Source organism: Phyllobates terribilis, unplaced genomic scaffold, assembly GCF_046119375.1.
Source record: "Phyllobates terribilis strain yellow unplaced genomic scaffold, ASM4611937v1 Scaffold_19__1_contigs__length_20705806, whole genome shotgun sequence".
In the NCBI taxonomy this organism is placed as follows: Eukaryota; Metazoa; Chordata; class Amphibia; order Anura; family Dendrobatidae; genus Phyllobates; species Phyllobates terribilis.
Window position 1 is genome coordinate 12,135,617 of NW_027362779.1, and position 72,089 is coordinate 12,207,705.

Here is a 72,089-nt window from a genome sequence, read left to right on the forward strand (position 1 = left end):
TGAGTGCTGAACACTTGACGGTCCCACGGTTGGCAAGTTGGAACTGTGAGATTCACTACGTGCACCACTGGTATTTTGTGGAAAAGCACATGTAAGATTCTGCAACAGTCTCTGCTGATACTCCTGCATGCGTGCATCCCTTTCTATGGCAGGAATAATTTCTGCAAATTTACTTTTGTACCGGGGATCTAACAGTGTGGCAACCCAGTAGTCAGGATTATTTCTAATTCTCACAATTCGAGGGTCATGTTGCAGGTAGTGCAGCAAGAAGGCACTCATGTGTGTTGCGCATCCAGGAGCACCAAGTCCCTGTTGTGTTGGTGGCGAGGTAACAATCATGCTTCCTTCCTCTGTCCTCTCCCCCCAACCTCGCACAACAGAAATGTGATCAAGGTCTCCCTCATCTGATGAGTCTTCCATCAGTTCGTCCTCCACTTCTTCCTGGGCTCCTGCACCTTCCTCACTAGTTTGGCTGCTACCATGCGCCCTGGTAAAACCATCTCCCCCACCCTCACATGCCTGCCGCCTTGGTGCTGCCGACCGTCTGGACCTTGCAGATGTTAGCCCTTCCGCATACAACTCCTCCTCCTCTACTTCCACCACCTCCTCTTGTGCCACCACCTGACTCCGAATTCTGTTTAACATGTGCTCCAGCATGTAAATCACCGGAATAGTCATGCTGATAATGGCATCGTCAGCACTAAACATCTTCGTCGCCATTTCAAAACTGTGCAGAAGGGTGCATAGGTCCCTGATCTGAGACCACTCCTCCAGCGTGATTTGCCCCACCTCTGAATCTCGTTGGCCCAGGCTATACGTCAGAACGTATTGCACCAGGGCTTGTCGGTGCTGCCACAGTCGCTGCAACATGTGCAGAGTTGAATTCCACCGGGTAGGCACATCGCATTTTAGCCGGTGAAGTGGCAGGCCCAACGACTTCTGTAGAGATGTAAGTCGCTGAGCTGCGGGATGCGAACGGCGGAAGTGAGCACACAGCGACCGTGCCCTCTGCAGAAGGCCATCTAGTCTGGGATAGTGGGCTAAAAATTGCTGGACAACCAGGTTCAACACGTGAGCCATACAAGGCACGTGTGTGACATTGCCCCGGCGAAGGGCCGCACCCAGGTTTGCAGCATTGTCGCACACGGCCTTCCCTGGTTTCAGGTCCAGTGGAGACAACCATTCATGAAATTGGTTCTCCAGAGCTGACCACAACTCCTCAGCTGTGTGACTCACATTTCCCAGACATTTCAATGTAAAAACCGCCTGATGACGTTGAGCCCTACTGCCAGCATAGTAAGGAGGTGTGCAAGATTCCTTCTGCGCAGTTAGAAAGCTTGTGGCATGACCAGACAGGCTTTGGGTGCAGGTGGAAGACCGAGAGGAGGTTGAGGAGGCAGAAGCAGTGGAGGAACTTTGACATAAAGAGGATTCACGCACAACTCGTGGGGACGGCAAGACTTGGACAGCAGCCCCTTGTCCTGCTGTCACCATAGTTACCCAGTGCCCAGTCAGCGACATGTAACGCCCCTGTCCATGCCTACTCGTCCAAGTGTCTGTGGTGAAATGCACCCTGTCACACACAGAGTTTCTCAAAGAAGCGGTGATGTTGTGTGCGACATGCTGGTGGAGCGCAGGCACACCTTTCTTTGAGAAGTAGTGCCGACTGGGCATCTGGTACTGGGGCACTGCGACGGACATCCTCTGTGTCCACCAGGCGGAAAGGCAGCATTTCTGTAGCCAAGAGCTTGCAGATGGTGAAATTCAACCTCTTAGCTTTCTCATGGCTAAGAGGAAATGGTCTTTTACTTGTCCACATCTGAGGGACCGAGGGCTGGCTATTGTGCTTAGACGGGGTTGATAAGGGTGTCCCCGGCAAACTGCCGGTCTGTGAGGAAGATGCAGGCGGACATGTTAGGTTGCCTTGATCCAAAGGTGGTGCTATCGATGTCGGACAGCGCTCAACACCAGCTGGTGTTCCCACCTCCAAAGAAAATGATGACCTGCCAATCACGCTGGCTGTTGCGGGTAAAGAGGTGGCAGGTCTGCGCCCCAAAACAGGTGTGACTGCTGTCCCCCCAGTCACAGAGGATGAAGAGGCCGCGGATGCACAAGATATGGCAGACGGTGGTTGGCCCGGCCGGCTAGGCCGCATTGTAGCACACTGAGCTTCCCACTGCAACTTATGCTTCATGTCCATGTGTCGGTTCATGCATGAAGTACTCAAACTATGTATTTTTTGGCCTCTACTTAGCTTTTGCTGACAAATGTTACAGATAACACGAGTTGGGTCATCTTTATCGATCTGAAAAAATGCCCAGGCTATGCAAGGCTTAGCACCCATGCGACCTGAAGAGCCACCACGACTTGTGGTGAGAGGCAGAGTTGTGTTTGAGGATGCAGTTGTTGACGTGCTTCCAGTACTACGTCTCTGTCCAGGAAGGCGCAACCTGACCTCGTAGTCACTAGCATCTTCCTCCACCTCCTCTGCTGACCTCATCTCTTGGCTGACTGTGGGTTGACAGTAAGTGGGATCTCCAACCTCATCATCATCACCCTGTGCGTTATCACACCCGTCGTCCTCAGAGACAACCTGGTCCTGCCCTGACAAAAAACTAAAGTTGTCGCTCCAATCAGGTATTTGAGTCTTATCATCGTCTTCCTCATTGTCTCCACCAACAGGAGTTACAGTTTGGGAATGAGGGTCTACATTATGGTCAGAACCTTCTGCGTCTGGTCCTGGATCCGACTCATAAAGATTCTGGGCATCAGTGCAGATCATTTCCTCGTCTGGATTCACAGAAGCGCTGGAGTCGACCTCTGATTCCCAGGCTATAGTATGAGTAAACAGCTCTGCAGACTCAACCATCTGTTCTACCTCATACTCAGACAGGCAGCTGGAGATTTGGGAGCTGTGAGGAAGCAAGTGCGATTGGGGTGACACCTTTGAGGACTGGAGTATTTGTGATGTTGAAGTTGATGTGGAGGAGAGCCCACTTAAATGAGCACTTGATATCCGTTGAAGCACCTGCTGTTTTTGTGCCTCATCTGGAATTTGTAGCGATTGGCGTGGCCGTAAGAAAGGAATCTTATCACATTGTCCGCTAAAAGAAGTAGACATTTTAGTTTGGCTGGAAGATGGTCTTTCTTCTGCAGATGTTACTGTTGCTTTAACACCTACCCCACGGACACAACCTTTTTTCCCCTTCCCAACACGCCTATTCCCCTTTCCACCAGCAGCAGGCCTTTTTCCACTCATTTTGGTGGTTAACTAATTCACAACTCTGGAGTTGTTTGCACAAAAAAACAATGGATGGTAACCGAGCAGAGCTGAGTGGCCAAACTGTGGTATTAGGCCAAAACTATTGGCTGGGTTAGATGCAGAAAAAAATTATATTCAATTTGCAACCTGATGGAGGTCAGTATAGATGGACTAATACAACAAGTCCCACACACAGCTAGAAGCCCAATATTTTTTCAGAGGTAGATGCAGAAAAAAATTAAATTCAGTTTGCAACCTGATGGAGGTCTGTATAGATGGATTAATAGAACAAGACCCACACACAGCTAGAAGCCCAATATTTTTTCAGAGGTAGATGCAGAAAAAAATATATTCAGTTTGCAACCTGATGGAGGTCTGTATAGATGGATTAATAGAACAAGACCCACACACAGCTAGAAGCCCAATATTTTTTCAGAGGTAGATGCAGAAAAAAATTATATTCAGTTTGCAACCTGATGGAGGTCAGTATAGATGGACTAATACAACAAGTCCCACACACAGCTAGAAGCCCAATATTTTTTCAGAGGTAGATACTGAAAAAAATATATTCAGTTTGCAACCTGATGGAGGTCAGTATAGATGGACTAATACAACAAGTCCCACACACAGCTAGAAGCCCAATATTTTTTCAGAGGTAGATGCAGAAAAAAATATATTCAGTTTGCAACCTGATGGAGGTCAGTATAGATGGACTAATACAACAAGTCCCACACACAGCTAGAAGCCCAAATATTTTTTCAGAGGTATTGTAGATGCAGATAAAAATTATATTTAATTTGCAACCTGATGGAGGTCAGTATAGATGGACTAATAGAGAAAGTCCGACACACTGCTAGAAGGCCAAATATTTTTTCAGAGCTAGATGCAGAAAAAAATTATATTCAGTTTGCAACCTGATGGAGGTCAGTATAGATGGACTAACAGAGAAAGTCCCACACACTGCTAGAAGGCCAAATATTTTTTCAGAGCTAGATGCATACAAAAAATTATTTTGAATTTGCAACCTGATGGAGGTCAGTATAGGTGGACTAATAGAACAAGTCCCACACACTGCTAGAAGCCCAAATATTTTTTCAGAGCTAGATGCAGAAAAAAATTATATTCAGTTTGCAACCTGATGGAGGTCTGTATAGATGGAATAATAGAACAAGACCCACACACAGCTAGAAGCCCAATATTTTTTCAGAGGTAGATGCAGAAAAAAATATATTCAGTTTGCAACCTGATGGAGGTCAGTATAGATGGACTAATACAACAAGTCCCACACACAGCTAGAAGCCCAATATTTTTTCAGAGGTAGATGCAGAAAAAAATATATTCAGTTTGCAACCTGATGGAGGTCAGTATAGATGGACTAATACAACAAGTCCCACACACAGCTAGAAGCCCAAATATTTTTCCAGAGGTATTGTAGATGCAGATAAAAATTATTTTTAATTTGCAACCTGATGGAGGTCAGTATAGATGGACTAATAGAGAAAGTCCGACACACTGCTAGAAGGCCAAATATTTTTTCAGAGCTAGATGCAGAAAAAAATTATATTCAGTTTGCAACCTGATGGAGGTCAGTATAGATGGACTAACAGAGAAAGTCCCACACACTGCTAGAAGGCCAAATATTTTTTCAGAGCTAGATGCATACAAAAAATTATTTTGAATTTGCAACCTGATGGAGGTCAGTATAGATGGACTAATAGAACAAGTCCCACACACTGCTAGAAGGCCAAATATTTTTTTCAGAGCTAGATGCAGAAAAAAATTATATTCAGTTTGCAACCTGATGGAGGTCTGTATAGATGGATTAATAGAACAAGACCCACACACAGCTAGAAGCCCAATATTTTTTCAGAGGTAGATGCAGAAAAAAATATATTCAGTTTGCAACCTGATGGAGGTCAGTATAGATGGACTAATACAACAAGTCCCACACACAGCTAGAAGCCCAATATTTTTTCAGAGGTAGATGCAGAAAAAAATATATTCAGTTTGCAACCTGATGGAGGTCAGTATAGATGGACTAATACAACAAGTCCCACACACAGCTAGAAGCCCAATATTTTTTCAGAGGTAGATGCAGAAAAAAATATATTCAGTTTGCAACCTGATGGAGGTCAGTATAGATGGACTAATAGAATGATGCTATGCCCAAAAGATTTTACTTCACTAGGTGCAGTAAAAAAATTGGTATTCTATACACAGGTGGTATATCTTGCAACACAGATAGGCTACTCCACTGACTAACACACTCTGCAATAGGCCAAAAAGGATTAGCTTTGCTAGATTCAGCCAAATGCTGTGAAAAAAACTTGCACAGCACTGGCACAGACCTGCCTGGCAAAAACTGATAGGAACTGATGTAACCTAGTCCTGAAAAGGACTCCAATTACAATTAGTCTTTACTCCCACAACCTATCTATTTAAGAGCACAGACCTGCCTGATAAAAGTCGTAGGAAATGCTGTAACCTAGTCCTTAAAAGGACTGCAATCACAACTATTTCCTACTCCCAAGCTATCTGTATATTTGTGCGAAAATTGGCTTGAAATTAACAAGGTATAGCGCACACAGCAACAGCGGTGCCGTCTAACACGCAGCTGCAGCAGTGAGAAAATGGTGGCGACGGGGAAAATGGCTTGATCTTATAGGGCAAGGACATGTGACATACACTGCCAATGACACATGCCCTTGCTTGTGTGAAAAAAAGCACTTCGCTCCGTGTGTGCGCTGCTGATAGGCTGACAGATTGCACCTCCCCACTGCAAATGCGGGAAAGAGAAAAAAAAATGGAGATCTTCATTGTTCCTGCAGAGATCCATCCCCTGCCCCTCCCCCCACCCCGCTGTACACTCAAACTGCGTATTAACATTAATTTTCATCATTACTGAGAAAAAATCCAGTTATGATTTTGGTGCACGAACAGTTATCGAACATAACCTCGAACAGCCGAATTTTTCTCAAATTGTTCGTGTTCGCCGAACGGCTCGAACACCGCCCAAAACAGCTCGAATTTGAGATTGGCGAACAGTTCAAGTAGAACAACGCTCATCTCTAATAATAATACCAAAGAATTTGTGATTGCAATCATTTTCAGGAAGAAACTGAGTATTATCTGACAGAATTGCAGGGGTGCCAATACTTTTGGCCACCACTGTATATCAGGTGTAAGGGCCACATAGTAATGGTATCAGGGGCCCCAGCAGCCACCTGTACTCAGCTACTATATATGGCCACGGCCGAAAGTGTTGGCAATCTTGAAATTGTTCCAGAAAGTGAAGTATTTCTCCCAGAAAATTATTGCAATTACACATGTTTTGTTATACACATGTTTAATATTCTTTGTGTGTATTGGAACAAAAGAAAAAAACAAACAAAAGGAAAAAAGGCAAATTGGACATCATTTCATACAAAACCCCAAAAATGGGCAGGACAAAATTGATAGCACCTTTCCAAAATTGTGGGTGAACAACTTTGTTTCAAGCATGTGATGCTCATTCAAACTAACCTGTGGCAAGTAACAGGTGTGAGCAATATGAAAATCACACCTGAAACCAGATAAAAAGTGGAGAAGTTGACTCAATCTTTGCATTGTGTCTGTGTGTGCCACACTAAGCATGGAGAACAGAAAGAGAAGAGAACTGTCTGAGTACTTGAGAACCAAAATTGTTGAAAAATATCAACAATCTCAAAGTTACAATTCCATCTCCAGAGATCTTGATGTCCCTTTGTCCACGGTGCGAAACATAATTAAGAAGCTTACAAGTCATGGCACTGTAGCTAATCTCCCTGGACGTGGATGGAAGAGAAAAATTGATGAAAGGTTGCAACGCAGGATAGTCCGGATGATGGATAAGCAGTGCCAATCAAGTTCCAAAGAAATTCAAAGTTGTCCTGCAAGCTCAGGGTGCATCAGTGTTAGCGCAAATAAGCGCTAAGGCAGGAGACCCAAGAGAACCCCACTGCTGACACAGAGATATAAAAAGCTACACTGAAGTGTGCCAAAATGTATGCAAGCCAAAATCCTTCTGGGAACGCATCTTTTCGACAGATGAGACCAAGACAGAGCTTTTTGGTAAAGCACATCATTCTACTGTTTACCGAAAATGGAATAATGCCTACAAAGAAAAGAACACACTACCTACAGTCAAATATGGTGTAAGTTCAAAGACGTTTTGTGGTTGTTTTGCTGCCTCATGCACTGGGTGCCTTGACTGTGTGCAAGGCATCATGAAATCTGAAGATTACCAACGGATTTTGGGTCGCAATGTAGTGCCCAGTGTCAGAAAGCTGGGTTTGCGTCCTAGGTCATGGTTCTTCCAGGAGAATGACCCAAAACATACTTCAAGAAGCCCGCAGAAATGGATGGAAACATAGCGCTGGAGAGGTATGAAGTAGCAGCAACTATGAGAGACATGGAGCAGTTTACAAAAGAAGAGTGGTCAAAATTCCAGCTGAGAGGTGTAAGAAGCTTGTTGATGGTTATAGGAAGCGATTGATTGCAGTTATTTTATTCCAAAGGGTGAGCAACCAAATATTAAAGTTGATGGTGCCAACAATTTTCTTCAGACCATTTTTGGGGCTGTGTGTGAAATTATGTCCAATTTGCCTTTTTTTCTGCTTTTTTGTGTTGTTGCAATACACACAAAGAAAATAAAGTGTGTATAGCAAAACAGATGTAACTGCAATAATTAGGAGAAATACTTCATTTTCTGAAACAATTTCAAGGGAGTGAACACTTTCGGCCATAACTGTATGTGTAATATATACATATATACATACACACACACACACAGTTGAAACCAGAAGTTTACATACACTATATAAAAAGACACATCTGCATGTTTTTCTCAATATCTGACATGAAATCAGAATAAACCTTTCCCGTTTTAGGTCAATTAGGATTACCATAATTTTTAAAATTTGCCAAATGCCAGAATAATGAGAGAGAGAGAATGTTTAAGTAATTTTTATTACTTACTGCAAAGTCAAAAGTTTACACACACTAAGATTACTATGCCTTTAAACAATTCTGGACTGCCCATATGATGATGTAATGTGTTTGGAAGCTTCTAATAGTTTTTTTGGCAACATCTGAGTTAATTAGAGACACACGTGTAGATGTATTTTAATGCACACCTGAAACACACTGCTTATTTCTGTAGTATCATGGGAAAGTCTAAAGAAATCAGCGAAGATATCAGGAAGAGAATTGTGGACTTGCACAAGTCTGGCTCATCCTTAGATATAATTTCAAGATACCTGACGGTGCCTCGTTCATCTGTACAAACAATTATACGCAAGTACAAACAAGATGGGAATGTACTGCCATCTTATCGCTCAGGAAGGAGACGTTTTCTGTGTCCCAGAGATGAACGTGCTTTGGTCCGACATGTGCATATGAACCCAAGGACAAAAGCAAGAGACCTTGTGAAGATGATGGCGGAAGCTGGTAAGATTGTGTCAATAACCACAGTGAAACGAGTACTGTATCAACATGGGCTGAAAGGCCACTCTGCCAGGAAGAAGCCATTACTCCAAAAGAAACATAAAAAAGCCAAATTAATGTTTGCAAATGCACACAGGAACAAAGACCTTAGTTTTTGGAGACATGTCTGTGGTCTGATGAAACTAAAATTGAACTTTTTTGGCATAATGACCATCGCTACGTTTGGAGGAAAAAGGGAGAAGCTTGGAAGCCTAAGAACACCATCCCAACTGTGAAACATGGGGGTGGCAGCATCATGATCTGGGGTTGATTTGCTGCAGGAGGGACTGGTTCACTTCACAAAATAGATGACACCATGAGAAAAGAAGATTATGTGGCAATACTGAAGCAACATCTCAAGACATCAGCCAGGAAGTTAAAGCTTGGGCGGAAATGGGTATTCCAAATGGACAATGACCCGAAGCATATTGACAAAATGGGAACAAAGTGGCTTAAGAATAACAAAGTCAATGTTTTGGCGTGGCCATCACAAAGCTCTGATTGCAATCCTATTGAAAATTTATGGGCACTCTTGCTGCGAGCAAGGCGACCTACAAACCTGGATCTGTTACACCAGTTTTGCCAGGAGGAATGGGTCCAAATTCCGACCAACTATTGTGAGAAGCTTGTGGAAGGATATCCCAAAAGTTTGACCCAAGTCATTCAGTTTAAGGGTGATGGTACCAAATACTAATGAAATGTATGTAAACTTTTGACTTTATATATATCAAAAATTGATTCTGCTATAACCAGAACCCTGGTAGGATAAACAAAAACATGAACACTTCAAATAATATTAACAATATAATTTTATTAGAACATAAAATAACAATAATTAAAATACCAGGAGCCTCAAATGTGAGGGACAAACAAATGCTGTACCCTATTCCTGAAGGAATTGAGGGTAAACTGATTAAATTTGCTGATGACACAAAGCTAGGAGGGATAGCTAATACTAGAGAAGAGAGAGAGAGGATTCAAAAAGACCTAAATAAACTGGAGCAGTGGGCAGCAACCAACAGAATGGTTTTTAACAGGGAAAAATGCAAAGTACTACATCTGGGCAATAAAAATGAAAAAAGCATATACAGAATGGGAGGAATAGAGCTAAGCAACAGTACATGTGAAAAAGACTTAGGTATACTAATAGATCATAGACTGAACATGAGTCAACAGTGTGATGCAGCAGCAAAAAAGGCAAATACAATTCTGGGATGTATTAACAGAAGCATACAGTCTAGATCACGTGAAGTCATTATCGGTCTTTACTCCTCTTTGGTCAGACCTCATCTGGAATACTGTGTACAGTTTTGGGCACCACATTTTAAAAAAGACATAGACAAACTGGAGCAAGTTCAGAGAAGAGCGACCAGAATGGTGACTGGTCTGCAAACCATGTCCTATGAGGAACGGTTGCAGGATTTGGGAATGTTTAGCTTGCAAAAAAGAAGACTGAGAGGAGACTTAATAGCTGTCTACAAATATGTCAAGGGCTGTCACATTGTAAAGGATCATCTTTATTCTCATTTGCACAAGGAAAGACTAGAAGCAATGGGATGAAACTAAATGGGAGGAGACACAGATTAGATATTAGAAAAACCTTTTTGACAGTTAGGGTGATTAATGAGTGGAACAGGCTGCCACGAGAGGTGGTGAGTTCCCCTTCAATGGACGTCTTCAAACAGAGGCTGGACAGACATCTGTCTGAGATGATCTAGTGAATCCTGCTTTGAGCAGGGGGTTGGACCAGATGACCCAGGAGGTCCCTTCCAACTCTACCATTCTATGATTCTATGATTCTATGATATCTGCGCAGAAAGAGTAATAACCATATATTACCCCATTACTGAAATAATGTGACTATACAAATGCATTGCAAAACATTTCAATCTGAATAACCGCTCATGTGGCAAAAATAGAAAGAAAGAAAGAAATGCATATGCTATTATAACGGTCACTAGACTATCACTGATGAGTTTGAGATACGCCTATAAAATGTAAAGCGGCAGTGCATATGATGATATAGAGTCGACTGTCCAGAAAAAAAGTGCAAAGTGCTTAGATAAATATAACGTATTGTTTCCAGCCTCAAAGAAACTAATGCATATAGCGGTTAATAATGTTAGTATATCTATCAGGGGAGACTGGGTACATAAAAGAGGCTGGGTACGGTCCCATAGAATAACTATAGTGTAATAGTGGCACTGTCCACAGCTCAACACATCATGAGAAAGAAATACCTGGTTAGAATGGCAGCTTCTAGGCAGGGTAAGCACGCGTCGCTCCACCCCGACGCGCGTTTCATCAACACTTCCTCAGGGGTCGTGCCAGGGAGGGGGACGCCAGATGTTATATAGGGAGCCTAATCCAATCATGAACCGTGCTGGAGAGAAAAAGTGTGTCACCTGACTTTCCGGTATGTGTTCTGGCTGGTATACGGCGAGAGACATTCTGTGCCCGCCCCACATGTGACTCTGCGGCTTCTGGCATTTGACCCGCAAGCCGGCAGTGCAGTCACGGACATGACGGCAGTGCGTGCCAGAAGGGTCTAAGAGCCAGAAACAGCCAAGGTCAGGGGGAGGCGCCCATAAATGCTAGCGCTCAGCAGCCATACACTCTAACCTGATCATACATAATACTAAGATGTGAATAGGCAGAAATTATGGGATTCTATTGTGTAGTGAACAAATATACACACTGATTAGTGATTAGAATAATGTTAAGACTTTGCAGTAAGTAATAAAAATGCCTTAAAACATTCTCTCTCTCTCATTATTCTGGCATTTGGCAAATATTAAAAATGATGGTAATCCTAATTGACCTAAAACGGGAAAGGTTTATTCTGATTTCATGTCAGATATTGATAAAAACATGCAGATGTGTCTCTTTATATAGTGGATGGAAACTTCTGGTTTCATCTGTATATGTATTGATTTCATGGCTCTAATGATTTTTGGGGGAATTGCTCAAGTTTTTAATGTGAGCATCAAAAATTGTAAAAAAATTTTTACACTTTTATATTTTTTACATATTTCTATGTCGCCAACAAATTCTGCAAAGTTCAGTTTTTTTCTCATTAATAAAACTTGCATTTTTCTAATCATTTATTGTATCATAAAATATTACACACAATGCAGATTGTTCAACTTTGCCAAAATTTGACTTTTCCCATGTGTCCACCAGTCTTGACCAGCACCGGCAAAATTTTGAAGCCTTGCGGAGCTTCTTGGGGAGAAGCTTAACAGCGCCGCAGGTTTTTCCAGCTAATCCTTCACTAAAACAGGCGTGTAAAAGGCCAATCTTCATGAAATGGGACATAATCTTGTGTAACTGTCTGCCCAGAAACAATGTAGGGCTGACAATTATCTAATAGGTTTGAGGCCTTAAAGGGACTCTGTCAGCACAGAATGACTGTTCAAACCAAGCACAGGCACTCGATGCACTCTTGCTGCGGCCAAACAGTTAAGTGCATCTTCTCATCTATTTCTATCCCTGTTACAAAATTGAGCGTCTGGTTGGATGCCCGACCACTGATCCATTCATTCTCAATGGAGCTGTTGGAAAAAGCAGAGCGCTCTGCAGCCCCAAAGGGCAAGAATGGAGGTCAGACTGAGCATGTGCACCGCTGCCCAATTCCAAAAGTGATAAAAGTGGCGCATTCTGCCCATCAGTGCCGCTCTAAGCTGTTGGACACCACCGATCACCTTGGATAGGTGATAAAGGGGTCGTCTGATGAAAAGAAGTTTTCTCGATTTATGTACGGAAGCATCGTTATAAAATACAGTTTTCTCTCATAAATTGCGAGATTTTAGTATTACGTTATACCAGGGATGGCCAATTTATTTTCCCGAGGAGCCCTCCACTGTTCTGGAGGGAAAAATCAACAGGCTGAAATCAATTCTGCTCAATATTAGAATTGATACATTCCGCTGACTCGCTGCTACATGTTACGATAGAGCTTATTGTATCGTCTATCCTTACTTGTAGTGACTCGCCCCCTGGGCCGTGGGGCTCTCGGAACCAGACAACAGGGCAATGCTGGGAGTAGTAGTGGCGACCCGGTCCCGTGGCTCAGGGTGGTCAGACCAAATGCTGTGGCAGTGTATTTGTAGGTTTTGAAAGTCCGACTACGCCACCTGTGGATTGCGGTCAGGGAGGACCGCCGCTGCGGGGCAGACCGCTGAGGCTGGTGTTGGGGGTGCAGCAGGGAATAGTACAACTCCCCACGGGAGGAGTGTAGCCTCAGAGCAGTGTAATAGGATGCTGGGGGTGATGGTGCAGGCGCAGCAGTAATCACACAGAGTCCAATAATGCAGTCCAGGGTCTTTTACTGCAGATCTTATCACAGACCCACCAGGAGTACAGGGAGGAATGGACCTGGGTGTCTGAGGGCATTCGGGCGAGCTCCACTGGTCAGGGTGAGTGGGTAGGCCTACCGTTCTCTCTCTGCCCTTGCTGACTATCTCCCCCTTTAGTGGTATGATAGCCCACGTCCCTGAGTTGGCCGTGTACTACGCCTGTATGGCTTGCGACTCGGGCCTTAGGTACCTATAGCTTCTCTGTGCTGTACCGGTCCCTCTGTGTGGCGGAGCTTCCAGGCTTCTTTGGCCAAGGGACCTAAAATCCCTCGCAGGTAGATGATCTGCTGCAGGACTTGCAATCCTGACAGCCTCGGATCCCAGTGTCCGGTATGTAGTTCTCTCTCAGCCAGGACCGACTCTCGTCGCCTCTGTCCCTGGCTTGCTGTTCCTCCTTAGCCTCCTGGACTCCTCAGCTGCCGTTGACCTGTCCCTCTCTTCTGGGAACCCTTCTGGATGCTTCAGAAGTGGGTCCTGGTCTCCCTAACCCTGCCCTCAGTACCAGCTTTTATAGGGGCAGCCTGCCCCCCCTACTGGCCTGGGACAGGAGGTGCTGCAGGCTAATGGTCCATGACCAGAGAACCTCCCTCCTGCTCTCAGACACAGCCTTACAAGTTTGTGGCATCCAGGCCTGGGGTGACACATTCCCCCCTAGTAAAGTTTAGTACTCCGGGACTAACAAGAAACACGAATACCGGGTATAAATTATAACATAAACACAACAGAGAAGAAAACAACAAACAACACCACATATTGAGTTCTTTAGGTCACAGCGTGGTCTGTGACCGGGTGTCCGTTTCACCCAGTAAGGCGAAGTCTTAACCGGTGCGGGGACATGTCCAAAGCAAACCCCAAGCGTTGGCCCTGGGCGTGGCTGCAAGGCGAAGCAAACTACTTTGGACCACTCGGGGCCACGCCAGACAGGTTTTTCTTCCGTGGCCGTCTTCGCAAGAGGCACCAAGTGCAACTATTTACAAGGTAGTTCGGTTATCCAAAGTTCATAACCTGTCAGTCCATATATGTAGAAAAACTGGAGAAAACACTATTAGTTACAGGTAAAAAACATATTAAATATATACATGGTACGTTTAGATCTCGCACTTATATCCTCCAGCGAGCTGGTGTTTGTCCCCTAGTGCTGCTGGTTGATCTCCTTAACCCACTGTCTGGTGGTGGACCAACCTGGCTTTCCCCACTACCATTGAGGGTACAGCTACTAGCTAGGTTCATAGGTAGGGCAGGCAGCTGTCCGCAGGTTCTTTGGCTTACCGCAGGCATGGCAGGCTCACTGTCAGCAGAGGGATGACTCTCCTGGGCTGCTGGCATGGGTTCTTCTGCCTCTGGGGCTGCTTCTGTGTCACCCTGGCCTGGATGCCACAAGTGTAATTAAAGCTGTGTCTGAGAGCAAGGGGGAAGTTCTCTAGTCAGGGGAACATTAGCATGCAATGCCTCCTGTCTCAGGCCAGTAGGGGGAGCAGGCTGCCCCTATAAAAGCTGGTGCTGGGGGCAGGGTTAGGGAGAACTGGATGGCCTGTCTCAGCATTGAGACTTGTCCCAGAGCAGAACAGGGACAGACAGTTGCACTGCACCTAAGAGGAAGTGTGGCAGGAGGAGAGCCACAAGCCAGAGACAAGAGGCGAAGCAAGCCTGTCTTGGCAGATAAGAGACTGACTTTACCAGACTTTGGTGTCTGAGGCTGGGAGGATTCCACATCCTCCAGCAAAGAACCAGTCCGCAATGGACTGTATATTCCTTGGCCTAAGAAGCCTGGAGGCCCTGCCACAACCGAAGGGACCAGTAAAGCCGTACAAGGCTGGGAGCAGAAAGGAACCCACGTCGCAGGCCATACAGGCGAGAATACACAGAAAGCTCGGAAACGTGGGCTGTTACCCTATAACGAGGAGATAGCCAGAAGGAGCGCAGAAAGCACGGTAGGCCTACACCCTCACCCTGACCAGGGCCAATTTCCCCGTTGCTCTCAGACATCCAGGTCCCCTCCTAGCTGGGACTGTTTATGGGTCAGTTTACCTGTTTCAGTAAAGACCCTGGACTGCAACCTATTGTCTGTGTGCTCCTTCGCGCCTCCAGCACTACCGGTACTGGGACTCTCACCACCATCACTCCCAACATCCATTATACTGCCCTGGGGCCGCACTCTTCCCGTGGGGAGTCACACTACCCTAGCTGCACACCTCATCAGCCCCAGCGGTCTGCATGCAGCGGCGGTTCCTAATAACCGCAATCCACGGGTGGCATAGTCGGACATAAATATCAGCACATAATGGACTACCACTGGCCTGACCACCCTGAGCCACGGAACCTGGTTGCCACTACTACTCCCATCGGTCCCCCACTGCCCGGATCCGAGTGCCCCACGGCCCAGGGGGCGAGTCAGCTTTGGCGTAGTCGGCAGGATTTCGTGTCCACAACCACCGGGTACTGCGTGCCTGAAAAAGACTTTTGTAACTTACCTGTGGCGAAGTTTCCCGCCGTCCGGAGTCGTTTCCCGCCATCCGGAGCCGATTCCCGCCATCAGACGCCATCTTGGACCGTTTCCCACCGTCTTCTGCCGTCTTCCCGCCATCCGCAGCTGTTTCCCGCCATCGGACGCCATCTTCAGGACGCCGCGCGGGAAGAAGAGGGGCGTGGACGTCAAAACCGCGCGAGATCCGAAGCTCCGCCCACCGCACCGACGCTGCACAAGGTCCTGGAAGGGAGAGAGAGTGACGCTGACGTCATCAGGACGCGACGCCAGGTCCTCGTCCATAGCAGCAGCAGCGGAGCCGCGGCCTACAGAAGAGGATCGTCGGAAGGTAGGCCACGCTTAACTAGGGGGGAGGAAGATGTCGGACACGGAGGCGCCCACTACCACCAACGCAGCTGCAGCAGCGGTGATGCCATTTTCCCTGCCCTACATCCCTGGAGCGGCCTGGCTGCCCAAGTACTCAGGGGAGCCCCATGCCCTAACTGACTTCAAGGAAAGGCTATACAGTTTGTTCCACGTTTACCCCCTGACAGAGGAACAGAAGGTCAGCATACTGACAGGGCAGTTAACTGGCGCAGCCCAAAGGGAGGTAAAATCATGGCCCACTGAGGAGAAAAGGACTGTGAAGGGTATTCTGGCCCGGCTGTGGGGTACCTTTGACACACGTACCTCTGCTGAGATTAAAATGAGGTTCTATGGATGTAAGCAGCGGGCACAGGACAGCATCAGAGACTATGCCCTAAATCTGCAGGAAGCCCTGAGGGCTATTCAACAAACTGACCCTGGCAGTGTGCAGGAAACGGATAAGCTGCTAACAGAACAATTCATAGAAGGTCTGCTGTCTAGCGCCCACAGGGCCCAACTGCGCCTCATGTTCTTTCAGAACCCCGACCTGACCTTTGCCCAATTTAAGGACAGGGCCATAAGGGTGCTCCGTGAATCTGCAACCAGTGGCGCTATAAACCCCTGGCGCCCTGCTCTCACCTACCACCAGGAGGCGGCGCCCTCCTCTATGGACCCCGTGGGGGCTGATGCACAGGCCCTGAACCAAGCCCCGTCGAAAGACCTGCACCACCAAGTCCAGGAGCTGACCAGGAGCGTCGCGGCGTTGACCAGGACCGTCCAGGCGTTACAAGTGGACCCGTCAAGACCCATCGAGCTGGCTTCAAGTCCGGAGGATGTCCCGTGGCGTCGACAGAGGAGGATCCCGTCGTTCCGAGGGAGGCCCACAGACCGCTACGCAGAGGATGGACAGCCCATTTGCCGTCAATGCAACCAGCCTGGACACACTTCCAGGTACTGTAATTTAAACGGGTCCAACCTGGGGCAGAGGGCCAACCCCCAGACATAAGATCACCAGGCCCTTATAATTGGCGTGATAAGTACGTTGGGGGGCGCCCGGTTTTACCCGTGGTGCTGGACGGTATCCCCATGAGCGCCTTGCTGGATACTGGGTCGCAAGTAACCACTATCCCTTATGTACTTTTTAAGCAGTATTGGACTGATGCTGATATTGTCACGGGTGTGTCGCCACGAAGATCGTCACGATTACACAGCCTGACTTCTCGCAGCTGACTTTTTGGTGCTTGGTGTTTTCGGCAGTGAGGGAGTTAATTCTCTCTCTCTCTGTGCTAGACGAGGTCCAGCCTCGCCCAGCTGCAATCAATGTTGCTGTAATGAGACTCCTTCATATGCCTGCTGGTCTGTTTGGGAAGTGTCGGTGAAAGCATTTCACACAGACTTACAGAGCGGATCGTTGTATTTGGAGTTTCTGAGATAAGTGTATTTGGAGTGTTTTTTCCCTTCCTCGCTTTATCATTTATCTCCTTTCCCGTTGGAGTTCCCTCTGTTGTAGTTGTGTAGTTTTTGTATGCAAGGTGGTTTTGGTTTTTCCCTTGTACTGTCTCGTTCGTCTAAGTACTGTGTGTGGGCATATTATTACTTGTCCTCTTTTGTTGTGATCGGGGTCCTTCTCAGGACTAGATTACTTAGGTGCAGGGATCCTCAGGAGGTAGGGGTTACGCTGGCGGCCTGGACCTCTGTACCTTTAACAGTACCTCCAGGTTGAGGGATTAGTCAGGGCCCCAGCTTAGGCTCCCTACCTCCAGTATACAGAGACAGCGTGACAGATATCACACGGTATCCAGACAGTAACTTGAGCATCATCGCCAGTAATGGCTTACCCGTGCCGCAGATGGGGTTCAAGGAGATGACCATTAAAATTGGTAAAGTTGAACAGCCGGCATAGGGAGTAATTATTGTGGACATTGACTGTCGTGAAAGTCACCCTAAAATAACTGTGGGTACTAATGTAATTGAAAATTGTCTTTCAGAGGTAATTGTAATTCTACAACAGGTGGCGGTGAATGCTAGTTCCAGCCAACAGAGAGTCCTCAACAAGGAGATAAAAGCGCTGATGAGACGGCAGCAGGTCGAACTGTCTGGTGGTGAGACAAGGTTGAGGGATTAGTCAGGGCCCCAGCTTAGGGTCAGCTTAGGCTCCCTACCTCCAGTATACAGAGACAGCGTGACATTTTCACCGACCCACTTAGTTTTTCTCCAGCTACCATGGATCCAGTAGCCGGTCTAGCTCGGCAGTTGCAGAGTTTGTCCATGGAGCTGGCGGACGTTAGGTCCAAGGTTTTGCATCCTCTGGAGCAAGCCGGACCAGAACCTAAAGTAGCTCTCCCTGACAGGTTCACTGGGGGGCGGGACAAGTTTTTTGTTTTCCGGGAGGCATGCAAATTGTACTTTCGGCTGCGGCCTCGGTCATCGGGGAGTGAAGAACAAAGGGTGGGAATTGTCATCTCGCTCCTACAAGGGGACCCACAATCTTGGGCGTTCTCTCTTCCCCCGGGCTCCCCGGCTCTCCAGTCAGTGGATAGGTTTTTCGCTGCTCTGGGACTCGTATATGATGACCCAGATCGGATCTCCCTTGCTGAGTCTAAGTTACGTAGGATCCAGCAGGGAGATCGTCCGGCGGAGGAATTCTGTTCGGAGTTCCGTAGGTGGGCCACGGACACCCAGTGGAATGACCCGGCTCTTAGGAGCCAGTTTTGTCAAGGTTTATCCGACAAATTACAGGATGTGTTGGCACAGTATGACTCTCCCGCGTCACTGGAAGCCGCTATGGCCCTGGCTATTCGCGTTGACAGACGGCTTCGGGAGAGGTGCGGGATAACTCGACCCCCTGTGATGACTCCACCTCCTACAAGGTCCCCTCATATGGTGGTTCCCCTGGTCAGTCCAGAGGAGCCTATGCAATTAGGAGGGACATCTTTTCGGGGGAGGGGACCGGTGGTGTGCCATAAGACAGGAAGGTGTTTCTTCTGCGGGAGAAAGGGACATTTTATTGGGGGGTGTCCATCCCGTCCCTTGCAGAGTGAAGAGTCGTCGGAAAACTGTTGATCCCAGGTTGTGTGGTGGACGGCAATCTGGGAATAGGTATTTCGTCCCTAGGTTCGTCTCAGTTTCTCGTACCGGCGGAGGTGGTGGTGGGTACGAGAACTGAGAGGATATCTGTTCTTCTGGATAGTGGGGCCGGGGCTAATCTGGTTGATGCTCGGTTTGCCCGGGTTCAAGGTATGCGATTGAGTGAGTTGGCTAAACCCATCCCCATATTCTCGATCGATGCCAGGCCTCTCGGTCAGGGAAGTTTTTTGCAAGCTGTGCATGACGTAAAACTTCAAGTGGGGGCGATACATAAAGAACTGTTGTCTTGCTACGTGTTGGAGGGTCTTCCCGCTCCTATAGTGTTGGGCCTTCCTTGGTTAACTAAGCATAACCCGGTTATTAATTGGCAAACCAGAGAGATAAGCCAATGGAGTAAATTCTGTAATATAAACTGCATGAACACGGTCATCGGTGCGGTTACTCCTTGGGTCTTACCTCCATTTCTGGCGGACTTTGAGGATGTATTCTCGGAGAAAGGGTGTCAGGAACTACCTCCTCATCGCGAGTATGACTGTTCTGTAAAACTGCTCCCTGAGGCCAAGTTACCTAAAGCTAGGTTGTATAACCTTTCTGGTCCTGAGAGGCAGGCCATGAAGGATTATATTTCAGAAAGTCTGGCTAAGGGGCATATTAGACCTTCATCTTCACCGGTGGCTGCGGGGTTCTTCTTTGTTAAGAAGAAAGATGGAGGCCTACGCCCTTGCCTGGATTTCCGTGAACTTAATCGGATTACGGTCCGAGATCCGTATCCACTCCCACTTATTCCCGATCTCTTTAATCAGATCGTGGGCGCCAAATGGTTCTCTAAGTTGGATCTCAGGGGGGCGTACAATCTGATTAGGATGAAGGAGGGGGATGAGTGGAAGACGGCGTTTAACACTCCGGAGGGGCATTATGAGAACCTTGTCATGCCATTCGGTCTGACTAATGCCCCGGCGGTGTTCCAACACTTTGTTAATGACATTTTTCGCCGCCTGGTGGGACAGTTTGTTGTCATATATCTGGATGATATCTTAATTTACTCGCCGGATCTGGTGTCTCATCAGGAGCACGTTAGGCAGGTGTTACAGATCTTGCGGGATAATAAACTGTATGCCAAATGGGAAAAGTGTGTGTTCGCCGTACAGGAACTCCAGTTTTTAGGCTTCCTGGTTTCAGCGTCCGGTTTTCGTATGGACCCTGGGAAAGTGCGGGCAGTTCTTGAGTGGGATCGGCCAGAGAATCTTAAGGCACTACAACGTTTCCTGGGGTTTGCTAATTATTACCGGAAGTTCATTCGTAATTTCTCGTCCATGGTTAAGCCTCTCACAGACATGACTAAAAAGGGGACGGATTTTTCTAGGTGGTCTGACAAGGCTTGTCAAGCATTCTCCTCCTTGAAAAAATGTTTTGCCTCGGCACCCATACTCATTCAACCTGATGCGTCACAGCCATTCATTGTAGAGGTAGACGCTTCCGAGGTAGGGGTGGGAGCAGTATTGTCACAAGGTTCGTCCCCTGGTAAGTGGCATCCGTGCGCCTTTTTCTCTAAAAAATTGTCGTCCGCTGAGAGGAATTACGATGTCGGCAATAGGGAACTCTTGGCCATTAAGTTAGCCTTTGAGGAGTGGCGCCATTTTTTGGAGGGGGCAGTCCATCCGGTCACCGTCATCACCGATCACAAGAACCTGCTATATCTGGAGTCCGCGAAACGTCTGAATCCCAGACAAGCTAGGTGGTCATTGTTTTTTACCAGGTTTAATTTTGTCGTTACATATCGTCCTGGGTCAAAAAATGTAAAGGCGGATGCCTTATCTCGTAGTTTCCCTGGGGCCGGGAATACGGACGACCCGATTCCTATCCTTCAGGAGGGGGTGGTGGTTTCGGCAGTATGCTCTGAGCTGGAGGAGGAGGTATTGGAGGCTCAGGGGGACGCCCCTGTTGGACCTCCAGGGAGACTGTTTGTTCCAGATCAGTTGCGACAAAAGGTGATCGAGGCACACCATAACTCAGTTTTGGCAGGACACCCGGGGAGTAAAGCAACTGTGGATCTCCTCTCGCGTCGGTTTTGGTGGCCTAACTTACATAAGGAGGTGGTAACTTTTGTCGCGTCCTGTGGGGTTTGTGCGCGCTCTAAGACCTCACATACCCGTCCGTCTGGGGCCCTCTTACCTTTGAAGATCCCGGAGCGTCCTTGGACTCATCTGTCTATGGACTTTATTACGGACCTCCCTCCGTCTTCGGGTAAAACGGTCATACTCGTTGTAGTGGACAGGTTCAGCAAGATGGCACATTTTATCGCTCTTCCGGCTCTCCCTAATGCTAAAACTCTTGCGCAGGTGTTCATTGGGGAGATTGTGAGGCTTCACGGGGTACCCTCCGATGTGGTGTCTGATCGGGGGTCTCAGTTTGTGTCCAAGTTCTGGAAGGCGTTTTGTGCACGGCGGGGGATGCATTTGTCATTTTCATCGGCTTTTCACCCTCAGACCAATGGTCAGACGGAACGTATGAACCAGAGCTTGGAGACATATCTCCGGTGTTTTGTGTCAGAGAACCAGGAGGACTGGGCTTCTTTCTTACCTCTGGCAGAGTTTGCTCTTAATAATAGGCGGAGCGAGTCCACTGGTAAGTCCCCGTTTTTTGGGGCATATGGTTTTCACCCCCAGTTTTGTACTTTCAGTAGGGGGGGCTCTTCGGGGGTTCCTGAGGAGGAACGATTTTCCTCATCACTCGCTTCAGTATGGAGAGGGGTGCTGAAGAATCTGAATACTATGGGGAACCGATACAAACGTATGGCTGATAGGAGGAGAGTGTCTGGTCCGGACCTAAGTGTGAACGATCGGGTATGGTTGTCTACCAGGAATATTAAACTTAAGGTTCCCTCCTGGAAACTGGGTCCCAGGTTCATCGGGCCGTACAGAATCAGTTCTATTATTAATCCGGAGGCATTCCGTCTTGACCTCCCCCCTACGTTTAAAATTCACAACGTGTTCCACAGATCGTTGCTTAAGAGGTATGTGGCGCCGGTGGTACCGTCACCTTTACCTCCCCCTCCAGTGGTGGTCAATGGTAACTTGGAGTTCCAGGTATCAAGGGTCATCGATTCACGTTTTAATCGCCGGCCCCTTCAGTACCTGGTTCATTGGAAAGGGTATGGTCCTGAGGAGAGGATGTGGGTTCCTGCGTCGGATATTAACGCAGACCGATTAGTTCGGGCCTTCCACACGACTCACCCGGATAAACCTGGCCCTGAGGGTCCGGAGGCCCCTCGTAGAAGGGGGGGTACTGTCACGGGTGTGTCGCCACGAAGATCGTCACGATTACACAGCCTGACTTCTCGCAGCTGACTTTTTGGTGCTTGGTGTTTTCGGCAGTGAGGGAGTTAATTCTCTCTCTCTCTGTGCTAGACGAGGTCCAGCCTCGCCCAGCTGCAATCAATGTTGCTGTAATGAGACTCCTTCATATGCCTGCTGGTCTGTTTGGGAAGTGTCGGTGAAAGCATTTCACACAGACTTACAGAGCGGATCGTTGTATTTGGAGTTTCTGAGATAAGTGTATTTGGAGTGTTTTTTCCCTTCCTCGCTTTATCATTTATCTCCTTTCCCGTTGGAGTTCCCTCTGTTGTAGTTGTGTAGTTTTTGTATACAAGGTGGTTTTGGTTTTTCCCTTGTACTGTCTCGTTCGTCTAAGTACTGTGTGTGGGCATATTATTACTTGTCCTCTTTTGTTGTGATCGGGGTCCTTCTCAGGACTAGATTACTTAGGTGCAGGGATCCTCAGGAGGTAGGGGTTACGCTGGCGGCCTGGACCTCTGTACCTTTAACAGTACCTCCAGGTTGAGGGATTAGTCAGGGCCCCAGCTTAGGGTCAGCTTAGGCTCCCTACCTCCAGTATACAGAGACAGAGTGACAGATATCACACGGTATCCAGACAGTAACTTGAGCATCATCGCCAGTAATGGCTTACCCGTGCCGCAGATGGGGTTCAAGGAGATGACCATTAAAATTGGTAAAGTTGAACAGCCGGCACAGGGAGTAATTATTGTGGACATTGACCGTCGTGAAAGTCACCCTAAAATAACTGTGGGTACTAATGTAATTGAAAATTGTCTTTCAGAGGTAATTGTAATTCTACAACAGGTGGCGGTGAATGCTAGTTCCAGCCAACAGAGAGTCCTCAACAAGGAGATAAAAGCGCTGATGAGACGGCAGCAGGTAGAACTGTCTGGTGGTGAGATCGGTAGCGTAAGACTGAGTGACCCATTCCCCATTTCCATGCCTCCCAAAAGTGAAATGATGATCTGGTGTCGGACTGCAATCGGGTTGAGAGGTAGAGACTACCAAGCCATGGTAGAACCCGTGTACTCAGACAGCAGGCCCACCATTTTGACAGCCCGTGGGGTGGTTGATGTCCGTCATGGGAGGGTGCCCGTCCGCATCCTCAACATTGGGGAGAGGGAAGTACACTTACCCAGATACGCTACACTCGCCAAACTGTTTGTTGTCGAACACAAAGCTATCAGGGCCGTGGAACCCTTGCTTCCATCTCCACAGGCGGAGGGTAATGGCTCCTAGAAACAAAAGGAGGACTGGTGCCAGAAACTCCACGTGGGTGCTGACTCCACTCCCCTGCACCAAAAACAAGGAGTCTACCGGGTGGTACAGGAGTACGAGAGAGTCTTTAGTAAGCACCCGCTAGACTTCGGCAGAGTAAAAGGGATAGAACACCACATCCCCACAGAGAGCCTCCCACCAATAAAAGAAAGACACCGACCTGTACCCCCTGCAATTTATCAGAACGCAAAGGGCATGCTAAGAGAGATGAAAGAAGCTGGGGTCATTAGAGACAACTGTAGCCCCTGGGCAGCCCCCTTGGTTCTGGTGAAAAAGAAAGACGGCACCATGAGAATGTGCGTCGACTATAGACAAATCAACCGTATCACCCACAAAGACGCATATCCGCTGCCTAGAATAGAAGAGTCTTTAGCCGCACTAAAATCAGCTAACTTGTTTTCTACTTTGGACCTTACTAGCGGGTACTGGCAGGTTCCTGTGGCAGAGGCTGACAAGGAGAAGACCGCCTTCACCACCCCGATGGGACTGAGCGAATTCAACTGCATGCCTTTCGGGCTCTGCAACGCACCAGGGACCTTCCAGCGGCTGATGGAATGCTGTCTAGGGCACCGAAACTTCGAGACGGTCCTCCTTTACCTGGACGACGTGATCGTCTATTCGAAGACCTACGAGGACCATCTCAAGCACCTGGCCGAGGTGTTCGAAGCCCTGGCAGGCTATGGCCTGAAGGTGAAACCATCGAAGTGTCACCTGCTGAAACCAAAGGTCCAGTACCTAGGGCACGTGGTAAGCGCGGAAGGAGTGGCCCCCGACCCTGACAAGGTCACGGCAATCAAGAGCTGGCCAAGCCCCTCGAACATCAAAGAGGTGAGACAGTTTCTCGGGTTGGTAGGCTACTAACGAAGATTCATCCCCGGGTTCACCAAGATGGCAGCTCCTATGCAGGACCTCCTGATCGGACAGTCTAAGTCCAGGAGTCAAAAGCCACCCTTCAAGTGGGATAAACTGGAAGAGGAGTCCTTCCGCCAGTTGAAGATGGCCCTCACGGGGAATGAGATCCTGGCCTACCCTGATTATGGCCAGCCTTTTATCCTCCACACAGACGCCAGTAATGTGGGACTGGGAGCCGTACTGTCCCAAAACCAACAGGGCAGAGAAAGGGTGATCGCGTACGCCAGCCGGAAGCTGAGACCCACCGAGAGGAACCCGGAGAATTACAGCTCCTTCAAGCTAGAATTCTTGGCGGTGGTGTGGGCCGTGACGGAATGCTTCAAGCATTACCTGGCCTCCGCAAAGTTCACCGTGTACACGGACAACAACCCGTTGACACACCTGGACAATGCAAGACTGGGTGCCCTAGAACAGCGGTGGATGGCCCGTCTCTCCAACTATGACTTCGTGATGAAGTACCGGGCCGGCAAAACCAATGCCAACGCAGACGCCCTGTCGAGGATGCCTCACTTACCTGAAGGTGACGAAGACCCAGAAGAGCTGGAGGAGGTAGAACTCCCCGCGTTTCACCGGTATGGAGTCGCTCAATACTCCCACCGCGTGAAAGAGGAGGATCTAACAACCGTGATGATCAATCCCCTACCTCACCACAGCTGGGCCGAGACCCAAGATAGTGACCCTGCAGTCCGCCTGGTGAAAGATCTGCTGACCCGGGAAGACGCCCGCCTAGATCCAGATGCCCCAGAGGAAGCCAAGCAGCTATGGAAAGAGAAGAGCAAGCTGTTCCTCTACGAAGGCAAGTTGTGCAGAAGGATTGTCAACCACCGGACGCATGAGCTGACCTGGCAAGTCGTGGTTCCAAGGCGGGATGCAGCTATGGTCCTGGGAGCTTACCATGACAGAGCGGGACACTTCGGTTGGAAGAAACTGGAGTTCCAGCTAAGAGGAAGGTTCTTTTGGGTCGGCATGAGAGGAGCTGTAGAAAAGTGGTGCAGAGACTGTGGCCCTTGTCACCTAAGGAGGAAGGACCGCACCAGCCAGAAGACACCCTTGAGGCCCATCGTCACCACGCAGCCTCTTGAGTTGGTAGCTCTAGACCACGTCAAGTTGGCTCCAAGCCGGTCAGGGTACATCTACGCCCTGACAATCGTGGACCACTATTCACGTTTTCTCGTGGTGGTCCCGGTAAAGGACTTGACAGCCCAAACAGCGGCCAGAGCCTTCCAGCAATATTTCTGCCATCCACACGGGTATCCGGAACAGGTCCTGACAGACCAGGGTCCAGCGTTCGAGGCTGAAATCTTCCAGGAGTTCTGCAACCTCTATGGCTGTAAGAAGATTCGGACAATGCCTTACCATCCACAAACCAACGGGATGTGTGAGAAGATGAACAATATAGTCATTGATCTCCTGAAGACGTTGCCCCTGGAGGAACGCAGCCTGTGGCCAGAAAAACTGCCGGACCTAATAGACCTATACAACAATATCCCGGTGAATGCTACAAACTGCACCCCGGCTTACCTGATGCGAGCTAGACCAGGTAAGCTGCCCGTAGACCTGGAGATGGGAGTCCTAATACCTGAGGACACCTCCCCGGATGCGGACTGGGATACGGAAAGGCAACTGCAGTACAAGAAGGTACAGGAGAGTGTGGAGAAGAGCCTGGCCCAGGTGAGAGAGAGGCAAGAAAAACTCTTCAATCAACACGCCCCTGCTGGTCCCCTAGAACCTGGTGAGCAAGTCCTAAAGCGAAAAAGAAGGCTACATAAGTTGGACGACCAGTGGGAAAGGGAACCCTACACCGTACTGCAGTCTGACCACGACAACCCAAAGGTGTGCGTAATCACCAAGGATGGAGGAGAAACCACTAGTGTTGTCTCCAGAGACCACCTCAAAAGATGCCCCGAGCAACTCCGTAGTGCAGAAGAGGATCAGAGTGACCTTGAACCCGCAGAGGACAAGGAAGAAATGATCAGCACCGTTCTCGGAGAGTTCCCTCAGTCCTGGACTTGCATAAATGATGCCATAGTGGTACCTGTCCTGCATTTCCTGCAACCGGCACAGCAACAACCAACACCAGAGCCGGAAAGTGAAGAGGAGCAAGCGGTTCCAGAGGCAGAAGAGCCTGTACCAGCAGCCCAGGAGAGTCAACCCTCTGCTGACAGTGAGCCTGCCATGCCTGCGGTAAGCCAAAGAACCCGCAGACAGCTGCCTGCCCTACCTGTACACCCAGCTGGTAGCTGTAACCCTAACGCTAGTGGGGAAAGCCAGGTTGGTCCACCACCAGACAGTGGGTTAAGGACTCACAGGTTATGGACTTTTTATAACCAGGACCTTGTATGGACTGCGTTCGGAGCCTAACCAAGGAATGAACTAAGACTGTAAAGGACTTGGGGTAGGACAGACCCCCACCTGGTTAAGGCTCCCCGTTGTGTTGGTGATATGGACACCTGGTCACAGACCACACTGTGACCTTAAGAACTCAATCTGTGCGTCACTTGTATACTAATGTTTTATGGTATGCATATTGTCTTTGTATATTGTTTAGTCCCGGAGTACTAAATTTCACTAGGGGGGAATGTGTCACCCTAGCATGGATGCCACAAGTGTAATTAAAGCTGTGTCTGAGAGCAAGGGGGAGGTTCTCTAGTCAGGGGAACATTAGCATGCAATGCCTCCTGTCTAAGGCCAGTAGGGGGAGCAGGCTGCCCCTATAAAAGCTGGTGCTGGGGGCAGGGTTAGGGAGAACTGGATGGCCTGTCTCAGCATTGAGACTTGTCCCAGAGCAGAACAGGGACAGACAGTTGCACTGCACCTAAGAGGAAGTGTGGCAGGAGGAGAGCCACAAGCCAGAGACAAGAGGCGAAGCAAGCCTGTCTTGGCAGATAAGAGACTGACTTTACCAGACTTTGGTGTCTGAGGCTGGGAGGATTCCACATCCTCCAGCAGAGAACCAGTCCGCAAGGGACTGTATATTCCTTGGCCTAAGAAGCCTGGAGGCCCTGCCACAACCGAAGGGACCAGTAAAGCCGTACAAGGCTGGGAGCAGAAAGGAACCCACGTCGCAGGCCATACAGGCGAGAATACACGGAAAGCTCGGAAACGTGGGCTGTTACCCTATAACGAGGAGATAGCCAGAAGGAGCGCAGAAAGCACGGTAGGCCTACACCCTCACCCTGACCAGGGCCAATTTCCCCGTTGCTCTCAGACATCCAGGTCCCCTCCTAGCTGGGACTGTTTATGGGTCAGTTTACCTGTTTCAGTAAAGACCCTGGACTGCAACCTATTGTCTGTGTGCTCCTTCGCGCCTCCAGCACTACCGGTACTGGGACTCTCACCACCATCACTCCCAACATCCATTATACTGCCCTGGGGCCGCACTCTTCCCGTGGGGAGTCACACTACCCTAGCTGCACACCTCATCAGCCCCAGCGGTCTGCATGCAGCGGCGGTTCCTAATAACCGCAATCCACGGGTGGCATAGTCAGACATAAACATCAGCACATAACGGACTACCACTGGCCTGACCACCCTGAGCCACGGAACCGGGTTGCCACTACTACTCCCATCGTTCCCCCACTGCCCGGATCCGAGTGCCCCACGGCCCAGGGGGCGAGTCACTTGCTCTTCTTGCTCTCCGGTAGGCTCCTGCTGGGTAGGCTGAAGGAAGTGTAGGACGGGTACCAGTATTGCGCCATTTATCTGAGTCCAGGTCCGGGGGAACTCTCCGAGAACTGTGCTGATCATCTCTTCCTTGTCCTCTGCGGATTCAAGGTCATCTTGATCTTCATTTGGACTCTGTAGTTGCTCGGGGCACAGACCCACCAGGAGTACAGGGAGGAATGGACCTGGGTGTCTGAGGGCATTCGGGCGAGCTCCACTGGTCAGGGTGAGTGGGTAGGCCTACCGTTCTCTCTCTGCCCTTGCTGACTATCTCCCCCTTTAGTGGTATGATAGCCCACGTCCCTGAGCTGGCCGTGTACTACGCCTTTATGACTTGCGACTCGGGCCTTAGGTACCTGTAGCTTCTCTGTGCTGTACCGGTCCCTCTGTGTGGCGGAGCTTCCAGGCTTCTTAGGCCAAGGGACCTAAAATCCCTCGCAAGTAGATGATCTGCTGCAGGACTTGCAATTCTGACAGCCTCGGATCCCAGTGTCCGGTATGTTGTTCTCTCTCAGCCAGGACCAGCTCTCGTCGCCTCTGTCCCTGGCTTGCTGTTCCTCCTTAGCCTCCTGGACTCCTCAGCTGCCGCTGACCTGTCCCTCTCTTCTGGGAACCCTTCTGGATGCTTCAGAAGTGGGTCCTGGTTTCCCTAACCCTGCCCTCAGTACCAGCTTTTATAGGGGCAGCCTGCTCCCCCTACTGGCCTGGGACAGGAGGTGCTGCATGCTAATGGTCCATGACCAGAGAACCTCCCTCCTGCTCTCAGACACAGCCTTACAAGTTTGTGGCATCCAGGCCTGGGGTGACACAGTAGCAGCAAATCCACACCATATAATTCAGTGCTTTTTATAAATCATCTGCTCCCGTTATTCAATCATTGTACGATGATAAACAGCTATTCACACACACATTATGATGCCCCCACAGTACATTCCCCCGACAAAGTATGATGTCCCTGACGCGCCCCCTGGGCCATATTCTTTAGGGGAATACCCGGAGCCAGATCAGATGGGGGTTGTAGTCTCCGAGTGGCTGTGACCCGGTCCGTGCCCAGGGTGTCAAGCTCAGTGTGTGGCAGTCCTTACTGATGTTACTAAAGTTCTTTATGTCGACTACGCCACCCGTTGGATTGCGGTCACTACGGCCGCCGCTGCAGCAGGGTCCGCTGAGGCTGATGGTGTTGGTGCAGCTTTAGATAGTATAACCCCCAACGGGAGGGGTATGGCCTCAGGGGGTCAGGTGCAGAGGATGGGGGTTGTGGTGGTGCAGCGTAGATGATAATTAAAGACAGAGTCGGGTTGTGCAGTTCAGGGTGTTTACTTACTGCAGATATTCCGGTCACTCCGGCCTTGAGTGACCACCCGAGCCGTGCTGCGTCCACCAGGTCCTGGATTCAGCCAACCCCCAAGCAAGTCCGGAGCGTGTCCCTGAGCCCTCCTTCTTGTCCTTTCTTCTGGCCGTCCCCACCAGGGATCCACCTAGGTCCAGCTCCCTCGGGCCTTCTGTTGGGAGACCCTTGGCCTTGGGTTCCCTGACCCTACACGTGGTTTGCCTTCAGGGTGGATGTGGTGGGTGGCCGTGGCAGATCCTGCCCACGGCCTCCGGTCTCTGGCTGAGGTATGCTTTAGCCCCCACCAGTTTGGGATCCGGTACCCAGTTGCCAACTCTTCACCCGGTGATGGACTTTGGGTTCTCAGAGTCCTTTTCTTTCACCCCCTCTGGGTCTTTCTTCCTTTCTCCTCTCTCACTCTTGCTCTGGGGCTGCTCTGCTCCTCTGCTCTCCTCCTCTGGCTTCTCACAGACTGACTGACTGTGGCAGACTGACCGACTGTGGCAAACTGACCATGATCTTAGATGGTGCCCACCTTAAATACTCCCTCTATGTGTGAGCTCAGGTGACCAGCACCCAATGAGCTCCTATCTTTACCCAGGCTGCTCCCCCTATCTGCCCCTACACTACTGGGATGTACCACCCCCCTCCCACTCCAGCCAGGAACAGACTCGGTCGTACCTGCACATTTCTAAGTGGGAGTACCGTTGGTCTGTTCCTCGGAAATGGGATGTGTGTAGTGCATGCAGCTTTCTGAGCTCAGTTCCACACTCCATCCTTACCCGGGAGTGGAATATCACACCTCAGGGTTGAGGTGCAATACCCCTGTAGCAGCCGAATCCTCAGGGTGCTACATTCCCCCCTGGTAAATCACAGCACGTCCTCGGGCTGTAAGATATAAAAACACCAAAACATACAATTTTTGCATAAACAACATAATAAAAACATATAAAACATATATATCAGCAATAAAACTTTTTTTTCATAAATAACATTCTCGTAGACTTCTCTTGCTTCTAGCTCCTCCTCCGGACACTGTGCAACGTGTGCCTGGAAAAAGTGCAACAGTTTCTCTAGAAAAATGGTTTTCCTATAAAACCGGTAGGGGGCGCTTTAGGAAGCGCAACTATATACAAGGGGATATGGCCGCTCTCAGTCCTCGGCCAGGTATTTAGGAAAGGGATGACCGCTCTCAGTCCTCGGTCAGTGGGGTTAAGGGAAATACGGGTAACAGTTCAATTCTCTGGTCCCAACGGGGACTATAATAGCAGCAACGGTTCACTGTGCCCCGACGGGCAACTATATACAGCTTCTACTCCGCTGTACTCAACGACGACGTCCTCCTGCTCTTTCTTTGTGATTAACTTTAGCTTCAGACCCGTCCGGGTCCTCTTGCTCCTCCTCACACCGCAGCTCCTCCTCCGTCAGGCGATGCACATGGAGGGCGTAGGGTCCTTTGGCACACTTGTGCCGGGTGAAGGTGACCTCGTCCCCTATATAAAGGTCACGACCTCTGTGTCCTTCCGGTAGGTGGGACTCAACGTCTCTTCTTGTCACGAAGACGTCGCCTGGGGTGCGGTGATCTCGGATGAAGCCCCACCCGTGCTGCATATTAAACTTGATCACAGTCCTGGTGGAAGGGGGACCATGAGCTGCACGGGGACTCCTCCTGGCCCGGCTCTTCTGCTCCGCGCTCTTTATTTGGGCTTGTTGTTCCCGGACCCACCTCTCTCTCCGCTCCCTCTCAAAGACCTCGAGCTGTTGCCGGCAGCACTCTGCACGCTCCGCTGCAGCTGCCCGGGTCTCCTGAGTGAACCCCATGAGGTCTTCTCCGGTGGGATCCCACTCAAACTGGGTCTCTTCTAGCGGGGGCGAGATCCTCTTCATGGGCTTTGGAGCCGGGATCAGGGGTTCGCACATGGCCCTTGCTTTTTGCAGCTCCAGCTGGATGTATTCCTGGGGCCATACGAAGGGCTGCCCATCCGGGCACGTATGCTGGGCGAACAGGTCCTCACCCAGGTGCGGTACTTTAGGTGTTATGGGCGCTGTGGTGGTAGCGGCGCCCGGGTTGACCAGGCCTTGCGACCAGGCTTGGGGCACTTTGAAAGTAAAGGGCACCGTAAGGACGGCGGCGCCCTGTGTTACTTGGCCCTGCGACCAGGCCGGGGGCTCCGCGGAGGTAGGGGGCGCTGTTGGTATTGCGGCGCCCGGGGGTACTAGGCCTTGCGACCAGGCTGGTGGTACTTCCTGCTTGGTCACGCTCGGGGTCGAGGCGTGTGACGTCACAGGGGTCGCGGCTTCCGTTTGAGGCCCAGTCGGCGGCGGTGACGTTGCGGTTACGGGCACGGCAGGGGGTACTTCGGGCTCTGCGACGGGGAGCTGGGGCAGGTACGCGGTTTCCCGGTTTGGGGTAGAGACGTCCCCTTTACCTGCCTCCTTTCGTTTGGCTCCCTTCTCGGCGCCGTCTCCGGCCTTCAGTCCTCCTGCGCCATCCTCAGAGGCGGTCTGTCTCCTCGTCTCGGGTGGCGTGCTCCGCTGACGAGTTCTTGTCTGCTGGGCCATCTCACGGCTCCATTCTGCTAACGTCTCTCGCTGCACCCGGGCCATCCTCCGTGCGAGGCCCTCCAGCGCAGTCTGTGCACACTCCCGATCTCGGGGGAGCTGTGCCAGGACCTCCACTAAGCCTAGTGGGGTCGTTGCTTCTAGCAGGCTCCTGACCAACGGGTCGGTGCTGCTCTGCTCTCCTTCCGTTGTCTCCAGCAGGTCTTCTGGAGTGGCGACCGACAACAGGCTCCTGACCACTGGGTCGGTGCTGCCTGGAGTGGCGGCCCGCATCAGGCTCCTGACCACTGGGTCGGTGCTGCCTGGCTCTTCCTCCATCTCCGGGTAGGCTCTTTCTGGACTCTGCTCCAGGCTTCTTGTCTCCGGGTGCGCTCTCTCCAGACTGCTCCAGGCGACACCCATCTTTGCTCTCTTCTTCTCAGTCCTCCCACTTCGAGGGCGGTCCCGGGGCCACTTGGTGATTGTCAGCTCCAGGGGCAGTTCTTTCACGCTGACAGACACCTCTAGCATCACAGTCTCTGTTGGTGGGGGCGGTTTCCACTTTTGGCGCCATTTTCGGTCCTGGCCCACGATGGGAGGCGGCCTCTTGCCATCCTCTGGCACGCCCATAATGGCGTCCGCTCTTCCAAGGCGGGAAACCTTTGGAAATGGCGGGAATCATCTCCCAGTGGCGGGAAACTCTGCAGATGGCGGGAAAAAGCTGTTAATGGCGGACAACCGGCGGGAAACGACCTGTGATGGGGTCCGATGGCGGGGACCCTTCGGAACCGGCAGGAGACTTCTTTTTGAGGTAAACTTGTTCTTTTCTTCAGGCACGCAGTACCCGGGTGTTGCGGGCACGAGATCCTGCCGACTACGCCAAAGTTGACGCGCCCCCTGGGCCATATTCTTTAGGGGAATACCCGGAGCCGGATCAGATGGGGGTTGTAGTCTCCGAGTGGCTGTGACCCGGTCCGTGCCCAGGGTGTCAAGCTCAGTGTGTGGCAGTCCTTACTGATGTTACTAAAGTTCTTTATGTCGACTACGCCACCCGTTGGATTGCGGTCACTACGGCCGCCGCTGCAGCAGGGTCCGCTGAGGCTGATGGTGTTGGTGCAGCTTTAGATAGTATAACCCCCAACGGGAGGGGTATGGCCTCAGGGGGTCAGGTGCAGAGGATGGGGGTTGTGGTGGTGCAGCGTAGATGATAATTAAAGACAGAGTCGGGTTGTGCAGTTCAGGGTGTTTACTTACTGCAGATATTCCGGTCACTCCGGCCTTGAGTGACCACCCGAGCCGTGCTGCGTCCACCAGGTCCTGGATTCAGCCAACCCCCAAGCAAGTCCGGAGCGTGTCCCTGAGCCCTCCTTCTTGTCCTTTCTTCTGGCCGTCCCCACCAGGGATCCACCTAGGTCCAGCTCCCTCGGGCCTTCTGTTGGGAGACCCTTGGCCTTGGGTTCCCTGACCCTACACGTGGTTTGCCTTCAGGGTGGATGTGGTGGGTGGCCGTGGCAGATCCTGCCCACGGCCTCCGGTCTCTGGCTGAGGTATGCTTTAGCCCCCACCAGTTTGGGATCCGGTACCCAGTTGCCAACTCTTCACCCGGTGATGGACTTTGGGTTCTCAGAGTCCTTTTCTTTCACCCCCTCTGGGTCTTTCTTCCTTTCTCCTCTCTCACTCTTGCTCTGGGGCTGCTCTGCTCCTCTGCTCTCCTCCTCTGGCTTCTCACAGACTGACTGACTGTGGCAGACTGACCGACTGTGGCAAACTGACCCTGATCTTAGATGGTGCCCACCTTAAATACTCCCTCTATGTGTGAGCTCAGGTGACCAGCACCCAATGAGCTCCTATCTTTACCCAGGCTGCTCCCCCTATCTGCCCCTACACTACTGGGATGTACCACCCCCCTCCCACTCCAGCCAGGAACAGACTCGGTCGTACCTGCACATTTCTAAGTGGGAGTACCGTTGGTCTGTTCCTCGGAAATGGGATGTGTGTAGTGCATGCAGCTTTCTGAGCTCAGTTCCACACTCCATCCTTACCCGGGAGTGGAATATCACACCTCAGGGTTGAGGTGCAATACCCCTGTAGCAGCCGAATCCTCAGGGTGCTACATCCCCACAGTACATTCCACCACACACAGTATGATGTCCCCACAGTACATTCCCCCCCACACACAGTATGATGTCCTCACAGTACACCCCCCCACACACAGTATGATGGCCCACAGTACATTCCTCCCCACACACAGTATGATGCCCCCACAGTACATTCCTCCCCATAAAGTATGATGTCCCCACAATAGATTTCTCCACACAGTATGATGTCCCCACAGTACATTCCCCCCACACATACAGTATGATGCCCCCACAGTACATTCCTCCCCACACACAGTATGATGCCCCCACAGTACATTCCCACACACACAGTATGATGCCCCCACAGTATATTCCCCCTCACACACAATATAATGCCCCTACACAGCATGATGTCCCCACAGTAAATTCTCACACACAGTATGATGCCCCCACAGTAAATTCCCCCACACACAGTATGATGCCCCCACAGTACATCCCCCCCACACAAAGTATGATGTCCCCACAGTACATTCCCCCCCACACACAGTATGATGCTCCCACAGTACATTTCCCCCACACACAGTATGATGTCCCCACAGTACATTCCCCCACACACAGTATGATACCCCCACAGTACATTCCCCCCACACACAATATGATGTCCCCACAGTACATTCCCCCACACACAGTATGATGTCCCCACAGTACATTCCCCCCACAGACAGTATGATTCCCCACAGTACATTCCTCCCCACACACAGTTTGATGCCCCCACAGTAAATTCCCACACATACACAGTATGATGCCCCCACAGTACATTTCTCCAACACACAGTATGATGCCCCCACAGTACATCCCCCCCACACAAAGTATGATGTCCCCACAGTACATTCCCCCCCACACACAGTATGATGCTCCCACAGTACATTTCCCCCACACACAGTATGATGTCCCCACAGTAAATTCCCACACATACACAGTATGATGCCCCCACAGTACATTTCTCCAACACACAGTATGATGCCCCCACAGTACATTCCCCCCACACAGTATGATGTCCCCACAGTACATTTCCCCCCCACACACAGTATGGTGTCCCCACAGTACATTCCCCCACACACACAGTATGATGTCCCCACAGTACATTCCCCCCACACAGTATGATGCCCCCACAGTACATTCCCCCACACACAGTATGATGTTCCCCTCTACGCCAGTCTTTTCACCGAGCTAAATACAACTCTCAGCAAAAAAAGTTGTGGACTGGCTCCGTACCGTCTCTGGCCACATTCACCTGTCCACGTGTTTGTGGTTAGGCAGTCCTTCCACTGGGGAGGGCACGGGTAATGTTGTGGGACCCATGCTTGTGGAAGGCGGAGACAATACCGGAAAAAATAATGGCGGCTGGGGACCGAGTATAGATACCCAGTCGCCGCCGCCATAAGATTGTGGACAGCTTCCGCCTCCACGAGCTTAAAAAGCCATATTTCAAGTGCAAGCAGCTGCCCAGAAATCTGGCAGTTTAGTGTTGCGGCCTGTGGGTGGGTGAATGGCTGCATACTTGCACTTGCATTCCAAGTAACAGAAAACTAAGCAGATGGTGGCCTCTATCATCATCATGGCCTCACCTCGGCACTATGAACTCTCCAGAAGGAGAAGCCAGGGCCCGCCGGAGTAGTCTCCGGTTCTCTGGTGGGCCCGTCCAACCCTGCCGAAAAGCTGCCCTGGCTAATAAAATTGTGGGGGAAGGTTTCCGGACACTCTGTGGCTGCCTTTTTAATGTGGATCGGCCATGCTTATGCATGTTATTTCTCAAAAAGCATTACAGATCAGGCCATTGTCCAACTCTGTATTCAAGAAATAAAATGCGAAAAGAAAGATGTGTGTGTGTCAAAGCACCACCGACAAGTGCGAGTTGATGTTGGACGGACTGCCATTGCTTCTGCAACAAGCTGAATTACAGGACTTCCTGGGAGAAATGACACCCAGGTTAGATACGGTTTCCCTCTATGCCAGTCCTTTCACCGAGCTAAATACAACTGTCAGCAAAAAAAAAGTTGTGGACTGGCTATGTACCGTCCCTGGCCACGTTCACCTGTCCACATGTTTGTGGTTAGGCGGTCCTTCCCAGTAAGTGCACTGGGGAGGGCACGGGTAATGTTGTGGGACCCGTGCATGTGGAAGGCAGAGGCGATACCGGGAAATATAGTGGTGGCTGGGGAAAGAGTATGGACACCCGGCCGCCGCCGACATGAGGTTATGAAAAGCTTCTGCCTCCACGAGCCTAAAAGGCTACATTTCAAGTGCAAGTAGCTGTCAAAAATTTGTCAGTATAGTATTGCAGCCGGTGGGTAGGTGGGTGGCTGCCTGCATACTTGCACTTGCATTCCAAGGAACTGAACGCTGAGGAGGGACAAGGACGTGGACGGTGATTGTTGCAAGTCTGTAACGACAGGTCCATGGCGGGAGGCATCTTCGCATGCGCCAAGCATCTCTTATGATGGGCACACTTTTAGGCAGTGACCTGGGAGTCAGAGATGCTTCCATGCTGTTCCCATGTCTTTTCAGCACTGTATGCATGTGTCTGATGACGTGTCACACAACACATGGCCAGATAAGGTTGTAAAATGTTAAAATGACATTTCCTGGTGAATGCATTTGTGTTGGTTGAAAGCAATGCAAAAGTGCAAAAACGCATCAAAAACGCTACGTGTGAACATAGCCCAAGGTGTGGAGGAGTATCTTTGTTTTTGGTTATTTATTTTCCCTTATATACAAGTCATAACCCTGGAAAGGATGTTCCTTAACATACTTCCCAGGAAAATCCATTTTGGTTTCGTTTTTGTATGTTTTATTGTGAGTCCGTAAAAGTGGCATAAATATTTCTGACAACGTTGTTGACAGCAGTGACCTGGGAGTCAGAAATGCTTCCAGGGGTCTTCCCCATGCTGTTCCCATGTCATTTGAGCACTGTTCCCATCGATTTGGGCAATTTTTAGGCCCTCTGCAGACCGCCGGGGGGAGCCGCCTGAAAAATGCTCGAGTTTCCCATAGACTTACATTGGGCTCATTGCTCGGGTCGAGCAGCCGAGTATTCCAATGTGCTCGACCCGAGCATCGAGCACCCGAGCATTTTAGTGCTCGCCCATCACCATTAATGACGTAAATGATTGATCACTTGGGTCACTTATCATTAATTCTTCAATATTTGTCACAGTTGTTAATAGTAAACTCTCCAACCAATGAGGTAAATGTTATTTGGTAAAAAAAGACACGCGAGGAATAAATATACACAATATTTCCCATAATATGACTATTATATCTTTGAGGAATGTTCACAAGTGGCATTTTTTTCAGGGTTATTTTTCTGCTGCTAAAACACTGCGTTTTACAGTACCAGCTTAGTGAATGAGATTTCTAAAGTCTCATTCACATGCTGCGTTTTTTTCCTTTTTTTATTTTAAATTTGCAGGATGTTAATTCTTTCAGGGGTTTTGCAACATTTTTCACCCATTCAAATGAATGAAAAAAAAAACCCACAAGTATAAACACTGCAAAAACACAGCAAATAAGTGTGGATTGTATGCAGTGTTTTTTCTGAGTACAACCTGGTTTTTGGTGTGGAAAAAAATGCTGCAAAAACGCAACGTGTGAACATTCCCTTATCCTGGTTGTGTTGTATTTGGAAATAAAAGAGGACGGCCAAAAAAGCATATTGCTAGGCAGCATGTATGTGTGTAGAGCCATTCCTTGAAGATTCCATCACAAGATTCCATGATGACATCACAGGTCATGGTCGGGCATTATGACATCACAGCTCACAGTCACTATATATACAATGTACACAGGTTCACGGCTGCCTTTGTTGGCTTCATAGTGACTGAGCGCACTTGCAGTTTCTCGCTATTCTATAGTGACTGATCGCACTTGCAGTTTCTCGCTATCCCATAGTGACTGAGCGCACTTGCAGTTTCTCGCTATTATATATAGTGACTGATCGCACTTGCAGCTTCTATGGCTGAATTACTTTTGGACAATCTTCAAGTAGAAGCTCTATGGGAGATTCTTACCACCAATCGCCCTGAGATTGTGCTTCTACCACCCGATGGCGTCCTCAGCTTCACTCACCGGCTGGTGGTGGAGCTTGTAAGGGACTGCCTGACCAAATATCACCGAGGTCATCTCACCTCAGAGTATCTGACGGATTTACCTCAGAACATCAGGACATTACTACAGCAGGTAAGTGGCGGAAGATCCGCATAAAACTTCTCAATAATGGATAATAATGGTGGGATAGAAGCAGGGGCTGATTAAGAGTAGCCAGGGCCCTGGGCAGTTTAGGAGCCGTGGGCTCCCAGCACCCGATGTATCACATGACATGTCACAAAATTGCCTTTGATAGATCATGTGATAAGTCACGCGATTAACATGCAGGTGCTCGGGTGCACTACACATAACAGAGCGCTATACATAATAGAGCAGGGGTGGGAAAGTAATATTACTGAGGGGCCACATGAGAAATGTGACTGTTGTGTAGGCCGAATCAATAGGCTGAAATTAATTCTGCTCAATATTAACATATGAATTATATTTTATATTATTAACTGTATCACTTAATATTGAGCAGAATTAAGTGTGCTGGCATCCCCCTACATACAGAAAGAGCCCACACACATACCCTATATACAGTAAGAGCCCACACACAGCACCCTTTATACAGTAAGAGCCCATACATAGCACCAATGTACAGTATGAGCTCACACACAGAATCCTATTTAGAGTATGAGCCCTCACATAGCTCACTATATACAGCCAAGCTCTCACATAGCCCTCTATATACAGTATGAGCCCTCACATAGCCCGCTATAAATAGCTGAGCCCTCACATAGCCCCCTATATACAGCATGAGCCCCCACACACTTTAAATATTGCTTGGCAGCATGTATTTGTGCAGAGCCGCCGCTATAAGATTCCATCACAAGATTCCATGATGACATCACTAGTGATGGTCGGCCATTATGACATCAGAGCTCACAGTCACTGTGTACAATCTACACAGGGTCATGGCTGCCGTTGTTGGCTCCATAGTGACTGAGCACTTGCAGTTTCTCGCTATGGAACATTAGGACATTCCACAGCAGGTAAATGGTGGACGCTCCGCACAAATCTTCTCCACAATAATGGATAATAACGGTGGGATAGAAGCTTCTTCTTTCTTCCAATATAAAACAGGACAAGACCCCAGATATGTAGTCAATGTATCTGCAGAGAGGAGCAGATGTCAGATACAATGGCGGCCTTCATTGTGATCTTTCTCATCTCGAGATTATTCATTTGTGTTTCTTTTCTTCTTTATAGGCTGAAAAAAGATCTCAATATGGAGATTTGTCTTTTGTTAAAGAACTGGCCGAAAAAGTCCTGTGTGTACTGGAAGGTCCGGCCCGCTCATCGGAACGCCCGGTAAGGATCCATCATCTTCTCTATCACACGTCCTTGTTTTCTGATCTTCTCCAGATCACCAGCCAGATATCAGAAGATCTGGTGTTAGATCTTATCGGCCTCCCTGTCAGCCCCTGGCAAGCACAGGAGGTAATATGGCCGCCTGTCTCTGCTGATGGCAGTCTGTATTCTGCAGATGTAGTCACAGCTCAGTGGTGGGAAGTCTGTATTTCCGCCTCTGTCTCCCTCTATTATCCATATTAATGTTTTTGCAATGTTACCTCATCTTAATCCATTTTATCTGATAAAAGTCCTCATGATGGCGGCTGATCTGTATAGTTACAGTTGGTGCGTCTGTAAATGCGGGTTTAGTCCTTCCTGATTTGTGGATTTGGTGATTTAGTGGAAGGTTCCTCGTGGTAATTCTACATATTCTATCAATCAGGAGACACCAGAAGGCGACACCGAAGACGAGCAAAATGTGACCCCAGAGACCCCTGACCCTAATACGAGTCAGCCGGGGCCGAGCAGCGATCTGACTACAGGTGAGCCGATCACACAACCTTCTACCGGAAATATCCAGATATTATAGAGAACAGGGGATAATGTCATAGTTACTCTTTCCACTCTGTAATCAAACATACAGAGAGCCAAAATGAAAAACTTGGAAAAAGTCACGAGCCAACCAGAATGCAGTATAATGGGTCCCACAAAGTCCTCCATAACGAATAATGGGTCCCACAAAGTCCTCCATAATGAATAATGTGTCCCACATAGTCCTCTATGCAGAATAATGGGCCCCACATAGTGCTCCATGCAGAATAATGGGCCCCACATAGTCCTCCATACAGAATAATGCCCCACATAGTCCTCCACACAGAATAATGGGCCACACAAGTCCTCCAAACAGAATAATGGGCCCCAAAAAGTCCTCCACACAGAATAATGGGCACCAGATAGTCCTCCATACAGAATAATGGGTCCCACAAAGTCATCCATACAGAAAAACGTGCCCCAGATAGCCCTCCATACAGAATAATGGGCCCCACATAGTCCGGCACACAGTATAATGGGCACCACATAGTACTCCATACAGTATAATGGGCACCACATAGTCCTCCATACGAAATAATGGGCCCCACATAGTCCTCCATACAGAATAATGGACCCCACATATTCCACCATACAGAATAATAGGCCCCACATAGTCCTCCATACAGAATAATGGCCCCACATAGTCCTCCATACAATATAATGGCCCCACATAGTCCTCCATAAGGAATAATGGCCCCACATAGTCCTCCTTATGGAATAATGGCCCCACATAGTGCTCCATACAGAATAATTGCCCCACACAGTCCTCCACACAGTATAATGGCCCCACATAGTCCTCCATACAGGATAATTGACCCCACATAATCCTCCATACAGAATAATGGGCCCCACATAGTCCTCCATACAGAATAATGGGCCCCACATAGTCCTCCATAGAGATTAATGGGCCCCACATAGTCCTCCATACAGTATTATGGGCCCCACATAGTCCACCGTAGAGTATAAAGGGCCCCACATAGTCCTTCATAGAGAATAATAGGCCCCACATAGTCCTCCATACAGTATTATGGGCCCACATAGTCCTCCATAAAGTATTATGGGCCCCACAAAGTCCTCCATAGAGAATCATAGGCCCCACATAGTCCTCCATACAGTATAATGGGCCCCACATATTCCACCATACAGAATAATAGGCCTAACATAGTCCTCCATACAGAATAATGGCCCCACATAGTCCTCCATACAATATAATGGCCCCACATAGTCCTCCATAAAGAATAATGGCCCCACATAGTCCTCCATACAGAATAGTCATTTCTCCATTATATTGCTGTATTATGTCTGTAGGATTAATATCCTCTAATACATTTTATTTCCTCATCATTTTATCGCTATTTTAGAAACAACTGAGCTGTTGGATCCTGACAGTGTAATCTTAGAGATCCCGGAGATCCAAGAACCTGCCGGTGTAAGTATTATAGAGGGAGATGTCTGTGTATCACCAGATCACGGGGTGTAAATGACCCGTCCAGTATTATCCCCCATATAACCAGGGGGCGCCTCTATTATTAGAGGAGATGACACTATTGCATTAGATAATAGCGTTTATATTATAGGGAATCCGTCAGCAGGTTTCTGCTCACCTATCGGATCAGTGACATCAGCTGGGACATAATATAGGGGGAGACGTTTCTGCATCTGGAGATTTTCTCCAGCAGCTTCTAGATCTTAATATCATTTCTTCTTCTTCTTCTTTTCTAGGACTTGATGGAATCATTGATCCCGGCGAGAAAGCCGCGTATGAGCGACTACGAAACATCTAAGCTGATCAGCAGCGGATCTTTTGGGTGAGATTTCAGTTAGCATAAGCCACATTTCTCAGGGTTCCCTATGATAATGTTTCATCCTCTGTGCTTTGCCATTCAGTCTTATCATAGGGACATGATCTGAGGTGAAAGGTGATAACGTGACCTGGGTGAGGGTCCGGCAGACGTGGCATTGTGCAGACTTCCCATAGGTGATAATGTGACCTGAGTGAGGGTCTGGCAGACGTGGTATTGTGTAGACCCTCCCATAGATGATCTATGTAGTATTATTTCATGTATTTCTAGATGTGGATTTCCAGTAATGGTCGGACTTCTGGTATTAAACATTAGAACAGAAGATCATATAATGACTTCTATAGACGGACTGTTAATAAGGATTCACTATAAACCATGGTTTCTTCTTCTCTCCAGGTCCGTCCACTTAGTTCACCATAAAGACTCACAGAAGATCTTCGCTATGAAGAAAATTGCCAAGCGGGACCTGGATACTCCAAAACATGTGGAAGGGGCCTATCTGGAGAGGGACATCCTGACATTCGCTGACTGTCCCTTTGTGACCTCCATGCTCTGCTCCTTCCCTACTAGATCTCACCTGTGTATGGTCATGGAGTATGTAGGAGGTAGGACATGTACATGTATTATATTCAGCCCATGTCTGCTGACATCTTATCACCGCTCATATCATTAGGACTTGTCCCCGTGGACGGTTACATCCCCGCAGAGCATTTACTATAGATATTATGGAAAGTCATTGATGTGTGTGATCTCCCTGTATGTCCGCACTGAGCACGTCAGTATCGCCAGCTGTAGACGAGATGAGACATCACTTTATTAGTGACATGGACGACATCTCACCATGACCTCAGACTAATATTCTGTGCTCTATACATTATATCTGTATATATTCTCTCCTGCCCCAATGTCTCCGCTCACTTCTCATGATCCATCGTGGTGATCTGCTGTATAAACCCCTCACCGCTCATATTTCCTTTCTTCTATAGGTGGAGACTGTGGGACCCTCCTAAGCACCAGGGGTCCTTTATCTGTCCCCTTGGCCCGCCTGTACTTTGCTGAAGCGATACTTGCTGTGGAATACCTGCACAGCTATGGTGTGTTGCATAGAGACCTGAAGCCAGAGAAGTAAGTGCCCCCTATAGTTTAATAAAGGGGGGAAAGTTATCATTTATTACCACACAGCCCGTGAGCCTAAAACCATCTTCTCTTTCACAGCCTCCTGATTACACCGGCTGGACACATTAAAGTCGCCGATTTTGGGATTTCAAAAGTTGGTGTCATGATACCAGAAACCAACACCCACAGGGAATCATTGGAGGACATCGCCAGAGAGTTCCAGGACCATGAGGTTGGCATCACTTACAGGAACTTAGATGGTTCTTTACAAATCTCATCACACTATTGTCTCTTCTCTACGTTCTTCATTTCTAGAGAACTTTTCAACTGATATTTTATCTTCTGTCATTGAGTTTTTATGTCGAGAACTTGTCATAATAATAATTTCATCGATTCTCATTTCTACCTTCTGTTGGTTTCCAGGACTGTGGCACCCCGCTTTACATGGCCCCAGAAATCATTCTGAAGAAAGGCTATGGAAGACCTGCCGACTGGTGGTCAATGGGAATCATCCTGCATGAGTTTCTGGTGGGATATGTACCATTTCATGGGGATTCCCTATCTGAGCTCTATAAAAATATTGTCACTGGTAAGTAGAATAATCCGATCATTGCTTTGACTGGTTACATGAATTTAGTTATTTCCTCTACTTTATCTTACAGTCCAAAACAGAGGTTTTATTTTCTGTAATTTTCTATATAACAGGAGACATAATTTGGGATTGGGATCGCGCTCCTCCCCCCGATGCTCAGGACCTTATTAATGACCTGCTCAGAACAAATCCTGCACAAAGACTTGGGACAGGTAACTGATATACTTTATTAGTATTAATATTCACTTTTTACAACGAGGACTCTTCGCTCCTGTCCATGAGGATCAGCACTTCTCTATCTGCTTGCCTATTTCTAGTTCTCCATAATATAACTTTCAGTTTGTTTCCTTCGGTTTTGTCATTACTTAAGATTAAGATATACTGTTCAGATATGGAGCAGCCTCTAACAATGTCCGCATCACTTTTGTTTTTCTTTTTCCAGGAGGAGCATTTGAGATCAAGAGTTATCCATTCCTGAGTGACTTAGAATTTGAAAATCTTCTAAGTCAGAAGCCGGAGTACATTCCTCGGCTTGTTTCAGATGAGGACACCAGCTTATTTATCAGTAAGTAGAAGACGTCATCTAGACTAAGCGGCTGTTTGTCTCGTCTTCAATAATATGTGACAATCGGTTCCCATTAATAGTAGTGATAAATGGTGACTGTGTTATACTGACAACCGCTAATAACACTTCATTACCTATGTCTTGTAGATCATGCTGATACAAACAAGCCTATTGTCTCAGAGGAGAAGGACACAAGTGAGGATAATGAGAGCCTTTTCTTCCAAAATTTTACAACATCCTCTAAAAGGCTTTCTAAAGTAAGTGATCAATAAATCCAGAATACATAAAAAGACCTCTAAAAGTAAAAAATTGAATTTCATATCTTATTTTTGTTCTTTTTTAGCTCTGTACCACCGCTATCAAGTTTCCTCCAGAGTGTACCCCGGCATCCAGCAGAAACATCTCAGATATGTGAGTAGATTATGGGGTCATTATTGGGAGCTCCAGGCTAATATATGTGCACAATACCAAATATAGGACATAAATAGCATAATATTGAATGCAGCATCCACCGCCCCATGATCAGCGGTCATTGGCTATTGGCTTCAGAATCCGCTGGAGATAACAACCCATAATTGCTGCCGGTCAGGCATTGTTAGTTTTGCCCACACTGCAGGAGATATGTAGTATTACATGCCGGCCATTGTTGCTAGTTGTTTCCATAGAAGGTAGTTTTGAGCAGGAGACTTCCCCACTATGACTTTCATATGTCCTATTAAGCCTTATAGTTGGGGTTCTTCTAGTGAGACAATCCCATTTATACTGAATTCACTTGTGATTTACACGTTTTTCTTCTTCCTAACAGGCAGAAAGGATCTTTTCCTGAATCTGCTAGAGACGATGCTATAACCAGCTTGCCGTCCTCGTCCCCATTGTCAGGTATGTACATGTCTATAGCACAAACAATGTGAATGTTGTCATCAAGGGTGAAATATTTCCACATAGTTTTTCTTTAATGGGTCTCCTATGTTATCCATGTTTCAAGGAACCCAATTACTTTGCCCATGGGCCCATACTGTGTCTCCATTTCTGTAATTTTGTACAGTATTATCATGGATTCTGTGATACATTGTTGCATCCAGTAACCTCCGCCATCATAATGAGATATCGTCTCCTATAGTAGAATATCGCTCATTAGGGATGCACCATATGGCGGCACACAGGGCGTTCACTGCTCCATATTAGTGACACATCTAATGCCCCTCATATGAGGTCATGTCCGGTATATAGGACTTATTCTGCCCTATTGTGTAATACCAGATTGTCAGGACTATAGGGGACAGGACTAGAACAATCTATGTACTATATACAGGAGCGATACAATGCAGACCCCATAACAATATGTCTTTAGTGAGTTGTTGTTTTTTCTTCTTTCTGATCAGAATTTCCAGCTGACAACGAAAAATCAGAAAATGGGAAAAAGGGGAAAAAGAGACGAGGTAAGTGTGAGAGTCATCTCCATGTTGTGTGATGTCGTCAGTGAGAATAATTCATGTGGAGCAGATGTCATCTGTCGGTGATGGGATTGTCACATGTATGATGGCTGACGATGATCCCTGACCTCTGTGTGATGAGATTCCTCTGCGTCCGGCCACAGTGACCGCACAGTAGTATCATGTCATATGGAGTCCCATCACTTACATTATATTTCCTTCTCTTCTCATAGGTTCCATCTTCCGCCGGATCTTATCATCCTGCCGGCGTGGATTATCCAGGGCTGCTCGCGTATTTGCGTGTTGTCACCGTTCCCCTAGAGACATCTAAAAGACGGTAAACCTCCGCATCCAGCGCCCTGAAGTCCAGCAGATCCACCATCACTGCTGGAGCTGTACAGAAGGACCTTCACCATCTACCGGTGGCCTTCTGACTGTTACATCTCTGCCCGGACAATCTCAGTATCACCTCTGTCACCAGGCTCCGCGGTATTCATACTGCTCGCAGACGTGGCGGTTACTGATCACCTGGTATCTGACCCCGGCTGTCCTCCTGACTATGAGTTTGCCTACTGATTCTGTTCCTGGTTTTGTCCCTCCTTTCTATCCTAATATTAATAAAAAAAAAATACAATTATTATTACTGAGATCTTGGTTCATCCATCAAACTTTACTCTGCATTTTGTTAACTGATAAAAATAATTTATTGACACTTCTGCTTTTAAAAGGATATATAGAGTATGCTTATAATATATATACAGTATGCTGATTATATATACATGGTGACAAAGTCACTGGCAAAGTGCTGGAGGGGAGGTATGTTTCACTGAGGCTATTAGCTTCAGTGATTTGAAGCCCATAAGTTTTACACCAGCATACTATGTGTTGAGAGGGATTAATCGGCCATATTAAGGGCTGGGTTTTTGTGAACGACCATAGAACGGGTTGGGAGGTCATTCACCATATCTCCACCCCAGGGTGGGGACTAGGATGTATATAGTCGTCCTTCTAAGGCATTCAGTGTTCAGTAGGGCTGTAGAGAGGAACTCCAGCGCTTTGTGTCCTAAGAAGGAAAAGCTGAACTAGTGGATGGTTGTTCTCCTGAGCGGGCAGATCCCCACAGCAACACGGCTGTATGTTATGTTTTGTTTTTCCTTAGGTCAGAAAGCACGTATTTATTTTTGCTAACTCCTCACTGGCTTATGCAGCATCTACAAATAAACCAGTGAGAGACTTAAGGAGACGGCGCTCCGGTGGCTACTTCTGTGTGCAACTGAGTGGGCCGATCTACCATAGTATATATAAGGCGGCATGCGTGTCTTTGTCTGAAGATTCGATAAACTGCGCATGCGTGATGCGCAGCCTGGCTCCAGAGAGAAGCAGGCATCCAGCCGTTACAGGTAAGAGGAGGTGTATGGCGCCGGAGATCGCGGGATGCGTAGACACTGAACGCATACCGCGATCTCCGGCGCCATACTTACATATTTACCTGACCGGGAGGAGCGTTGCTGCGGCGCCTCTCTTTGCTGGAGACCGGGGGCGGAGTGAAGGCGTCAGATTGACGCATGCGCATTGCGCTATCCGGCGTCATTTTACTGAAGACACATTTACAGTGTGTCTTCAGCAAAATGGCGCCGGACAGTGCGGTGCTCCAGCGCCGCACTCCTCCCCCGGCCTCTGGCAGAAGAGGACGCAGCAGCGCTGGAGTACAGAGAAGAAAGGTGAGTATAACTGTTTTTTTTTTTGTGTATGTGTGTACAGTGTGAAAGGGATGAGGGGGCCACACATAACAGGATTGTGGGGTGAGGGGACCATGCATATATCAGGACTGGGGGGTGAGGGGTACCATGCATATATCAGGACTGGGGGGTGAGGGGTACCACACATACCAGGATTGGGGGGTGAGGGGTACCACACATACCAGGATTGGGGGTGAGGGGTACCACACATACCAGGATTGGGGGTGAGGGGTAACACACATACCAAGATTGGGGGTGAGGGGTAACACACATACCAAGATTGGGGGTGAGGGGTACCACACATACCAGGATTGTGGGGTGAGGGGTACCACGCATACCAGGATTGGGGGGTGAGGGATAACACACATACCACGATTGGGGGTGAGGGGTACCATGCATACCAGCATTGGGCGGTGAGGGGTGCCACACATACCAGGATTGGGGGATGAGGAGTGCCACACATACCAGGATTGGGCGGTGAGGGGTACCACGCATACCCGGATTTGGGGGGTGAGGGGTGCCACGCATACCAGGATTGCGGGGGTGAGGGGTGCCACGCATACCAGGATTGGGTGGTGAGGGGTAACACGCATACCAGGATTGGGGGGTGAGGGGACCATGCATACCGGGATTGGGGATGAGGGGTGCCACGCATGCCGGGATTGGGGATGAGGGGTGCCACGCATGCCGGGATTGGGGATGAGGGGTGCCACACATTCCGGGATTGGGGATGAGGGGTGCCACGCATACCGGGATTGGGGATGAGGGATGGAGTGCCATGCATACCGGGATGAGGGATGGGGTACCATGCATACCAGGATGAGGGATACCATACACACCAGGATAGTGATGAGGGGTACCATACATACCAGGATAGGGATGAGGGGTACCATACATACCAGGATAGGGATGAGGGGTGCCACACATACCAGGATAGGGATGAGGGGTGCCACGTATACCAGGATTGGGGGTGAGGGGTGCCACGCATACCAGGATTGGGGGTGAGGGGTGCCACGCATACCAGGATTGGGGGTGAGGGGTACCACGCATACCAGGATTGTATGGTGGGGACAGGATGGGGGCAGCACAAATACAAGGAGGGGGGCAGCACATACCAGCATGGGAGACCATATACCAATAAAAATGCTCGCCACCCGGGCGTAGAACGGGTTCAATAGCTAGTAGTATATATATGCTGAATGCATATACCGTATTTTTCGGACTATAAGACGCACCGGACCATAAGACGTACCTAGGTTTTAGAGGAGGAAAATAGAAAAAAAATGTAAGCAAAAAATGTGGTCATTATGCCCTGTTAAGGGGGAGGGGGTCTGCTGCTTACACTGTTATAGGGGTAATGTCCCCCAATTCTGTTAATATCCCCCATCCTGGTATATTTATATATACACTGCTCAAAAAAATAAAGGGAACACTGAAATAACACATCCTAGATCTGAATGAATGAAATATTCTCATTGAATACTGTGTTCTGTACAAAGCTGAATGTGCTGAAAACAAAATCACACAAAAATCATCAATGGAAATCACATTTATTAACCAATGGAGGCCTGGATTTGGAGTCACCCCCAAAATTAAAGTGGAAAAACACACTACAGGCTCATTCAACTTTGATGTAATGTCCTGAGGTTGCGGATGGTCTCCTGTGGGATCTCCTCCCAGACCTGGACTAAAGCATCCGCCAACTCCTGGACAGTCTGTGGTGCAACGTGACGTTGGTGGATGGAGCGAGACATGATATCCCAGATGTGCTCAATCGGATTCAGGTCTGGGGAACGGGCGGGCCAGTCCATAACCTCAATGCCTTCATCTTGCAGGAACTGCTGACACACTCCAGCCACATGAGGTCTGGCATTGTCCTGCATTAGGAGGAACCCAGGGCCAACCGCACCAGCACATGGTCTCACAAGGGGTCTGAGGATCTCATCTCGGTACCTAATGGCAGTCAGGCTACCTCTGGCGAGCACGTGGAGGGCTGTGCGGCCCTCCAAAGAAATGCCACCCCACACCATTACTGACCCACTGCCAAACCGGTCATGCTGAAGGATGTTGCAGGCAGCAGATCGCTCTCCACGGCGTCTCCAGACTCTGTCACGTCTGTCACATGTGCTCAGTGTGAACCGGCTTTCATCTGTGAAGAGCACAGGGTGCCAGTGGCGACTTTGCCAATCCTGGTGTTCTGTGGCAAATGCAAAGCGTCCTGCACGGTGTTGGGCTGTGAGCACAACCCCCATCTGTGGACGTCGGGCCCTCATACCACCATTATGGAGTGGGTTTCTAACCGTTTGTGCAGACACATCCACATTTGTGGTCAGCTGGAGGTCATTTTTTAGGGCTCTGGCAGTGCTCCTCCTGTTCCTCCTTGCACAAAGGCGGAGGTAGTGGTCCTGCTGCTGGGTTGTTGCCCTCCTACGGCTCCCTCCACGTCTCCTGGTGTACTGGCCTGTCTCCTGGTAGCGCCTCCAGCCTCTGGACACTACGCTGACAGACACAGCAAACCTTCTTTCCACAGCACGCATTGATGTGCCATCCTGGAAGAGCTGCACTACTTGAGCAACTTCTGTGGGTTGTAGAGTCCATCTCAAGCTACCACTAGTGTGAGAGCACAACTAACATTCAAAAGTGACCAAAACATCAGCCAGAAAGCATTGGTACTGAGATGTGGTCTGTGGTCCCAACCTGCAGAACCACTCCTTTATTGAGAGTGTTTTGATAATTGCCAATAATTTCCATCTATTGTCTATTCCATTTGCACATCAGCATGTGAAATTGATTGTCAATCAGTGTTGCTTCCTAAGTGGACAGTTTGATTTCACAGAAGTTTGATTTACTTGGAGTTATATTCTGTTGTTTAAGTGTTCCCTTTATTTTTTTGAGTAGTGTATATATATATATATATATATATATACATACATACACTGTGGCTCTGAGTGTTGGGGGGAATGGCAGTGGCGGAGGAGAGGGGCACAGAAGGCAGCAGCCACCTGCTGCAGCCTTTACCTGAACGGGATTCGGGCATATGATCTGACGTGGCCATAGACTATAATGGTCCAGACAGAGTGAATGTGCCCTCTGTCGTGCATCAGGTGTGTACGCCTACTGGAGGCGCAGTCTACTAAGCCTATGGCCTCGTCACACTACCGAATCCAGTTTTGTGGGGGAGTTCGGACCAAAGCCCCGACTGGTCCATGTGAAACTCCGTAAGGAAGAATGATGAGATACATACCTGCATAGACAGAGTATGAGAGTGATGAATGGATGGATAGATGGGGGCATTTTTGTCAGGTTTACACAGTGGCTGTTGGGCAGGAAAGAAATCACTTTGTGCAAACGTTGTCCTTATAGCCATGATTCCTTTTTCAGACCCCACCGCTCCACAATTTTACCACGGCCACTGATTTTACCTCGGCTCCCAGGAGGCTTCAGCCGCGCTCAACAGATTCGTCAACTTTCACAGAAGTCCAGTAGGTTCTGCCCTATTTCTGGAAACCTCCATATGGCAAATATGGATGAGACAGACGGATGATTAGATGGATGTCTGAGAAGAGGGCGCCCTGATAATGAACATATATTACAAAGCCAGAACAAAAACAACAGGGGTCCCGGACCCTGGCCGTGTAGACTGATAACTGGTGTACTGCACTTACAGGGGGACATTAAGTCATAGGGGCCACACCAGGCAGGGACCCGATATTACAGGGTGGCAGGAGGGCGACTATTGCAAACAACATAATTAGAGCTATGGGCCCTTATGTGCAGAGTATTCAGGGGCCCCATTATGCAATGCAGGCGGGATACACAGTCCCAGCAGAGCTCAACAATGACGGATACAATGTTTTATAATGGAATTGACCTAATAACAAGGCACCAGTGTAATGGTATCAGGGGCCCCGGCAGCCGCCTGTACTCAGCTCCTATATATCAGGTGTAAGGGCCACATAGTAATGGTATCAGGGGCCCCAGCAGCCGCCTGTACTCAGCTCCTATATATCAGGTGTAAGGGCCACATAGTAATGGTATCAGGGGCCCCAGCAGCCGCCTGTACTCAGCCCTTATATATCAGGTGTAAGGGCCACACAGTAATGGTATCAGGGGCCCCAGCAGACGCCTGTACTCAGCCCTTATATATCAGGTGTAAGGGCCACATAGCAATGGTATCAGGGGCCCCAGCAGCCGCCTGTACTCAGCCCTTATATATCAGGTGTAAGGGCCACATAGCAATGGTATCAGGGGCCCCAGCAGCCGCCTGTACTCAGCCCTTTTATATCAGGTGTAAGGGCCACATAGCAATGGTATCAGGGGCCCCAGCAGCCGCCTGTACTCAGCCCTTATATATCAGGTGTAAGGGCCACATAGTACTGGTATCAGGGCCCCCAGCAGCCGCCTGTACTCAGCCCTTTTATATCAGGTGTAAGGGCCACATAGTAATGGTGTCAGGGGCCCCAGCAGCCGCCTGTACTCAGCCCTTATATATCAGGGTTAAGGGCCACATAGTAATGGTATCAGGGGCCCCAGCAGCCGCCTGTACTCAGCTCCTATATATCAGGTGTAAGGGCCACATAGTAATGGTATCAAGGGCCCAGCAGCCGCCTGTACTCAGCCCTTATATATCAGGTGTAAGGGCCACATAGTAATGGTATCAGGGGCCCCAGCAGCCGCCTGTACTCAGCCCCTATATATCAGGGGTAAGGGCCACATAGTAATGGTATCATGGGCCCCAGCAGCCGCCTGTACTCAGCTCCTATATATCAGGGGTAAGGGCCACATAGTAATGGTATCAAGGGCCCAGCAGCCGCCTGTACTCAGCTCCTATATATCAGGTGTAAGGGCCACATAGTAATGGTATCAGGGGCCCCAGCAGCCGCCTGTACTCAGCTCCTATATATCAGGTGTAAGGGCCACATAGTAATGGTATCAGGGGCCCCAGCAGCTGCCTGTACTCAGCTCCTATACAGTGGTGGCCAAAAGTATTGGCACCCCTGCAATTCTGTCAGATAATACTCAGTTTCTTCCTGAAAATGATTGCAATCACAAATTCTTTGGTCTTATTATCTTCATTTAATTTGTCTTCAATGAAAAAACACAAAAAGAATTGTCCTAAAGCCAAATTGGATACAATTGGCAATAACTAAATCACACTTGCAGCCAGTTAACATGGATTATGTTATGATCTGCAACATAAACTAAGGAAAGCAAGGGAAAAGCTGTCCCTACAGTAAGACTAAGCTGAATCCCTACGATGTAGCGGGCAGCCTGTTCCTTGTGAACAGACCCGCCTTCATCCTCGGCTAGTCTGAACAGAGACCTATAGAATAAAGGGAGGGGTCCCTAAAAGAACTAAGGACTGGGACAAAAAATGGACACCTCCTAACAGAAGTTGTTGCAGAGCAAAAATACAAACTGAACAAAAAGTACTAGAGGTCCAGAGGACCAAGCAAACTAGACAGAGATAGGCACCGAAGCACCTGGCTAGAGAGACAGGCAAAAAACAATGAAGTCCAGCAAAGCCAGAAGGGCGGAGCTGGAATATATAGGCAGCTAGTCACGTGACCGCAAAACACAAGATAGCAAAAACTAACAGGAGGGTTCTAACAGAGTAAAGTTGACTCAGCCTCTGTCCTGTGTCCTTGTGTGTACCACATTGAGCATGGAGAAAAGAAAGAAGACAAAAGAGCTGTCTGAGGACTTGAGAAACCAAATTGTGAGGAAGCATGAGCAATCTCAAGGCTACAAGTCCATCCCCAAAGACCTGAATGTTCCTGTGTCTTCCGTGCGCAGTGTCATCAAGAAGTTTAAAGCCCATGGCACTGTGGCTAACCTATCTAGATGTGGACGGAAAAGAAAAATTGACAAGAGATTTCAACGCAAGATTGTGCGGATGGTGGATAAAGAACCTCGACTAACATCCAAACAAGTTCAAGCTGCCCTGCAGTCCGAGGGTACAACAGTGTCAACCCGTACTATCCGTCGGCGTCTGAATGAAAAGGGACTGTATGGTAGGATACCCAGGAAGACCCCACTTCTTACCCCGAGACATAAAAAAGCCAGGCTGGAGTTTGCCAAAACTTACCTGAGAAAGCCTAAAACGTTTTGGAAGAATGTTCTCTGGTCAGATGAGACAAAAGTAGAGGTTTTTGGGAAAAAGCATCAACATAGAGTGCACAGGAAAAAAAAGAGGCATTCAAAGAAAAGAACATGGTCCCTACAGTCAAACATGGCGGAAGTTCCCTGATGTTTTGGGGTTGCTTTGCTGCCTCTGGCACTGGACTGCTTGACCGTATGCATGGCATTATGAAGTCTGAAGACTACCAACAAAGTTTGCAGCATAATGTAGGGCCCAGTGTGAGAAAGCTGGGTCTCCCTCATAGGTCATGGGTCTTCCAGCAGGACAATGACCCAAAACACACTTCCAAAAGCACTATAAAATGGTTTGAGAGAAAGCACTGGAGACTTCTAAGGTGGCCAGCAATGAGTCCAGACCTGAATCCCATGGAACATCTGTGCAGAGATCTCAAAATGGCAGTTTGGAGAAGGCACCCTTCAAATATCAGGGACCTGGAGCAGCTTGCCAAAGAAGAATGGTCTACAATTCCAGCAGAGCATTGTAAGAAACTCATTGATGGTTACCGGAAGCGGTTGTTCGCAGTTATTTTGGCTAAAGGTTGTGCAGCCAAGTATTAGGCTGAAGGTGCCAATACTTTTGTCTGGCCCATTTTTGGAGTTTTGTGTGAAATGATCATTGATTTGATTGTTGTTTCATTCTCTTTTGTGTTTTTTCTTTGCAAGAAAATTAAATGAAGATAATAATACCAAAGAATTTGTGATTGCAATCATTTTCAGGAAGAAACTGAGTATTATCTGACAGAATTGCAGGGGTGCCAATACTTTTGGCCACCACTGTATATCAGGTGTAAGGGCCACATAGTAATGGTATCAGGGGCCCCAGCAGCCACCTGTACTCAGCTACTATATATGGCCACGGCCGAAAGTGTTGGCAATCTTAAAATTGTTCCAGAAAATGAAGTATTTCTCCCAGAAAATTATTGCAATTATACATGTTTTGTTATACACATGTTTAATATTCTTTGTGTGTATTGGAACAAAAGAAAAAAACAAACAAAAGGAAAAAAGGCAAATTGGACATCATTTCATACAAAACCCCAAAAATGGGCCGGACAAAATTGATAGCACCTTTCCAAAATTGTGGGTGAACAACTTTGTTTCAAGCATGTGATGCTCATTCAAACTAACCTGTGGCAAGTAACAGGTGTGGGCAATATGAAAATCACACCTGAAACCAGATAAAAAGTGGAGAAGTTGACTCAATCTTTGCATTGTGTCTGTGTGTGCCACACTAAGCATGGAGTACAGAAAGAGAAGAGAACTGTCTGAGTACTTGAGAACCAAAATTGTTGAAAAATATTACCAACGGATTTTGGGTCGCAATGTAGTGCCCAGTGTCAGAAAGCTGGGTTTGCGTCCTAGGTCATGGTTCTACCAGGAGAATGACCCCAAACATACTTCAAGAAGCCCGCAGAAATGGATGGAAACATAGCGCTGGAGAGGTATGAAGTAGCAGCAACTATGAGAGACATGGAGCAGTTTACAAAAGAAGAGTGGTCAAAATTCCAGCTGAGAGGTGTAAGAAGCTTGTTGATGGTTATAGGAAGCGATTGATTGCAGTTATTTTATTCCAAAGGGTGAGCAACCAAATATTAAAGTTGAGGGTGCCAACAATTTTGTTCAGACCATTTTTGGGGCTGTGTGTGAAATTATGTCCAATTTGCCTTTTTTTTCTGCTTTTTTGTGTTGTTGCAATACACACAAAGAAAATAAAGTGTGTATAGCAAAACATGTGTAACAGCAATAATTGGGAGAAATACTTCATTTTCTGAAACAATTTCAAGGGAGTGAACACTTTCGGCCATAACTGTATGTGTAATATAAACATATATACATACACACACACACACATACAGTTGAAACCAGAAGTTTCCATACACTATATAAAAAGACACATCTGCATGTTTTTCTCAATATCTGACATGAAATCAGAATAAACCTTTCCCGTTTTAGGTCAATTAGGATTACCATCATTTTTAAAATTTGCCAAATGCCAGAATAATGAGAGAGAGAGAATGTTTAAGTCATTTTTATTACTTACTGCAAAGTCAAAAGTTTACACACACTAAGATTACTATGCCTTTAAACAATTCTGGACTGCCCATATGATGATGTAATGTGTTTGGAAGCTTCTAATAGTTTTTTTTTCTGTAGTATCATGGGAAAGTCTAAAGAAATTAGCGAAGATATCAGGAAGAGAATTGTGGACTTGCACAAGTCTGGCTCATCCTTAGATACAATTTCAAGATACCTGACGGTGCCTCGTTCATCTGTACAAACAATTATACGCAAGTATAAACAAGATGGGAATGTACTGCCATCTTATCGCTCAGGAAGGAGACGGGTTCTGTGTCCCAGAGATGAACGTGCTTTGGTCCGACACGTGCATATCAACCCAAGGACAAAAGCAAGAGACCTTGTGAAGATGATGGCGGAAGATGGTAAGATTGTGTCAATAACCACAGTGAAACGAGTACTGTATCAACATGGGCTGAAAGGCCACTCTGCCAGGAAGAAGCCGTTACTCCAAAAGAAACATAAAAAAGCCAAATTAATGTTTGCAAATGCACACAGGAACAAAGACCTTAATTTTTGGAGACATGTCTGTGGTCTGATGAAACTAAAATTGAACTTTTTTGGCATAATGACCATCGCTACGTTTGGAGGAAAAAGGGAGAAGCTTGGAAGCCTAAGAACACCATCCCAACTGTGAAACATGGGGGTGGCAGCATCATGATCTGGGGTTGATTTGCTGCAGGAGGGACTGGTTCACTTCACAAAATAGATGACACCATGAGAAAAGAAGATTATGTGGCAATACTGAAGCAACATCTCAAGACATCAGCCAGGAAGTTAAAGCTTGGGCGGAAATGGGTATTCCAAATGGACAATGACCCGAAGCATATTGACAAAATGGGAACAAAGTGGCTTAAGAATAACAAAGTCAATGTTTCGGCGTGGCTATCACAAAGCTCTGATTGCAATCCTATTGAAAATTTATGGGCACACTTGCTGCGAGCAAGGCGACCTACAAACCTGGATCTGTTACCCCAGTTTTGCCAGGAGGAATGGGTCCAAATTCCGACCAACTATTGTGAGAAGTTTGTGGAAGGATATCCCAAAAGTTTGACCCAAGTCATTCAGTTTAAGGGTGATGGTACCAAATACTAATGAAATGTATGTAAACTTTTGACTTTATATATATCAAAAATTGATTCTGCTATAACCAGAACCCTGGTAGGATAAACAAAAACATGAACACTTCAAATAATATTAACAATATAATTTTATTAGAACATAAAATAACAATAATTAAAATACCAGGGGCCTCAAATGTGAGGGACAAACAAATGCTGTACCCTATATCTGCGCAGCAAGAGTAATAACCATATATTACCCCATTACTGAAATAATGTGACTATACAAATGCACTACAAAAGATTTCAATCTGAATAACCGCTCATGTGGCAAAAATAGAAAGAAAGAAATACATATGCTATTATAACGGTCACTAGACTATCACTGATGAGTTTGAGATACGCCTATAAAATGTAAAGCGGCAGTGCATATGATGATATAGAGTCGACTGTCCAGCAAAAAAGTGCAAAGTGCTTAGATAAAGATAACGTATTGTTTCCAGCCTCAAAGAAACTAATGCATATAGCGGTTAATAATGTTAGTATATCTATCAGGGGAGACTGGGTACATAAAAGACGCTGGGTACGGTCCCATAGAATAACTATAGTGTAATAGTGGCACTGTCCACAAATAGACAAAACAGCTCAACACATCATGAGAAAGAAATACCTGGTTAGAATGGCAGCTTCTAGGCAGGGTAATCACGCGTCCCTCCACCCCGACGCGCGTTTCATCAACACTTCCTCAGGGGTCGTGCCAGGGAGGGGAACGCCAGATGTTATATAGGGAGCCTAATCCAATCATGAACCGAGCCGGAGAGAAAAAGTGTGTCACCTGACTTTCCGGTATGTGTTCTGGCTGGTATACGGCGCGAGACATTCTGTGCCCGCCCCACATGTGACTCTGCGGCTTCTGGCATTTGACCCGCAGGCCGGCAGTGCAGTCACGGACATGACGGCAGTGCGTGCCAGCAGGGTCTAAGAGCCAGAAACAGCCAAGGTCAGGGGGAGGCGCCCATAAATGCTAGGGCTCAGCAGCCATACACTCTAACCTGATCATACATAATACTAAGATGTGAATAGGCAGAAATTATGGGATTCTATTGTGTAGTGAACAAATATACACACTGATTAGTGATTAGAATAATGTTAAGACTTTGCAGTAAGTAATAAAAATGCCTTAAAACATTCTCTCTCTCATTATTCTGGCATTTGGAAAATATCAAAAATGATGGTAATCCTAATTGACCTAAAACGGGAAAGGTTTATTCTGATTTCATGTCAGATATTGATAAAAACATGCAGATGTGTCTCTTTATATAGTGGATGGAAACTTCTGGTTTCATCTGTATATGTATTGATTTCATGGCTCTAATGATTTTTGGGGGAATTGCTCAAGTTTTTAATGTGAGCATCAAAAATTGTAAAAAAATTTTTACACTTTTATATTTTTTACATATTTCTATGTCGCCAACAAATTCTGCAAAGTTCAGTTTTTTTCTCATTAATAAAACTTGCATTTTTCTAATCATTTATTGTATCATAAAATATTACACACAATGCAGATTGTTCAACTTTGCCAAAATTTGACTTTTCCCATGTGTCCACCAGTCTTGACCAGTACCGGCAAAATTTTGAAGCCTTGTGGAGCTTCTTGGGGAGAGGCTTAACAGCGCCGCAGGTTTTTCCAGCTAATCCTTCACTAAAACAGGCGTGTAAAAGGCCAATCTTCATGAAATGGGACATAATCTTGTGTAACTGTCTGCCCAGAAACAATGTAGGGCTGACAATTATCTAATAGGTTTGAGGCCTTAAAGGGACTCTGTCAGCACAGAATGACTGTTCAAACCAAGCACAGGCACTCGATGCACTCTTGCTGCGGCCAAACAGTTAAGTGCATCTTCTCATCTATTTCTATCCCTGTTACAAAATTGAGCGTCTGGTTGGATGCCCGACCACTGATCCATTCATTCTCAATGGAGCTGTTGGAAAAAGCAGAGCGCTCTGCAGCCCCAAAGGGCAAGAATGGAGGTCAGACTGAGCATGTGCACCGCTGCCCAATTCCAAAAGTGATAAAAGTGGCGCATTCTGCCCATCAGTGCCGCTCTAAGCTGTTGGACACCACCGATCACCTTGGATAGGTGATAAAGGGGTCGTCTGATGAAAAGAAGTTCTCTCGATTTATGTACGGAAGCATCGTTATAAAATACAGTTTTCTCTCATAAAATGTGAGATTTTAGTATTACGTTATACCAGGGATGGCCAATTTATTTTCCCGAGGAGCCCTCCACTGTTCTGGAGGGAAAAATCAACAGGCTGAAATCAATTCTGCTCAATATTAGAATTGATACATTCCGCTGACTCGCTGCTACATATTACGATAGAACTTATTGTATCGTCTATCCTTACTTGTAGTGACTCGCCCCCTGGGCCGTGGGGCTCTCGGAACCAGACAACAGGGCAATGCTGGGAGTAGTAGTGGCGACCCGGTCCCGTGGCTCAGGGTGGTCAGACCAAATGCTGTGGCAGTGTATTTGTAGGTTTTGAAAGTCCGACTACGCCACCTGTGGATTGCGGTCAGGGAGGACCGCCGCTGCGGGGCAGACCGCTGAGGCTGGTGTTGGGGGTGCAGCAGGGAATAGTACAACTCCCCACGGGAGGAGTGTAGCCTCAGGGCAGTGTAATAGGATGCTGGGGGTGATGGTGCAGGCGCAGCAGTAATCACACAGAGTCCAATAATGCAGTCCAGGGTCTTTTACTGCAGATCTTGTCACAGACCCACCAGGAGTACAGGGAGGAATGGACCTGGGTGTCTGAGGGCATTCGGGCGAGCTCCACTGGTCAGGGTGAGTGGGTAGGCCTACCGTTCTCTCTCTGCCCTTGCTGACTATCTCCCCCTTTAGTGGTATGATAGCCCACGTCCCTGAGCTGGCCGTGTACTACGCCTGTATGGCTTGCGACTCGGGCCTTAGGTACCTATAGCTTGTCTGTGCTGTACTGGTCCCTCTGTGTGGCGGACCTTCCAGGCTTCTTAGGCCAAGGGACCTAAAATCCCTCGCAAGTAGATGATCTGCTGCAGGACTTGCAATTCTGACAGCCTCGGATCCCAGTGTCCGGTATGTTGTTCTCTCTCAGCCAGGACCAGCTCTCGTCGCCTCTGTCCCTGGCTTGCTGTTCCTCCTTAGCCTCCTGGACTCCTCAGCTGCCGCTGACCTGTCCCTCTCTTCTGGGAACCCTTCTGGATGCTTCAGAAGTGGGTCCTGGTCTCCCTAACCCTGCCCTCAGTACCAGCTTTTATAGGGGCAGCCTGCTCCCCCTACTGGCCTGGGACAGGAGGTGCTGCATGCTAATGGTCCATGACCAGAGAACCTCCCTCCTGCTCTCAGACACAGCCTTACAAGTTTGTGGCATCCAGGCCTGGGGTGACACAGTAGCAGCAAATCCACACCATATAATTCAGTGCTTTTTATAAATCATCTGCTCCCGTTATTCAATCATTGTACGATGATAAACAGCTCTTCACACACACATTATGATGCCCCCACAGTACATTCCCCCGACAAAGTATGATGTCCCCACAGTACATTTCACCACACACAGTATGATGTCCCCACAGCACATTCCCTCCCACACACAGTATGATGCCCCCACAGTACATTCCCCCCCACACACAGTATGATGTCCCCACAGTACATTCCCCCCCACACACAGTATGATGTCCTCACAGTACTTCCCCCCCCACACACACAGTATGATGGCCCCACAGTACATTCCTCCCCACACACAGTATGATGCCCCCACAGTACATTCCCTCACACACACAGTATGATGTCCTCACAGTACTTCCCCCCCCACACACACAGTATGATGGCCCCACAGTACATTCCTCCCCACACACAGTATGGTGCCCCCACAGTACATTCCCTCACACACACAGTATGATGCCCCCACAGTACATTCCTCCACACACAGTATGATGTCCTCACAGTACATCCCCCCACACACAGTATGAAGGCCCCACAGTACATTCCTCCCCACACACAGTATGATGCCCCCACAGTACATTCCCTCACACACACAGTATGATGTCCCCACAGTACATTCCCCCCACACACACACAGTATGATGCCCCCACAGTACATTCCCCCCACACACACAGTATGATGCCCCCACAGTACATTCCTCCCCACACACAGTATGATGCCCCCACAGTACATTCCCACACACACAGTATGATGCCCCCACAGTATATTCCCCCTCACACACAATATAATGCCCCTACACAGCATGAGGTCCCCACAGTAAATTCTCACACACAGTATGATGCCCCCACAGTAAATTCCCCCACACTCAGTATGATGTCCAAACAGTACATCCCCCCCACACAAAGTATGATGTCCCCACAGTACATTCCCCCCACACACAGTATGATGCTCCCACAGTACATTTCCCCCACACACAGTAGGATGTCCCCACAGTACATTCCCCCACACACAGTATGATACCCCCACAGTACATTCCCCCCACACACAATATGATGTCCCCACAGTACATTCCCCCACACACAGTATGATGTCCCCACAGTACATTCCCCCCACAGACAGTATGATTCCCCACAGTACATTCCCTCACACACACAGTATGATGTCCCCACAGTACATTCCTCCCCATAAAGTATGATGTCCCCACAATAGATTCCTCCACACACAGTATGATGTCCCCACAGTACATTCCCCCCACACACACACAGTATGATGCCCCCACAGTACATTCCCCCCACACACACACAGTATGATGCCCCCACAGTACATTCCCCCCACACACACACAGTATGATGCCCCCACAGTACATTCCGCCCCACACACAGTATGATGCCCCCACAGTACATTCCCACACACACATTATGATGCCCCCACAGTATATTCCCCCTCACACACAATATAATGCCCCTACACAGCATGATGTCCCCATAGTAAATTCTCACACACAGTATGATGCCCCCACAGTAAATTCCCCCACACTCAGTATGATGTCCAAACAGTACATCCCCCCCAAAGTATGATGTCCCCACAGTACATTCCCCCCCACACACAGTATGATGCTCCCACAGTACATTTCCCCCACACACAGTATGATGTCCCCACAGTACATTCCCCCACACACAGTATGATACCCCCACAGTACATTCCCCCCACACACAATATGATGTCCCCACAGTACATTCCCCCACACACAGTATGATGTCCCCACAGTACATTCCCCCCACAGACAGTATGATTCCCCACAGTACATTCCTCCCCACACACAGTATGATGGCCGCACAGTACATTCCCACACATACACAGTATGATGCCCCCACAGTACATTCCTCCAACACACTGTATAATTCCCCCACACACAGTATGATGCCCCCACAGTACATTCCTTCACACACAGTATGATGCCCCCACAGTACATTCCCCCCACACAGTATGATGTCCCCACAGTACATTTCCCCCCAACACACAGTATGGTGTCCCCACAGTACATTCCCCCACACACACAGTATGATGTCCCCACAGTACATTCCCCCACACAGTATGATGCCCCCACAGTACATTCCCCGACACACAGTATGATGTTCCCCTCTATGCCAGTCTTTTCACCGAGCTAAATACAACTCTCAGCAAAAAAAGTTGTGGACTGGCTCCGTACCGTCTCTGGCCATATTCACCTGTCCACGTGTTTGTGGTTAGGCAGTCCTTCCACTGGGGAGGGCACGGGTAATGTTGTGGGACCCATGCTTGTGGAAGGAGGAGACAATACCGGAAAAAATAATGGCGGCTGGGGACCGAGTATAGATACCCAGTCGCCGCCGCCATAAGATTGTGGACAGCTTCCGCCTCCACGAGCCTAAAAAGCCATATTTCAAGTGCAAGCAGCTGCCCAGAAATCTGGCAGTTTAGTGTTGCGGCCTGTGGGTGGGTGGATGGCTACATACTTGCACTTGCATTCCAAGTAACAGAAAACTAAGCAGATGGTGGCCTCTATCATCATCATGGCCTCACCTCGGCACTATGAACTCTCCAGAAGGAGAAGCCAGGGCCCGCCGGAGTAGTCTCCGGTTCTCTGGTGGGCCCGTCCAACCCTGCCGAAAAGCTGCCCTGGCTAATAAAATTGTGGGGGAAGGTTTCCGGACACTCTGTGGCTGCTTTTTTAATGTGGATCGGCCATGCTTATGCATGTTATTTCTCAAAAAGCATTACAGATCAGGCCATTGTCCAACTCTGTATTCAAGAAATAAAATGCGAAAAGAAAGATGTGTGTGTGTCAAAGCACCACCGACAAGTGCGAGTTGATGTTGGACGGACTGCCATTGCTTCTGCAACAAGCTGAATTACAGGACTTCCTGGGAGAAATGACACCCAGGGTAGATACGGTTTCCCTCTATGCCAGTCCTTTCACCAAACTAAATACAACTGTCAGCAAAAAAAAGTTGTGGACTGGCTATGTACCGTCCCTGGCCACGTTCACCTGTCCATGTGTTTGTGGTTAGGCGGTCCTTCTCAGTAAGTGCACTGGGGAGGGCACGGGTAATGTTGTGGGACCCGTGCTTGTGGAAGGCAGAGGCGATACCGGGAAATATAGTGGTGGCTGGGGAAAGAGTATGGACACCCGGCCGCCGCCGACATGAGGTTATGAAAAGCTTCCGCCTCCACGAGCCTAAAAGGCTACATTTCAAGTGCAAGTAGCTGTCAAAAATTTGTCAGTATAGTATTGCAGCCGGTGGGTAGGTGGGTGGCTGCCTGCATACTTGCACTTGCATTCCAAGGAACTGAACGCTGAGGAGGGACAAGGACGTGGATGGTGATTGTTGCAAATCTGTAACGACAGGTCCATGGCGGGAGGCATCTTCGCATGCGCCAAGCATCTCTTATGATGGGCACACTTTTAGGCAGTGACCTGGGAGTCAGAGATGCTTCCATGCTGTTCCCATGTCTTTTCAGCACTGTATGCATGTGTCTGATGATGTGTCACACACCACATGGCCAGATAAGGTTGTAAAATGTTAAAATGACATTTCCTGGTGAATGCATTTGTGTTGGTTGAAAGCAATGCAAAAGTGCAAAAACGCATCAAAAACGCTACGTGTGAACATAGCCCAAGGTGTGGAGGAGTATTTTTGTTTTTGGTTATTTATTTTCCCTTATATACAAGTTATAACTCTGGAAAGGATGTTCCTTAACATACTTCCCAGGAAAATCCATTTTGGTTTCGTTTTTGTATATTTTATTGTGAGTCCGTAAAAGTGGCGTAAATACTTCTGACAACATTGTTGACAGCAGTGACCTGGGAGTCAGAAATGCTTCCAGGGGTCTTCCCCATGCTGTTCCCATGTCATTTGAGCACTGTTCCCATCGATTTGGGCAATTTTTAGGCCCTCTGCAGACCGCCGGGGGGAGCTGCCTGAAAAATGCTCGAGTTTCCCATAGACTTACATTGGGCTCATTGCTCGGGTCGAGCAGCCGAGTATTCCAATGTGCTCGACCCGAGCATCGAGCACCCGAGCATTTTAGTGCTCGCCCATCACCATTAATGACGTAAATGATTGATCACTTGGGTCACTTATCATTAATTCTTCAATATTTGTCACAGTTGTTAATAGTAAACTCTCCAACCAATGAGGTAAATGTTATTTGGTAAAAAAAAGACACGCGAGGAATAAATATACACAATATTTCCCATAATATGACTATTATATCTTTGAGGAATGTTCACAAGTGGCAGTTTTTTCAGGGTTATTTTTCTGCTGCTAAAACACTGCGTTTTACAGTACCAGCTTAGAGAATGAGATTTCTAAAGTCTCATTCACATGCTGCGTTTTTTTCCTTTTTTTATTTTAAATTTGCAGGATGTTAATTCTTTCAGGGGTTTTGCAACATTTTTCACCCATTCAAATGAATGAAAAAAAAACCCACAAGTATAAACACTGCAAAAACACAGCAAATAAGTGTGGATTGTATGCAGTGTTTTTCCTGAGTACAACCTGGTTTTTGGTGTGGAAAAAAATGCTGCAAAAACGCAACGTGTGAACATTCCCTTATCCTGGTTGTGTTGTATTTGGAAATAAAAGAGGACGGCCAAAAAAGCATATTGCTAGGCAGCATGTATGTGTGTAGAGCCATTCCTTGAAGATTCCATCACAAGATTCCATGATGACATCACAGGTCATGGTCGGGCATTATGACATCACAGCTCACAGTCACTATATATACAATGTACACAGGTTCACGGCTGCCTTTGTTGGCTTCATAGTGACTGAGCGCACTTGCAGTTTCTCGCTATTCTATAGTGACTGATCGCACTTGCAGTTTCTCGCTATCCCATAGTGACTGAGCGCACTTGCAGTTTCTCGCTATTATATATAGTGACTGATCGCACTTGCAGCTTCTATGGCTGAATTACTTTTGGACAATCTTCAAGTAGAAGCTCTATGGGAGATTCTTACCACCAATCGCCCTGAGATTGTGCTTCAACCACCCGATGGCGTCCTCAGCTTCACTCACCGGCTGGTGGTGGAGCTTGTAAGGGACTGCCTTACCAAATACCACCGAGGTCATCTCACCTCAGAGTATCTGACGGATTTACCTCAGAACATCAGGACATTACTACAGCAGGTAAGTGGCGGAAGCTTCGCATAACACTTCTCAATAATGGATAATAATGGTGGGATAGAAGCAGGGGCTGATTAAGAGTAGCCAGGGCCCTGGGCAGTTTAGGAGCCGTGGGCTCCCAGCACCCGATGTATCACACGACATGTCACAAGATTGCCTTTGATAGATCATGTGATAAGTCACGCGATTAACATGCAGGTGCTCGGGTGCACTACACATAACAGAGCGCTATACATAATAGAGCAGGGGTGGGAAAGTAATATTACTGAGGGGCCAAATGAGAAATGTGACTGTTGTGTAGGCCGAATCAATAGGCTGAAATTAATTCTGCTCAATATTAACATATGAATTATATTTTATATTATTAACTGTATCACTTAATATTGAGCAGAATTAAGTGTGCTGGCATCCCCCTACATACAGAAAGAGCCCACACACATACCCTATATACAGTAAGAGCCCACACACAGCACCCTTTATACAGTAAGAGCCCATACATAGCACCAATGTACAGTATGAGCTCACACACAGAATCCTATTTAGAGTATGAGCCCTCACATAGCCCTCTATATACAGCCAAGCTCTCACATAGCCCTCTATATACAGTATGAGCCCTCACATAGCCCGCTATAAATAGCTGAGCCGTCACATAGCCCCCTATATACAGCATGAGCCCCCAACACACTTTAAATATTGCTTGGCAGCATGTATTTGTGCAGAGCCGCCGCTATAAGATTCCATCACAAGATTCCATGATGACATCACTAGTGATGGTCGGCCATTATGACATCAGAGCTCACAGTCACTGTGTACAATCTACACAGGGTCATGGCTGCCGTTGTTGGCTCCATAGTGACTGAGCACTTGCAGTTTCTCGCTATGGAACATTAGGACATTCCACAGCAGGTAAATGGTGGACGCTCCGCACAAATCTTCTCCACAATAATGGATAATAACGGTGGGATAGAAGCTTCTTCTTTCTTCCAATATAAAACAGGACAAGACCCCAGATATGTAGTCAATGTATCTGCAGAGAGGAGCAGATGTCAGATACAATGGCGGCCTTCATTGTGATCTTTCTCATCTCGAGATTTTTCATTTGTGTTTCTTTTCTTCTTTATAGGCTGAAAAAAGATCTCAATATAGAGATTTGTCTTTTGTTAACGAACTGGCCGAAAAAGTCCTGTGTGTACTGGAAGGTCCGGCCCGCTCATCGGAACGCCCGGTAAGGATCCATCATCTTCTCTATCACACGTCCTTGTTTTCTGATCTTCTCCAGATCACCAGCCAGATATCAGAAGATCTGGTGTTAGATCTTATCGGCCTCCCTGTCAGCCCCTGGCAAGCACAGGAGGTAATATGGCCGCCTGTCTCTGCTGATGGCAGTCTGTATTCTGCTGATGTAGTCACAGCTCAGTGGTGGGAAGTCTGTATTTCCGCCTCTGTCTCCCTCTATTATCCATATTAATGTTTTTGCAATGTTACCTCATCTTAATCCATTTTATCTGATAAAAGTCCTCATGATGGCGGCTGATCTGTATAGTTACAGTTGGTGCGTCTGTAAATGCGGGTTTAGTCCTTCCTGATTTGTGGATTTGGTGATTTAGTGGAAGGTTCCTCGTGGTAATTCTATATATTCTATCAATCAGGAGACACCAGAAGGCGACACCGAAGACGAGCAAAATGTGACCCCAGAGACCCCTGACCCTAATACGAGTCAGCCGGGACCGAGCAGCGATCTGACTACAGGTGAGCCGATCACACAACCTTCTACCGGAAATATCCAGATATTAAAGAGAACAGGGGATAATGTCATAGTTACTCTTTCCACTCTGTAATCAAACATACAGAGAGCCAAAATGAAAAACTTGGAAAAAGTCACGAGCCAACCAGAATGCAGTATAATGGGTCCCACAAAGTCCTCCATAACGAGTAATGGGTCCCAGAAAGTCCTCCATAATGAATAATGGGTCCCACATAGTCCTCTATGCAGAATAATGGGCCCCACATAGTGCTCCATGCAGAATAATGGGCCCCACATAGTCCTCCATACAGAATAATGCCCCACATAGTCCTCCACACAGAATAATGGGCCCCACAAAGTCCTCCAAACAGAATAATGGGCCCCACAAAGTCCTCCACACAGAATAATGGGCACCAGATAGTCCTCCATACAGAATAATGGGTCCCACAAAGTCATCCATACAGAATAACGTGCCCCAGATAGCCCTCCATACAGAATAATTGGCCCCACATAGTCCGGCACACAGTATAATGGGCACCACATAGTACTCCATACAGTATAATGGGCACCACATAGTCCTCCATACGAAATAATGGGCCCCACATAGTCCTCCATACAGAATAATGGACCCCACATATTCCACCATACAGAATAATAGGCCCCACATAGTCCTCCATACAGAATAATGGCCCCACATAGTCCTCCATACAATATAATGGCCCCACATAGTCCTCCATAAGGAATAATGGCCCCACATAGTCCTCCTTATGGAATAATGGCCCCACATAGTGCTCCATACAGAATAATGGCCCCACACAGTCCTCCACACAGTATAATGGCCCCACATAGTCCTCCATACAGGATAATTGACCCCACATAATCCTCCATACAGAATAATGGGCCCCACATAGTCCTCCATACAGAATAATGGGCCCCACATAGTCCTCCATAGAGATTAATGGGCCCCACATAGTCCTCCATACAGTATTATGGGCCCCACATAGTCCACCGTAGAGTATAAAGGGCCCCACATAGTCCTTCATAGAGAATAATAGGCCCCACATAGTCCTCCATACAGTATTATGGGCCCACATAGTCCTCCATAAAGTATTATGGGCCCCACAAAGTCCTCCATAGAGAATCATAGGCCCCACATAGTCCTCCATACAGTATAATGGGCCCCACATAGTCCTCCATACAGAATAATGGGCCCCATATAGTCCTCCATACAGAAAAATGGGCCCCACATATTCCACCATACAGAATAATAGGCCTAACATAGTCCTCCATACAGAATAATGGCCCCACATAGTCCTCCATACAATATAATGGCCCCACATAGTCCTCCATAAAGAATAATGGCCCCACATAGTCCTCCATACAATATAATGGCCCCACATAGTCCTCCATAAAGAATAATGGCCCCACATAGTCCTCCATACAGAATAGTCATTTCTCCATTATATTGCTGTATTATGTCTGTAGGATTAATATCCTCTAATACATTTTATTTCCTCATCATTTTATCGCTATTTTAGAAACAACTGAGCTGTTGGATCCTGACAGTGTAATCTTAGAGATCCCGGAGATCCAAGAACCTGCCGGTGTAAGTATTATAGAGGTAGATGTCTGTGTATCACCAGATCACGGGGTGTAAATGACCCGTCCAGTATTATCCCCCATATAACCAGGGGGCGCCTCTATTATTAGAGGAGATGACACTATTGCATTAGATAATAGCGTTTATATTATAGGGAATCCGTCAGCAGGTTTCTGCTCACCTATCGGATCAGTGACATCAGATGGGACATAATATAGGGGGAGACGTTTCTGCATCTGGAGATTTTCTCCAGCAGCTTCTAGATCTTAATATCATTTCTTCTTCTTCTTCTTTTCTAGGACTTGATGGAATCATTGATCCCGGCGAGAAAGCCGCGTATGAGCGACTACGAAACATCTAAGCTGATCAGCAGCGGATCTTTTGGGTGAGATTTCAGTTAGCATAAGCCACATTTCTCAGGGTTCCCTATGATAATGCTTCATCCTCTGTGCTTTGCCATTCAGTGTTATCATAGGGACATGATCTGAGGTGAAAGGTGATAACGTGACCTGGGTGAGGGTCCGGCAGACGTGGCATTGTGCAGACTTCCCATAGGTGATAATGTGACCTGGGTGAGGGTCTGGCAGGCGTAGCATTGTGCACACCTTCCATAGGTGACAATGTGGCCTGGGTGAGGGTGTGGAAGATGTGGCATTGTGCAGACCTCCCACAGGTGATAATGTGACCTGAGTGAGGGTCCGGCAGACGTGGCATTGTGTAGACCCTCCCATAGATGATCTATGTAGTATTATTTAATGTATTTCTAGATGTGGATTTCTAGTAATGGTCGGACTTCTGGTATTAAACATTAGTACAGAAGATCATATAATGACTTCTATAGAAGGACTGTTAATAAGGATTCACTATAAACCATGGTTTCTTCTTCTCTCCAGGTCCGTCCACTTAGTTCACCATAAAGACTCACAGAAGATCTTCGCTATGAAGAAAATTGCCAAGCGGGACCTGGATACTCCAAAACATGTGGAAGGGGCCTATCTGGAGAGGGACATCCTAACATTCGCTGACTGTCCCTTTGTGACCTCCATGCTCTGCTCCTTCCCTACTAGATCTCACCTGTGTATGGTCATGGAGTATGTAGGAGGTAGGAGATGTACATGTATTATATTCAGCCCATGTCTGCTGACATCTTATCACCGCTCATATCATTAGGACTTGTCCCCGTGGACGGTTACATCCCCGCAGAGCATTTACTATAGATATTATGGAAAGTCATTGATGTGTGTGATCTCCCTGTATGTCCGCACTGAGCACGTCAGTATCGCCAGCTGTAGACGAGATGAGACATCACTTTATTAGTGACATGGACGACATCTCACCATGACCTCAGACTAATATTCTGTGCTCTATACATTATATCTGTATATATTCTCTCCTGCCCCAATGTCTCCGCTCACTTCTCATGATCCATCGTGGTGATCTGCTGTATAAACCCCTCACCGCTCATATTTCCTTTCTTCTATAGGTGGAGACTGTGGGACCCTCCTAAGCACCAGGGGTCCTTTATCTGTCCCCTTGGCCCGCCTGTACTTTGCTGAAGCGATACTTGCTGTGGAATACCTGCACAGCTATGGTGTGTTGCATAGAGACCTGAAGCCAGAGAAGTAAGTGCCCCCTATAGTTTAATAAAGGGGGGAAAGTTATCATTTATTACCACACAGCCCGTGAGCCTAAAACCATCTTCTCTTTCACAGCCTCCTGATTACACCGGCTGGACACATTAAAGTCGCCGATTTTGGGATTTCAAAAGTTGGTGTCATGATACCAGAAACCAACACCCACAAGGAATCATTGGAGGACATCGCCAGAGAGTTCCAGGACCATGAGGTTGGCATCACTTACAGGAACTTAGATGGTTCTTTACAAATCTCATCACACTATTGTCTCTTCTCTATGTTCTTCATTTCTAGAGAACTTTTCAACTGATATTTTATCTTCTGTCATTGAGTTTTTATGTCGAGAACTTGTCATAATAATAATTTCATCAATTCTCATTTTTACCTTCTGTTGGTTTCCAGGACTGTGGCACCCCGCTTTACATGGCCCCAGAAATCATTCTGAAGAAAGGCTATGGAAGACCTGCCGACTGGTGGTCAATGGGAATCATCCTGCATGAGTTTCTGGTGGGATATGTACCATTTCATGGGGATTCCCTATCTGAGCTCTATAAAAATATTGTCACTGGTAAGTAGAATAATCCGATCATTGCTTTGACTGATTACATGAATTTAGTTATTTCCTCTACTTTATCTTACAGTCCAAAACAGAGGTTTTATTTTCTGTAATTTTCTATATAACAGGAGACATAATTTGGGATTGGGATCGCGCTCCTCCCCCCGATGCTCAGGACCTTATTAATGACCTGCTCAGAACAAATCCTGCACAAAGACTTGGGACAGGTAACTGATATACTTTATTAGTATTAATATTCACTTTTTACAACGAGGACTCTTCGCTCCTGTCCATGAGGATCAGCACTTCTCTATTTGCTTGCCTATTTCTAGCTCTCCATAATATAACTTTCAGTTTGTTTCCTTCGGTTTTGTCATTACTTAAGATTAAGAAATACTGTTCAGATATGGAGCAGCCTCTAACAATGTCCGCATCACTTTTGTTTTTCTTTTTCCAGGAGGAGCATTTGAGATCAAGAGTTATCCATTCCTGAGTGACTTAGAATTTGAAAACCTTCTAAGTCAGAAGCCGGAGTACATTCCTCGGCTTGTTTCAGATGAGGACACCAGCTTATTTATCAGTAAGTAGAAGACGTCATCTAGACTAAGCGGCTGTTTGTCTTGTCTTCAATAATATGTGACAATCGGTTCCCATTAATAGTAGTGATAAATGGTGACTGTGTTATACTGACAACCGCCAATAACACTTCATTACCTATGTCTTGTAGATCACGCTGATACAAACAAGCCTATTGTCTCAGAGGAGGAGGACACAAGTGAGGATAATGAGAGCCTTTTCTTCCAAAATTTTACAACATCCTCTAAAAGGCTTTCTAAAGTAAGTGATCAATAAATCCAGAATACATAAAAAGACCTCTAAGGCTGAGTTCACACGATGCGTTTTTCATGCGTTTCCGCGGCGTTTTTGCAGTTGCGTAAACGTCGCGGAAACGCATGAAAAACGCATGGTAGAAGGGCAGCAATGTTCCCCAATGGAAATCCGCATGTGCTGTGCCCATGATGCGGATTTTTCCGCAGCGTAAACGCTGCGGTCAAAAATCCGCAGCATGTCAATTAATTTTGCGGAAACGCTGCTCTTTTGCCGCCATTGACTTGCATTAGACCGCATGGAATCCGCATCACTGTATATGTTGATGCGCTTTTCATG